Source organism: Microtus pennsylvanicus, chromosome 8 (genome assembly GCF_037038515.1).
Source record: "Microtus pennsylvanicus isolate mMicPen1 chromosome 8, mMicPen1.hap1, whole genome shotgun sequence".
NCBI lineage: Eukaryota > Metazoa > Chordata > Mammalia > Rodentia > Cricetidae > Microtus > Microtus pennsylvanicus.
This window is the reverse complement of record NC_134586.1, coordinates 96,911,616-96,982,458: the sequence shown is the minus strand read 5'-3', so window position 1 is coordinate 96,982,458 and position 70,843 is coordinate 96,911,616. Positions and strand designations below refer to the sequence as shown.

General features: G+C 50.6%; 2 protein-coding genes across 2 annotated transcripts; one reads left to right on the top strand and one right to left on the bottom strand.

Moving 5' to 3' along the window:
- Positions 1–25,427: 25,427 nt before the first annotated feature.
- Klf11 (KLF transcription factor 11) lies at positions 25,428–34,858 on the top strand. The gene is made up of 4 exons (XM_075984064.1): positions 25,428–25,603; positions 27,483–27,734; positions 28,976–29,900; positions 34,240–34,858. The coding sequence occupies exons 1-4, from the start codon at positions 25,562–25,564 to the stop codon at positions 34,518–34,520; spliced, it is 1,500 nt and encodes a 499-aa protein (XP_075840179.1). The 5' UTR covers positions 25,428–25,561; the 3' UTR covers positions 34,521–34,858.
- Positions 34,859–39,532: 4,674 nt separating this feature from the next.
- Cys1 (cystin 1) lies at positions 39,533–54,067 on the bottom strand. The gene is made up of 3 exons (XM_075984063.1): positions 52,842–54,067; positions 43,326–43,378; positions 39,533–41,244 (listed from the first exon to the last, which is right to left on the bottom strand). Exons 1-3 carry the CDS (start codon positions 53,118–53,120, stop codon positions 41,139–41,141), a joined length of 438 nt encoding a protein of 145 aa, XP_075840178.1. The 5' UTR covers positions 53,121–54,067; the 3' UTR covers positions 39,533–41,138.
- Positions 54,068–70,843: the final 16,776 nt, after the last annotated feature.

The window sequence follows — 70,843 nt, the reverse complement described above, 5'->3', positions numbered from 1 at the left end:
GGCGGACAAGCTGCCTGGAATCTGCCCTTTCCTGGGAGGTGGACACAGGAAGAGTAATAATCGAGGTTGGCTTTCCCAGGTAGTGAGGTCAAGGCCAGCATAGGCTATATGTAGCTCAGTTGGTAGAGCCATGGCCTAGCATGCATGAGACCCTAAGTCTGGTCCCCAGAACTGACAAACAGGGCATGGTAGCACACCCAGAAATGTCAGTACTTGGGATGAATCAGATGTTCAAAGTCAATCTTAGCTACATAACTAAGTAGTTTGAAGTCAACCTGGAATACATAAAAGCCTGTCTCAAAAAAAAAAGACCAAAATGTTAAATAAATCAAATTTTCAATAGATAAATGATTGTAACATATAAATCAGAAGCCGGGCGATGGTGGCGCACGCCTTTAATCCCAGCATTCGGGAGGCAGAGTCAGGCGGATCTCTGTGAGTTCGAGACCAGCCTGGTCTACAGAGCTAGTTCCAGGACAGGCTCCAAAGCCACAGAGAAACCCTGTCTCAAAAAGCCAAAACAAACAAACATATAAATCAGATAAATAGAATATCACAGCTTTATACTGAGATTAACACACAAGTTAATTTATAATGAGTAAATACAGTTTTATTCACAAGATAAGAAAGAGCACTTTGTAGTAGGGACACCGACAGAAATGTCTGCTGCCAGGAACCAAAATGCGCATTGAGTCAAAGGGAAACCAACCCGAGACCCAGCGCCTGTCTGTGATCCATAGGCTCCATCTCACAGGGCGCCAGTTACCAAAACAACAAAGGTCATTAAAAAGCAGTTTGGTAATCAGGTCACCCCCAACCGCTGACCTCGCTGACCTCGGATAATCCTGACTTCTCTCCTTCCCAGACTGTTTTAGGATACTGCCTTCCCTCCACTGGAGCCTTTGGCTGAGACTCAGGGCCAAGGGGAACCCCCAGGCAGGAGCCTCTGTTTCCTCACAGGACCCAAGAGCAAACATTTAGACTCCCTTAGTTTGCCTAACTGTACCAAGGCCTTTGAGATAAAGCTGTGCACACAGCAGTCACACGAGACTGTCCTCTCACCGGTGGGATTGGTGGGGGCTGAAAGGGGACTTCTAGGGGGCTGTAGTCCCCCACAAGGTGGCATCTGGAAGGCCCTAGCATGCAGAGGCCAGGAGGGTCTGTGTGAACACGCAGCCTGTGCACATGTATGTGTGTGTATGGGGGGGCCTCTTTTCTGTCTGTTTGGCACATGTTCATGGAAGTGTTCCAGGGCAAAGGAGTAGCATGGGACAAGAAGCATGGGACAGGAGGTGGGGCTTAACCCTCACAGATTCCTCGGCTGTGGAGGAGTCACATAAACAAGTTGGTTGTCACAAAGGATCAGAGGAGTGGAAGGAACACAGACCAGATCTAGGCCTCGCCAGAGTGCCAGAGACTTCCAGGGTGTGAAAATGTGTATACAAATGTGTGTTAGAGGTCTCAGTATTCCAGAAATCAGAGTGAGTGTGCACAAAGTCCAGAAGATCGAATTTCTAGTTATGGTCATTGTGAGGTGACTGTAGCCTGGTCATGGGCCTATGTAATACTTCAGTTAGGAAGCAGCATATAAGCCAAGCTGAAGAATTCTAGGGGGACCCCTGGCTTTAGCCTTAAGAGGACCACAGGCTCAGTCATATAACTAGGAAGCTGGGCAGGTTATATGACACTGTAGACATCACAGTGGTCACCCTTGAGAAGAAAGGTTCACTGCATGTCAACCTAGAAGCAGCCTGCACAGTCTCTCTCTCTCTCTCTCTCTCTCTCTCTCTCTCTCTCTCTCTCTCTCTCTCTTTACACACACACACACACAGTGGGAGAGAGAGAGAACACAGGATAGGGTCCACGGCCACAGCAAGAGCGTATGGTTCTTGAGAAAATTGAACAGATGAGGCGCCCCAGAAAGTTCCCAGTGTTTCTGAGTTTCCAATCAATACTAACCTGCACCTGTGAAGGGGGCAGTTCCACACCGTTTGGCAGTGAGCTGTGGAAGCTGAGAGCAGAGGGAAGGTCCAGGGAGACCCAGGTTTGAAGACTATCAGTTATTTTTCTCAGGGCCATGACAAAATCCTTGACAAAGACAACTTAAGTAAGAAGGATTTATCTGGCTCACAGTTTGGGGGATGCACAGTGGCACTGGCTGGTTTTATGTCAACTTGTCACAAGCTTGGGGAAGTAAACTCATTTAAGAAAATGCCTCCCTAAGATCCAGCTGTAAGGCATTTTCTTAATTAGTGATTGATGGGGGAGGACCCAGCCCATGGTGGGTGGTGCCGTCCCTGGGCTGGTGATGCTGGGTTCAATGAGAAATCAGGCTGAGCGAGTCAGGAGAAGCAGGACCAGTAAGCAGCTCCCGCTCCATGGCCTCTGCATCAGCTTCTGCCTCCAGGCTCCTGCCTTGCTTGAGTTCATGTCCTGACTTCAGTGATGGACTGTGATGTGGAAGTGTAAGCCAAACCAACCCTTTCCTCCCTAGTTCGCTTTTGTTTATGATGTTTCATCATGGCAACAGTGACCGTAACTAAGACGACAGTCTAATATGGCAGCAGCAGGAGCATGAGGGGGCTGGTCACATCGCCTCTGAAGTCAGGAAGGAGGGAGAGCAGAATGGTGGTGTGCAGTTTGCTTTCTCTTTATTCAGTCTGGACTCCAGCCCATGGGATGAGGAATCTACATTTAGGTAGCATTCACCTAGCTCAGTGTACTGACTGAGCACAGGGTCTGCTTTCTGGGGTCATGTCCCCTGTGGTATGGATGGCTAATCCAGTCTTAGGCTCTTGTGCGACTCACCCTGGCAGGGACCTCCCTCCTAGGTTGACATCTGGCCTAGTTAAGGTTCCCTAGACGTAATCTCATAGACACGCCTACAGATGTGTTTCCATGGCAATTCTAAACCTGGTGGGATTGGCAATGATTAGTGACCATCACAAAGATGGGAGTTCCGACCAGCCTGGGTGAAGAGCAAACACCAAACACGTCAGCCTTTCCATGGAGACCTCAGGAAAGTCACCCTCATTTAAAGTTTGGTTTAATGAGGTATCACCACCCTTTACACACAAGTCTATGAGCTCCAACAGTTACATACAGTCATGTGATCTCTGCCACAGTCAGATACGTTTCCACTATCTAAAGCAGTTGCCGTGCTCTTGGTTACCATGGCTTCCCTGCCCTAGAGCCTCTTAACTTATGCTTTGATTTCAGCCCTCGAGAGGACACACTTTGGGAAATGGGGGCACAATGAGGTGGGTAGGTTGTGAGTTGATCCCTAAGACCTAGGTGGAAAAACTGGGTTTGGGGTGCCACCTCTACTGCTCTTCCAGAAGGCCTTCTAGCACCCATATCTGGTGGCTCACAACCATCTACAACTCCAGCTCCAGGGGTATTGTCTTAGTTAGGTTCTATTGCTGTCAAGAGACACCATGGCCATGCCAACTCTTATAAAAGAAAACATTTAATTGGGGCTGGCTTACAGTTCAGAGGTTTAGTCCATTGTCATCACGTGGGGAAGCATGGCGGCACACAAGCAGACATGCTGGAGAGGGAGCTGACTGGTCTACATCTGGATCCGCAGTCATCAGGAAGAAAGAGAGATACTGGGCCTGACTTGAGCATTTAAGACCTCAAAACCCACCTGCAGTAACACACTTCCTCCAACAAGACCACACCTACTCCAACAAGAACATACTCCCTAATAGTGACAGTCCCTATGGGGAGGGGCGTTTTCATTCAAACCACCACAGGTACCAATGGCTCTGGCCTCCACAGGCACCTACACTCATGTGTACACATGCACACACATTAAAAGTCAATCTTTTCTTACAGTCTTGGTGAAATGCTTAAAATCCCGGTGCTAAGCAGGCAGATTCAGGGATGCTTGTTGGGCATGCAGACTGGTCAGCCCAGCTTATGGAGTTCTAGGCCCATGAGTGACTCTGTCCCAAAAGAAAAAAAAAAGACAATGCCTGAGGAACAGCACCCAAGGTTGTATTCTGGCTTCTATACACACCCACACTTGTGTACTCCCCCCCCCAACACATACACTAACATACACACTCATGCTGGGACGAAAATTTAAATGAGCTACACAATCACAATACCTTGATCAAGAGCAGAAATATATACACATATAACAAAACTGACCTTAAATGTGTATCAATAAACCAAGATCCATACCAATGCAAATCTCTATAGCATATCCCCTTTAAATGTAAACAAACATTTATAGACAATATTTGGGAATATGGGCATAGTTCTGTCCAAACTTTTTTCTGCTGTTTATTGGGTGAAGTAATTTTTGAGGGGTGTTCAAGGCGACCTTTCACGGGGTCTTGGTCCAAAATAACCACACAGTAACTATATTATTTAAAACACTGCTTGGCCCATTAGCTCAAACTTCTTATTGGCTAACTCTTAAATCTTAGGTTAACCCATTTTTTGTAATCTGTGTATCACCACGAGGCTGTGGCTTACTGGGTGTTTGTGTCCAGCGGGGCTCCATGGCTTCTCTCTGACCCTGCCTTCTTCCTGTCTTCTCAGAGGGGCTCAAACCCTCTCTGCAGCCTTGGTTTGGCACATCCCAGCCCATGTCATTTCAAAAAGCATTTTCTGAAGTTCTTGGTAATGTCAGTTTTTGAAGGATTTTATGATGTGCTCCAGGTGGCTGGAGGCATTAGATTTCCCCAGTGCTAGCATCACAGGTGATCGTGAGCTGACCAATGTAGGCACTGGGAATTGAACTCAGGTCCTCTGCCAAGAGCAGCTCATGCTCTGAAGCACTGTTATCCCTCTAGGTCATGGAAAAAAATCAGTTTTTAACACAGAAAAATATTTTCCAGTGTCCATGATGTGGCTGGTCTGCGAGTCCCGTGTGTCAGGGCGTTAGGCTGTGTGATCCTGCACTAAGCACCTTGTCCCTCTCCCAGTTCTAATGAGTGTCTGGCACGTGTTTACATCCCTCCTCCCTTCCTCTCTGTCCCCAGGACAAGCCCAGTGTCATCATTCCAGCCACACTTTTGCAAAAGAGGGGGAGGACCCAGGGTCATAGTAAATATATTGATCCATTTCCTTGACTGCTTAGGGAGAAGACGTCCATCCTGACAGACACTCCCAGAATCAAGTTTTAGCTGAGGGAAGAGGTACAAGACACAGGGAACCTCTCGGCTCTAGAGCTCCTGTCATGGAGGTGTGGTGGTCCTTAGAGGCCTGGAATCTTGGATTCCTTCTTGAGAGGTGGGAAACTGAGGGCTACATGGGACAGGTGGCATTCTCCCATTTCAGCGTACTGACTCAACATAGGGTCTGTTTTCTGGGATCACATCCTCTGTGGTATGAATGGCTAAACCAGAATATGAGTCTCAACCTCCCGGACACCACCAGGTGGCCGACCGGGCATCACTGGCGTTTTAGCGAGTCTCCCCATGGCACAGGAACAAGGCCTCATCTCTAGCCTGGATCAGCAGTGCCTTGCAAGGCTACCGTAAGCACCCAGTCAGACAACGTGAGTGAGTTCAAGGGATGCCTTTATCTGGGGACACACCAAGAGACAGGGTCCCACAACTCTGCAGGCTAACCCCAGGCACTTCCTCCTACAAACCCTCATGCCCCAGAAAGCTCAGATTTGCTTTCATTCTCCCACAATAAGCTGCTCTACCACCCCTACATTCACAATCGTCTGCACGCCCCCGCCCGCGCCCCCGCCCGCACCCCCGCCACGCTGAATTTGAATGGGAGTCCTTGTGTGTTTACCATTTATTTGAGTTCTGGGACTTGAGCTCAGGGCTGGTGTATGATGGACAGGCTCTCTACCCCTGAGCTGCACCCCTAGTTCTCTTTTCCTTTTCAGTTTGACACAGAACCTCACCATGTTGCCCAGACTGGTCTCAGACTTGGGATCTTCTTTTTTCTGCCTCCCTCACCCCGGGATTTTTGGGAGTGAGGGCACAGAGATGCCATCTCCCTCAACAGTCTGAAGAATTCCTTGGACTTTTAGGGACCGTGACAATGGTGTATTTGAGTAGCTGGGTTTCTTTTTTATCTTTTATTTTTCTTATTTTATTGTACATGTATGGGTGTTTTGCCTGCATATATGTACGTGTGGAACTGGAGTTAGGGACAGTTGTGAGCCACCATGTGTGTGCTGGGTACTAAACCTGGGTCCCATATAAGAGCAGCCGGAGCTCTTAAACATGAAACCATCTCTCCAACCCTGGTTTTGTGGCTTTGATGCTGGAAGGAATTTCAGGACCAGCCAGTTTATGATAGAGCTGACTTAGTGATTTTGACTTGAAGATTATTTTAAGGTTTAAGAGAAAGAGAGGCACGCAGAAAGAAAGACATACCTAAGTAAGGTTCTGTGCTTCCTGGAGGAGCGTAGGGGAAAGTAAGGCACGGGAATAGAATCCTTCAAGACAGCACTGGAGAAACCAAGACACCCCCGAGTGTGGATGCCGGTTCCTGGGTGGAGAGTCAGCTGTCTCAGCATTTGCCGCCTATACACCTTTTTGGTGGCTTTCAAGTTATATCTCAAAGGTTGCCGAGACACCTTCCCCCACCCCTTCTCTTCTGATCAGAGAGAGTTGGGAGGTGGCTTGGGTGAAATTATAATCTGATAAAGGAAGGCCAGGAGCCAGTAGGGTTGCACAAGCCTGCAGGTCCTTTCCCTGAAAAACGGTGCTTTCTGGTGAGATTCCTAAAAAATTACAGGTTTGTGGCTGAGAAGGGAGAAGGGCCTGAGCAGCCGTGAATCGTGCTGGTGCTCCGCTCCGGTCCTGTTGCTGACAAAAGCCTCCGCTGGATTCCAGAGTGAGGGCTGCTTTCTCCTTCTGAACATCCACTGCCTTAGGATTCCAGGTGCCGTCATTCTGCCTGGCTCTTTACTCCGGCGGTTTTGTCATCGTTGTTTTGTTTCCCTTCGTGGTGGCTCTGATCTGAGTCTGGCGGTAAGCCAGGTACTAGGTAAAGGATTGGATGCAGAACAGGATAAACCTGGGCTTGGTGGCCCTCACAAGCCACTTTGTTTCCTTGGTGACATCCTCACAGGTTGTTAGGACGATAGTGGCGGGCGAGAGGCTCTTGTGAGCAGCTGCGTGGGACTGAGATGAATGTCGTGTCCCAGTTTTCCTTGTAGACCTCATGTTTTGGAAGGGTGTTTGTGTGTGTGTGTGTGTGTGTGTACACATAAACATAACATGTGTCAGGCTTCTTAGCATAAGTGAGGTACTTTGACATTAGACATTAAATCTTGTTTCAAACAGCACCATATTAAAACAAAATTTGACCAAACTGTCCATTAACCACATCACCAATTTATTCATGAGGTCAAAGTTAGCATGATTAGTCATCAGTGAAATACAAATTAATGTCCCCCAGTAAGAAGCATCTGCTCCAAGCCTACCAGGAGAGTCAAAAGAAAACCACTGACAATCACACTTGGTGAGAGGCAGAGCCCCTGAGAGTCCACTGTTGCTACGGAGAAGCAAAATGGTAGAACCACTTTGAGAAACCAGTTTGCCAAATAAAAACCAAAACTACACAGAAAAACGTGGAGACCACATGACTGCGCTCCCGGGAACTTCTGTGGTGGCAGAAGGCAGATTAGTGGGTATCAAAGCCCAGAACTGGAAGAGCATGAGATTGACTAGAAAATGACCCGGGCCACATGACAGCGGGCTTTTACCCCAGTCCAGACTCGCAATCCTTGCCCTGACTTTTCTCTCTGTTTAAGATGGAGTTTCCCATAGCCTGGGCTAGCCTCAGATTCACTGTGTGTCTGAGTGAAGATGTCCCCAAGCTCCTGATTGTCCAGCCACCACCTGCCACACACGGGGATCACAGGTGTGCGTGACCCAGACTGCTCCAGGCCCTCTGTCTGCTCTTGCAAAGCCTCTTCTCCCTATACACACAAGCGTACCCCTCTGCCTTCCTTTCCCCCTGTGATGTTCAGCTCAAACCTGGCCAGAAAACGGGGTTCTGACCCTAGGGCTTGGTAGTGGAAGCCACATGTCCTGTCTGCCTCAGGTTCCGCTGTCCACCTACTACCCACGCACTGCCGGGTCACTGTGGACTCCGTCTCTACCTCGACAGTTGTACTCTGGGAAGACAGCACAAGCTGGCTGTCTGGGGGACCCTAGGCCCAGCGCAGGCCTTCAAGAGGGTTACTGAGATGATGCTGAGGTCCCTGGCCACTCTCTGTAGTCTGGGTCTTTAGCTCTCCCATGCTCTCTAATTGGGGATGAGAATGACAGAAATGGAGACATTTTGGGGATAAATGCTCCCCAAGGCCAGACCCAGTCTGGACACTAGGCCATCTGGAGTTCCCCTGGAGCTTTACAGAAGGTAGTGGGGGGGGGGACTACTTGAAGCCACATGAGCTGTTCTAGCCTCATTCTGCCACCTCAGAAACAGAGCCTGAGGTAGAGCAGAAAGGACCTGCTGCTCTGTAGGCCGCCTCCTCCCAGCACACTGGCTGCTGAGGCAGAAGGGGAAGTGATGACTGGGCCCTGCCCAGTATGCCAGGAGGGGATTTCCTAGAAGCAAGGCTCTCAGAGAGAGGTCCTACCTGTCTCCACCCAGGGTATAGCGCCGGCGGAGACACCCTGGCCCCTCCCTTCCTTCCCAAGACAGTACTTTGTAAACCAGAGCCAGGAAGTCAAGCAGCTGGGAACTTGAATGGCCTCCAACCCCTGCTCTGAAATAGCTGAGTGGGAAAGTGTGGTAGAGTCCAAATGGGGCTCGAGGGCCTCACTGGAGGACAGAACGCTCTGGAAAGTATCCTGAGACCACCCTAGCTGAGTGTCGTTCCACATAGCCGGGTTCCCATCCCTGCCGAGGTCTGTACAGATCCCGCGTGCCCAAATGATTGACAGCCTCTCACATGTGTGAGACACCCTGCCGACTCCTCCTCATTCAGGCGCCAAACACTAAACCACTTCCTCCGGCTCCTCCACAAACTGGTTTCAGCGCAGGGACAAGAATAGGTACAGACAGGCAAAAATTAAAATAATAAAACAGTCCGTGGGCACGTCAGCAAACAGTAGGTGCAATGCTGATTGAGTATGTCATCTTGATTCTGGAAATAATTCGGCTAGGGAGCACCCCTGGGCAAGAAGGGTTCACAGTGTCTATAAAGTAAGGGGACAGTGAGTTTGGTCCTGGACAGGAGCCCTGGGACACAGACAGTGGCCTACAGCTGAATTCATACACCTTTGAGTTCATGTATGATTAAGAACATTCTAAAACAAATCACATAAAATGTGTTTGTATATGTATGTATGTATATGTATTTGTGTGTATGTGTATATATGTGCATATTTATGTGCATGTATGTGTGTGTGAGTGTGTGTGTATATTGTTGAGTGTGTGTATTTGTCTGTAGGTGTGTATATGTGTGTATGTATGTGCATGTATGTGTATGTATGTGTGTTAAGTGTGTATGTATGTATTTGTGTGTATATGTGTGTATGCGTGTGCATGTATGTGTGTGAATGTGTGTGTATATGTGTTGAATGTGTGTATGTATTTGTGTGTGTATATGTGCATGTATGTGTGTGAATGTATGTGTATATTTGTTGTATTTGTGTGTATATATGTATATGTGTGTGCATGTATTTGTGTGAACATGTGTGTATTGTTGAGTGTGTATATGTTTGTGTGTGTGCGCGTGCATGCGTTCACAGGTAGAAAACATTTATCACTGTGGTCTGTTTTGTGTCTTGTCACTCTTGAGGCGATGTCAGGATCCCAGTGCTGTGATTTCAAGAAACCAAGACTATGGGAGTGAGGGGCTATGAGGGTGGGGTCCCGAGTATTGGGGGAACTCATGTTCCTCCTCAGAACAGTCAGTTGCTGGAGTTCTTTTTGCCATGTAAGAAGGCTCAGCTTTCAATACGACTGGGGCTCCCCAAAGCCCCACCTTCTGCTGCCCCTCCCCCACCTCATACTCATCTGTGGGGGCTTTTGGCACCACTTTTGGAACAGTTGGGACAGAAAAGGGAGGCCCAGCTCAGGAAGAAAGGGAGGGACGGCAGTTAGGGAGGAGAGCGGGAGGAGAGAAAGTTTTAATTTAAAGGAGTTACCTTTATTTCTATTTTCTATTAAGAGGACAAACTGCTTTTATACTCTATCATTTAAATTATTTTATACAGTGACTAAAATACTGTATTTTCAATTTGAGCGGGTGGGGAAGGAAGGGTATTATGGGTGTGGTGTAGCTGTGGGTCGGGTGGGGGTGTTGAAACAGAGTCTCACCCTGTAGCCTTGCTAATCTGAAGCTTTCTATGTAGGCCAGGCTAGCCCTGAGCAGACAGTGATCCTCCTGCCTCTGCCTCTTGAGTGCTGATATTAAAGAAATATGCCACCGTGACCTGGCTTACTTAGTTACTCAGGCTATTCTGGGATTCCTGAGAATCCTCCTGCATCAGCTTCCTAAGTGTTGGAATTGCAGGCACTAATTAAGGGTTTCCATGGAGACTCCAACTCCCATCCTCGAGCCCATTGACAATACGTAATGTATTGACAATATGTGCAGCCCACACCCTACTTGGTAGATGAGGAAGGGCAGGAGGCAGAGGCCAGGGCTTTCACACCCGTTGCACACACAACGACATGACTCAGGTGAGTGCCTTACCTCTCCTACCCCCTCTCCATCAGGTGATTCCGTTCTGAAGGTCAACTGGCCAGAGACCTCACTGGCCACACGATTCTCCCATCTACCCCACTCTGGGACACACTGTGCACCTGAAGATCCACAGTAAAGTATGCTTCTCACTGGACAATGCTAGTGCACGCTTCTCATCCCAGCACTTGGAAGGGAGAGGCAGGCAGATCTCTGTGAGTTCGAGGCCAGCCTGGTCTACAGAGTGAGTTCTGGGACAGCCAGGGCTATACAGAGAAACAAACAAACAAAAGGAATAAACAGAAAAAGAAAGGAAGGAAGAAGTACGTTTCTACCTGGCAGCTGCAGTCGTGCAGGAACAGCTGCTTACACCGTGCCTGGAGCCACCACCCTCCATCCCTGCCTGTCCCCTTCATGTTCTTCTAGGACTCATTCCTTTCTAGGGGCATTAGGTGCATACCTTCCTAGTCTGCTACTCCCACATGCTGACACCATAATCCTGGGGTACTGGCCATGGTGACAAGAGATGCTGGTGGTCCGCAGCTCCTCCTACAACCTCCATAGACCCCCATTCATAGAGGATGTCTCAGAATTCAACATTTGGTAACAAGTACCCAGTGTAGTAATAGGGAGCAGCGGGGCTGCGTCCCCAACACCCCAGCCGCCTGCTCGGCTAGCTTAACCCGAAATAATTACACGGACACTGTATTCATTTAAACACTGCTTGGCCCTTTAGCTCTAGCTCTTACTGGCTAATTCTGATATCCCGATCAACCCATTTCTAATAATCTGTGAGCACCGGTCTTACTGGGAAGATTCTAGCCTAAGTCCATCCTGGGTCGGAGCTGGGGCATGGCGTCTCTCTGAGGCGTCTGCTCCGGAGAGGAGAGCTGTGAAGTCTGAACTCACTTCCTCTTCCTCCCAGCGTTCTGTTCTGTTTACTCCTCCCACCTATCTTCTAACCAATGAGGACCAAGCAGTTTCTTTTTATTTAACCAATGACCTTCCTCCATCATACCCAGTTCAGTGCTCTGAGGCTATCCAAGAAGACCTGAGTTCCCACGGGGTCAGTGAGACCACTCTTCCCCTTGCCTTCTTCCTGCCCACCTTTGGAGATAATGCTCTCTGCAGAGACAGGGCTCAGCAGCCCAGCCCAGCAGTGCCTGGGGCTGGGGCTAGGCTCAGAGCAGACAGCTGGGGTCAGAGATTCTCCCTGGGAGCAGAGACAACCTGACTGCAGAGCTCCACAATCAGTACCCCCTTCTGGTCCATGCAGTTTCCTTCTGAGGCCCCCAGACTCACCAAGGTTAACCCCTGAGTGGGTTGCCATGCTGCCTCCCAATGCCAGAACACACCAGGGGCCTTTGGTGCTACAGAAGGAGAAGGAGGAGGCGGAGATGGAGACAGAGGAGGAGTAAGACAAAGAAGAAGAAAGAAGAAGGAATAATAATAATCCCAAGCTAAGTCATCGTATGTCCTGAAGGAGAGGAATGTGGAGGAGACTCCCTCTCCTGGGCCCTTGGCCAGCCCTTGTATGCTCCCTTATTTGCTGAGCTGGTCTAAGTACTAGGCTGGAGACCACACTGGCTGAGTCATAGCCTGAGGACTTCTGTGTGGGATCTGAGGGCCAGCTTTGCAGGCAGAGAGGACGGACTTTCCAGGTTTGCTGATGCTGGGCCGCATCAGCTCCAGGACCCTCAGTAGACCCGAGTCCAGGATGCTTCAGTCTCTCACATGGAATGGTATCATTAGAACCATACACACCCTCCATGTGCTTCAGACTGCCTCTAAATGGTTTCTGTTCCTAACGGGAACCCTGTGCTGCCTCGTTTTGTGTCAGCACAAGCTAGAGTCATCTGAAAGGCAGGAACTTCAGTTGAGAAAAAAAAAAACTTCCCTAAGATCCAGCTGTAGGGCATTTACTTTAATTAGTGATTGATGGGGGAGGGCCCAAACCATTGTGGGTGGTGCCACTCCTGAGCTGGTGATCCTGGGTTCCGTAAGAAAGCAGAGTGAGCAAGCCATGGGGAGAAAACCAGTAAGCAGCACCCCTCCATGGCCTCTGCATCAGCTCCTGCCTCTGGGTTCCTGCCCTGCTTGAGTCCCTGTCCTGACTTCCTTCAGGGATGGACTACAATGTGGAAGTCAGCCCCTAACTGCTTGTGGTTATGGGGTTCATCACAGCAGTAGTAACCTTAACTAGGACTAGTTCTGGTGAATAATTGCTAAGCCATATTGTTTGGGGAATAAATGGCAAGAGAAAAAATCTCTGTGTACATTCAGTGTAGACACACTTTTGTAATGATATTTCTTTTGTATTTTAATAAACTAAGCTTGTCTGATGATCAGAGAGTAAAACAGCCCCACTGGTCGGCCTCACAGACCAGGCAGTGGTGACGCACACCTTTAATCCCAGTAGCCACGCTAGTTTACCATAGAAACCAGGCGTAGTGGTGCACGCCTTTAATCTCAGCCCTAGAGAGGTGGGAGGAGACAGCTCTCACACAAAGTCTCATTCTGAGATTTCAGGAGGCAGGATCACACTTCAGACAGAGGTAGAGGTAAGAGCCAATGGCTGGCTGTTTTGATCTTCTGACCTTCAAGTTGAATCCCATTAGCTGTTTCTGGGTTCTTACTAATTGTGCTACGCACTTTCTTTTCTTTTTTACTAAATGTTTTTATCTGTGGTTGGTTGACTTTACCGTCCAGCACCCACAGATGTGAAGCCTGTAGCAGGCTTTGTGCCTCCGAAAGGAAAGCAGGCAGGCAGTCTCCCTAACAGCCAGGTGTAACTGCTTGGCCAGGGTACCCTTTCCTATTCTGGAAGAATACAGTCTTTTTTGTTTGTTTTGTTTTTGAGACAGGGTTTCTCTGTATAATACAGCCCTGGAACTCACTTGCTCACTTTGTAGACCAGGCTGATCTCAAACTCACAGAGATCCACCTGCCTCTGCCTCCCGAGGGCTGGGATTAAGGACGTGCGCCACTATGCTGGCCTCTTCCACAGTCTTTACCAGGCAAGGCTCTGCCTTGCTGTGCAACCTACAGCACCCGTTTACCAGAACGCAGTCGTACCCACGAGTCCTTCAGCTCCCCATGCCTACTTCCTGGGACCAACTTGCCATGGGGATCTGTTCTTCCACTTTCACATACTCATTCACACACGCACAGACGACAGCTAGGTGTGTATGCGCGCACACACACACACACACACACACCAGCCTGTAGATGCACTGTGTGGTTAATATCATTTGCTGAAGTGCTGGGGATGGAACCCAGGGTCTCCATAGTAGACTGCATTTCCCGACCACTGTGCATTATTTTAAGAACAAACACAAACCACAGCAAAGCCTTTTAACCTAGCGGCAGTCGTAGATTTGCTGCAAAGCTGTGAGAACCATGCAGAGTCCCTCGTGTCCTTCGCAGAGCCTTGCCCCATGCTGATGTCTTCTGACGCCCCCCACCACATACACACACACACACGTCACACACACGTCACATACACACACGTCACATACACACACGTCACACACACTCACACATATGTCACACACGTCACACACACGCACACACACGTCACACACATGTCACACACACGTCACACACACACGTCACACACACACATCACACACACACCCCACACACACGTCACACATGTCACACACACGTCACACACACACATACACACACACGTCACACACACTCACACACACACACACGTCACACACACGTCACACACACGTCACACACACACGTCACACACACACGTCACACACACACGTCACACACACGTCACACACACGTCACACACACGTCACACACACGTCACACACGTCACACACACGTCACACACACGTCACACACACGTCACACACACACGTCACATACACACACACGTCTCACACACACTCACACACACGTCACACACACACACGTCACACACACACGTCACACACACACGTCACACACACGTCACACACACGTCACACACACACGTCACATACACACACACGTCTCACACACACTCACACACACGTCACACACACACACGTCACACACACACGTCACACACACACGTCACACACACGTCACACACACGTCACACACACTCACACACACACGTCACACACACACGTCACACACACACGTCACACACACACGTCACACACACTCACACACACACGTCACACACACGTCACACACACACACATCACACACACACACACGTCACACTAGAACCAGGCCACTGCCGCCCACAGGTTCCGCTGCCGTCACCAGTTCTGTACTCCTGCTCTTCGCATCTCCAGCGCCCATGCAGGCCCCCAGTGTGTCTCTTATCAGGGCCAGCTCCCATCTGTGAGGCTTCCATGGTCCTTCCGGGGTTTCACAACCATAGCCCTTTGGGGGAGCCCTGGTGAGGCCCTCTGTAGCGTTCCCTCCTCTCAGGTTTGTGTGAGAGTTCTTGCAGAACGCGATTCTGCGCATCAGTCTGCCATGTTGACACAGCTTGTCACTGGTGAGAAAAATGACATCTGTAAGGTTTCTGCCTCCCCTTCCCATACACTGGGTCTGAGAAAGAGGACGGAAGGTCCTCCCCCTGGCAAGGTCATCACTTCTCTCCCTTATTTACAGAGACCTTCCTAATCGCTCCTTCACAACCCTCACGGGCCCACCTCCCTCCAAAATTAACTCAGTAGACCGGGCAGGTCTCTATGTGAATGAGTATTTTGACCACAAGTATGTCTGTGCACCGCATGCATGCAGTACCCAAGGAGGCCAGAAGATGGCGTCAGATCTCCTGAGAGCTACCTACCCTGTGGGGGCTGGGAATCGAACGTGGGTCCTCTAGGAGAACAGCCAGTGTTCTTAACAGCTGAGCCATCTTTCATTCCTTGTGCCTGTTTTCCATCTGAGGTTGGTTGAGCCCACAACGCAGAACCCAAGGACAGAGTGGGCTGACGACTCTCGGTGCCATTTCTACACACATGTCAAATAAAGTTACAACAGTCTCTCTTCCTTGTCATGAGGAAGCCTCTTCCCAGCTACCTATCTGCCAGTCGTAGCCTTTGTATAAGCTTGATTTCACTTAATCCCATCACATCCCTGTAAGTAACTTTGGTTAGCATCTCCGTTTAGTAGGTGAGGAAACAGTCATAGGGAGGTAAGGTTAACAAAGCCACGGGAAATGGAACCCCTGCTATCATGCTCCTGCTTCCTGCCCAGCAGCTGGCTGAACATCTGGGCTTCCATGGGAACTAGCCAGATGAAGAGTGGATGTGTGTAGCAGACAGAAACCCATGCATGGCTGCTGCCCAGCACCAAGGAGAGAAGCATGTACTGAGTAGTCCTGTCTCCCACCTTCCTGTCTGGCATCCCCACATTGTTGAGGGAGCTGCGGGCCTGCTTTTCGTCCCACCCGGCTCCCGCCCTGCTAGCTTTACACCAGAAATAACAACACAACACACAAACTGTATTCTTTTAAACACTGCTTGGCCCATTAACTCTAGCCCTTACAGGCTAATTCTCATATCCCGATCAACCCATCTCTAATAATCTGTGTAGCATCAGTCTTACCAGGAAAGATTCAGCATGTCTGACTTGGCAGCTTGCTTCATGGCGTCTACCCGGGAGAGGGGAGCATGGCCTCTAAGCTCACTTCCTCTTCCTCCCAGCATTCTGTTCTGTTTACTCCACCCACCTATGTTTTAACCTATGAGGGCCAAGCAGTTTCTTTATTATAATTAACCAATGACCTTCCTCCATCACCACATGCTGCCCACTGGGAAGGAGGGTCATTTCCTGCAGGGCAAAGGCCAAATAGGAGGAGGGTAGTGGTGACTGCTTCCAAACCGTGAGTGCTGAGCCGTCCAAGACAGGGAAACTCAGTCTCTTAGCTCTCCATGCTACCTGGACACAGAGTGACCCAGGATGACCCAAGAGGGCCCACCGCAGATCTGTGAGGGACACGGAACCTTGAAGTTACAGTGAAGGTACTCTAGCCAGACTGTCACCAGATGAGGAGTGACCCCAGTCTGTAGCAGGTCCTCCTGAGGTTGAATCTCTTCGTAAATTTGGAGGTAGCAATCCTAGTGTGGGGTGGAGAAAGACAGGTAGGACATGGTCATCAGAATCAATTAACTCCCCCATAGGGGATGGGGCAGTATGGACTTCAACCTGCACATGGGGAAGAAGGAGGGGCTTCCAGCCAGGGGGTGCTGTTGCCACTGTGGGTGTCAAGGGGTCTCCCAGTTCCAGGGAAACCCCTGGCAGCGGAGGCTGCCTGTCTGCAGTGAACTCTGAATTGGAGAATACTCTGCCTTGGGCTGAAGATGGCTCATAAGTGATTAAAAGCATCTTCTGCTGAGCCGGGAGGATGGCCAGCTCATGGCCATCGGACTGTGTGGTCCACGGGGACAGTTGTGCTTGAGCAGAGACCGAGGCGGGAATCCTAAGACATTTCCACTCGGGGCCCCACAGGGACACACACAAAGCCAGCCTTGTGAGGCTTCTCTGCTGCCAATGCCTGGAGCTCCCTGCACAGCCCGCCCTGCTGCCCGGGCTGGGCTGGTGCCAGCTCTGCACTGGGTCACTGGGGAAGCCTGCTTGGCAGCACAACTAATTGTAGGCTGGGCAGACAGGCTGGGCAGCCATGAGACACTTGGGTGGTGGCCCTTCCAGGACTTACGTGACTTATGCAGCTGCCCAAGGCCACACAGCCTTTCAAGTCTTTTATCTGAGGCTGTTTCGGGGACAGCAGCCTTGGTAAATTATGTCCAAGAGGTAGCAGGGTGGCAGGGGTGGAGAGGTGTCTAGCTGTTGGGCCTGTACTCAACAGGCAACATAGACGAGCTGCTTCCGACTGCTAGGCTACTGTCTTTCTCTCTCTGTGAACCAGTAGTCCTCACGATGACCTTGGCCCAGGGCCTCAACAGCTCTGGAAATGCTGAGACATGCAGGGTCTCAGATTCTATTCCAGACCTACTAAGTTTCAGGACAGAACCACAGCCTGGGTCCTTCTCTGTACCGGGTCATGGGTCTCTCCCGAGGCTCATGTTGATGACTGAGCTCACGCTGCATAAACAAGTGTCTTGTTAAGAGGTGGAGAATACCATAGACAGGGAGGCATGCCAATACCTGACCCTTGACCCCCAGCCCAAATGAGCACTATTGAGGAATCTCTAAGCAGTTTCTCTGGGAACTGATCAAGTCCTCCCTGCTACCCACGAGCCTTGGGGGATGGTGTATCCTGTTTGTGGGTTTAATTCTCACTGTCCCCAGATGTCTCTCCTCCCCTGCCAGATGCACAGTCCTCCCAGAAGTCTCCAGGAGACTATGATACTCTGGCTCTAGTGTTTTTGTTGATAAAGGATGCAAGTTGTCCCCAGTACCTGACACACATCTGCTTCTCTCTCTCTGAAGGATAGAAGACGAGTCTCACAGACTGAGTGCAGACCAAGTGCAAGTCCATGGGAGTGGGTCCTGCCTGGCGGGAGCTACCCACTGTACTGAGCCTGGCCTCCATGCAGGTCAGGGCTTAGCAGCCTGAGGCTCTGGCTTGGGTGAGGAGGTGGTTCCTGGAGGCCATCACTCACCAGCTTTAGTCCTCTGTGCTTCAGTTTCCCCACATGTAACACGGGGCTGAAATGGAGGATAGCACACCATCATTAGCCCAACACTGGCCTCCTCCTGCTATTAGATGCATGGCTGTGGCCTGAATACATCAGACAAATTCAAATACATCAGAGCAAACAAGTGTGCTGATCTGGATGGTAAATTTATTTATTATGTATGCAATATTCTGTCCGTATGTCTGCAGGCCAGAAGAGGGCACCAGACCTCATTACAGATGGTTGTGAGCCACCCTGTGGTTGCTGGGAATTGAACTCCTCTTAACCCTGGATGGTAAATTTCTTTTTTTTTTTTTTTTTTTTTTTTTTTTGGTTTTTCGAGACAGGGTTTCTCTGTGGTTTTGGAGCCTGTCCTGGGACTAGCTCTGTAGACCAGGCTGGTCTCGAACTCACAGAGATCCGCCTGCCTCTGCCTCCCAAGTGCTGGGATTAAAGGCGTGCGCCACCACCGCCAGGCTGATGGTAAATTTCTTAACCACCCCTATGAACATCTCTGTCTTTCATCCCGAGGGCTCCCAGGGGAGGAGCCAGAAGCCTGGGAGCTGAAGCAGGAAACACCCACCCTCAATCTCTAATTGGTGGAAGTGAACCACTTGACAAGGTGTTCAGCCAACCAGAAAGCCAGCCATGCAATCAGTTCCCTCTGTGTTCTGGTCTTTCTACTGCTTCTGACCTGGTGAGCTGGACCCGAAGAGAAAGAAAATCAAGAACAATGGCAATGGGTTTCTGATCCTACTGCACGCACTGGCTTTGTGGGAGCCTAGGCAGTTTGGATGCTCAACTTACTAGACCTGGATGGAGGCAGGGAACCCTGATTGCTCTTCGGGCTGATGAGGCCGGGGGGGGGGGGGGGGGGGGGGGGGGGGGGGGGGGGGGGGGACTAATATTAGGGGAGGGGGAGGGAAATGGGAGGCGGTAGGGGGGAAGAGACAGAAATCTTTAATAAATAAATAAATCTTAAAAAAAAGAAAGAAAATGGCAGGAAGAACAGGTGGGCCCAGGTTTGTAGCCAATCTCTCTCCAGTTCTCAGCTTTTCTCACCTAAACTGGGGAGCGAATCTGTACAGGGAGGACGATGGCTAATAAGTGCTTTGGTTTTTACAACAAAATCACAAGCACTATTTGGCCATAGTTAAAGACTAATAGAAACCCAAGGCTGATACTAGGCATAGTCGCACATGCCTTTAATCCCAGGGCTTGGAAGGCACAGGTAATTGGATCTCTGAGTTCAGGAGCAGCCTGGTCCACAGAGCGAGTTCTGGGACAGCCAGAGCTACACAGAGAGCCCCTGTTCTGAAAAACAAAACAAAACCAACAACAACAAAAACAGAAACCCAAGGCTAATCCATCTCTAGTTTTCAGACCTGAACACACTCAAAGAGAAGAGCTGCCAAGGCAACCGGCTCATTAACACCAGAACCTGGAAAAACGAGCTTGTTATGTCATGCCTCTTGAGTCCTGCTTGGTTGTTTGAACATCCTTCCTGCCTAGCGCAGGGGACAGCCGATATTGCTAACTTTCCCTATCCCTCAGCGGTTGGTTTCCAACCTTTCTCCTCTCACCAAGTCTGGACCTCGCCAGGACAGCTGTCCCAGCAGGTGCTGGGCTTTGCAGGTCACTGGGATGCTCTTCTTACTGCATCCTTCACCCCACAGCATCCCCACGAAGCAGGACCAGCTCCCTGTCCCCTCCCGCCACCACAGGCTGGCCATGTCTCCTGCTGCTCCATTTGCTCCCTAGACTCCTTTCCTATAGCTTATATGCATGCTCACATGTCTGCTCCCTCCAGCAATCACAGGAAATCAAGGTGATTTTCCAACAACAGGGGGAAAGTTGGGTGGAAAAAACACCAAAGGGGACTGGAGCAATGACTCAGTGGTTAAGAGAACTGGTTGCTCTTCCAGAGGACCCTGGTTCAATTCTCAGCACCCACATGGCAGCTCATAGCAGTCTGTAACTCTAAGATCTGACACTCTCACACAGGCATACATGCAGGCAAAACACCAATGCACATAAAATAAAAGTAAATATAAAAAATATTTTTAAAAGTATTTTTTGAAAAACCAAAGAAATACCATGGACTTTCTGGGTTCTATTTTTCCCCGTTAGAATAAAAGTGTGTGTGGGGAGAAATCCATTAAATAGCTGGGTATGGGTAGCACACAACTGTAACCCCAGCTCTCTGGAGGCAGAGGCAGGAGGATCCACAAGCAGGAGGCCAACTTGGGCCGTAAAAGTGGAAAGGGGAAAAAAGAGAGAAGGAAGGCGAGGAGAGGCAAACAGAGAGGAGAAATTCAAGAAGACACAGCATTACTAGAATTACTAAGGAAATGGGAAGCTAGACCCTGGGGAGATTTCTCAGTCAGCAAATCTCCTCCATACACACACGCACACTGTGGGGAATCAGCAGGGTACACCATCATAACATAGCGTAACTTGACAATATCTCTCTGAACAAAATGCATGTACAGTCATTTGTAGTGCACACACCTGTAATCCCAATACAGCTATAGTCTGTCTCAGAAGAATCTTGGCTAAGTTTGAGGCTAAGGCAGAAGAATTGCCATGAGTTCAAGACCAGCTTGGATTATATACCAAGACCCTGTCTCCAAAATAAAAGAAAAAATGCATACACGTGTATCAGGATTTTAATAGCAGTTTCATTAATAATAGCATCAGACTAGAAACAATCCTAATGTCTACTCTACAGCAATGATTTTTAGAAGAAAACAAACATGGGGGCTGGGAAGATAGTTCAATCAGAAATATTTTGCCGCACAATCCTTGGAACCCGTGTAAAAAGCTGGCACACGCTTGTAGTCTTAGCACTAAGGAAAAGACAGTTCCCCGGGGCTCGCTGGCCGGCCAAACTAGTCTAATTGTCCAGCCCCAGGTCCCAGTGAGAGAACTTGTCTCACTCAAAAGCCAAGGCAGACAGCTCCTGAAGATCAACACTCAAGGCTGATGTGGGGCCTCTGATGCGTGCACACCATTGCATGCACACCAATGCGTGCACACCGATGCATGCGCACCGATGCATGCACACCCACGTGCATCTATAAACACTGCACACACGTGCAAACCTACTTGCATGAAACAGCATATTGACTGAAGGAAACCGGACCCCAAAGTTCACACACTGTAAATTCTATTTGTTAAAGATTTCAAACACACACACAAAAGTTATCAATGCTATTAGAGGTCATAATAAGGATTGTGCTGCTCAGAGGGCCAGGGAGGAGGAAAGAGTGACTTGAGGAAACTAAGGGGGCTTCCAGGTTCTAGGAATAGTGTTTCCTGCTCTGGGTGTTGGTGCACCGTAAGTTCATACTGTAAAAACTCACTCATCTATGCATAATGTGTGCTTTCCTGCTCCTATGCTATGCTTCAGTAAAATCCACAGGCAGAGGCAGAGGAGAGAGGCGGAAACGGAGGAGGGAAGTCAGAGACCTCCCCCCAAAGCAGCTAACCCAGCAGTTCCCATGCTGGCAACCGATCCTGTAGCTCTCCATGCATGTGGGCAAACAGTGGACATGCAGGATATACTGGGAAGTGGCAAGCAATCTAGATGTCCTGGTTATTCAACCGGAAATGTTAAACAATTCATACCACATCCATAATGGCGTGTTAATTAACCATTAACAAGAACAGAGTTGATTTTTATGGGCTGATGCAATAACCTCCAAGACATAATGTGAAGTCAATAAGGCAGGCTCAGAAGGTTCACAGCAGGCAATCATCCTCTCTATAGGACTACATGTACACATGGGTAGACTGTAAGCACACAAAGGAGTCGGGCATTGTGGCCTAAAGGACGATGTTCTCCCTAAAGTTGTTATCTAGAGCTATGTCCAGTCCTCCTTACTGGACCACGCTGTCTCTGAGTGTTGGGTGACAAGGGTCCTTCATCTTACAAACATATCAATATTCCCTTGAATATGAGTTGGTAGCAACAGGAGTCTGCTTGGTTATCTGGAAGTTATGCCCAAAGAGCCATGATCCCAGGATACCCCTGCCATCCAGGGAACGCAGTCTGGAGTGAGACAAGCTCCAGGTTCTAGGAGAGCCATTGCCCTCTATCCTGTAAGAATGAAACAGGCAGACAGCAGGATTTGGGCAAGGTCACACTGCCAGAGGAGTGATTTAGATCCAGAGGCCAAACACATGGCTTTGTGCTGAGCAGTTCCCAGGGAGCCATACTGCAGACAGGAACTGCCTCCCTCCAGACAGGAGTAGCATCTTTGGGTAAGCAAGGACAGGGATTTGACCTAACACCAGGGCCAAGGGCTCTGTATGGAAACACAGGGAGGGAAGGCAAGAGGATGGGAGCAATGTGAGAAGCAGAGAGGAGATATGGGAGGGTCATGCGTGCTGGTGTTGGGTCCAGAAGAGTCAGGGATTTCTGGGTAAGTCTGAGTGTCGGGATTGCAGCTGTGGCTTTGAGTGTGGGTCTGGTACACTGTCCACTTTTGGAAATCCTTCCAGTGGTGAGAGGCAGATGTCACTGTCAGCCTTCCTAGGGAGACTTGCTGGGAAGTGGTGACAGTCATTCAGGTGTGTCTGTGTAGTAGCCAGGACCAGGGGAGGAGTGAGTGACAAGAGTTGATGCCATATTTTAGAAGAAATGGTGATGCCATTGGTGAACACAGAAACACCGGAAAGGAAGGAGTTGAAGGTGAGCCACATTGCAAGAGTCGAGGGGCAGGATATCCAGGGACACCCTGCTCGAATGAGGACGTCAAAGTTGGGTGAACAGAAGTTCACTCCTGAGGATGTTTGATGAGAGCACCTGTGAGGTGCTTCCAGAACAGAAACCAGCAGGGTTGACAAGGTTGGCTTAATGTTGACTCATTAAATCAACAGTTTCCATGTGCTAACACCAATAAATCAGCCAAGCTCCCTGTCCCAGGAGAGACAGACAGTACACAAAGAAACAGAAAGGCTGCAGACCATGCAGAGCGCTATGGGAGTTAAGGTAGCCATGAGGGCGGGAGGTCAGCTTGAGTCCGCAGGTATGCTGGAAGAGGCGCCCTGGGGAGATGTGCCAGTAATATCACAGGATACAGCAAGTAAGTACCACATGCCAAGCTGGAGACAGCAGTTGATGTGACAGGTGACCCAGGGGAGGCCCTCACCTATGTCTTAGTTTATTTTTGTGTGAAAACAAACCACCTGAGACCAGGAAGTTTATATAGTGTGTTGTGCTTTGTGTGTGTGTGTGTGTGTGTGTGGTGTGTGTCCACATGGAGACCAGAGGTGAGCCTCAAGTGTCACTCCTTAGGAGCCACCCACCTGTTTTTAAGACAGAGCATCTCATTGGGACGTGGTGCTCACTGACTGAGCTAGAATGATCGGCCAGTGAAACCCAGCGTTCCACCCCTCTGTCCCTCCCCAGGTCTGGGATTAAAAGTGTGTACCGGCACACCGTGCTTCTCGTGTGGGTTCTGGGAACCGACCTCGGGTCTTCAAGCCTGCCCTGCAAGCTCTTCACCAACTGACCCACCTCCCTACCTCCTACATGAAAGTGTGCTCGGCTCCCAGTTCTGCAGTCCAAGAGCCCGAGTTCTGCGTAGCGCCTGACGGGAGGGGGGGGGGTTCTTCCTGCTGGATCAAGACGCCATGGAGTGTCATATGGTCAGATAGAGCGAGCAAGCCAGCTTAGTCTCTCTTAGTATAAAACCTCATGACCTTCCTTAATCCCAATCATCTTCCAAAGGCCCCATCTCCAAATACTATTAACATTTGACTCTGGAGATTATTTCCCAAAACATGAAACATAGCAACCATGAGTGGGAGCGGACAGTGAGAGCTGAAGCACAGGTCACTGCGGCTGGGGGGGGGGGGGTGTGTCATTATCGCAAGCACTGTGGGAGACACTGCAAAATTTAAAGATGCCTGGGATATGGGGGCTGGAGCCCGGGAGGGGGTGACAGGACGATGGGGAGGCAAAGTAGGCGGGGGTGGACATGGGGAGTCAGAAAGCCAATGGGGGCAGCAGGCAAAACAATTTCAGCAAATCTTAGTGGAAGACTAACTCCATGTACGTCCAGCTTCCAGGCAGTTAAACAAGGTGAATTCCTCTTTAAAAGCTTCTACTGTTAACTGTCAACACATTCCTTCTCTTTGGCCTGCTTAATCCCACTGTCAAGCCAGTGTGAAACTGCCAGGAAGAGGGCTGGGGTGAACCTTGAGCTTTACCAGTCTAAGTACAGGGCTCTGCCTGCCCACCTGTGTGAGGACAGGCGGCATAGTGTCCGGTTCCAGTCCGCTGAGAGCAGCTATGACTTTTCCATACCTCCCACCGGATCCAGGCTCTGCAGTGAGGCCTCTACTGGAGGGGTCCTATTGCTACACTGTAGGTTGGGACACACACACACTGCATGTACGACCCCTGCTCTCCAAGATTGTGAGTCGTGTAAATGCATAACCTCACCTAGAGACCCACGGAGAAAAAAAGGATGCCCCGACTTTGGGTCAGCTCTCACGTAGGCCTTTGTATGGACACTGGGAAGGACACCTAGGTCTCATTAGACACACATCGGGTGGCTGGCTACACGGTTGGTGTTCCTTTTGCAGCAAACTGCAGATCAGAGCAGTGGAAGGCCAGACCCAGAAGCTTCAGATCTGGCGCCCTGCAGGAACGAGCAGAGGCAGGAACGTCCCTAAACCCAGCCAGCTTTCAAACCTCTTCCTGGGTAGAGGTGCGGTCCAGGGAGCCAGGGACGGCTTCAAAGATATTAGAGAGACCGTCCCCGTGAGTCCCGCCTACTAGACCCGTCCATTGGGTGGGGTCAGCGCTCGACCTCGGCGAGCAGCCCGTCGGCTTGGAAAGGACACGGCTGCAGTCGACTGCCGCCGAGCCGCCGCCGGGACCTTTCCCCTACTTTCCAGGCCTCACGCCCCGCCTCTAGCCCGGACCAAAACACGTGCCGCCTCCCGCCCCTCCGGATCACGCCGCAGCCAGGCTCCGATCACGCGGCCCCCCGCGGGCCTCATTGGCCCGCGCCTTGCCGGTCCGGTGCCGATTGGCCGGCAGCGAAGGACACGCCTCCTACGGGGAGCGGTGTATTTTGGTTTGCCCGCGCGCCCCGCCCCGGGCCGCTCCCTCCGCGGCGCCCCGCCCCTCCCGCGCCTCGCGGGCCGCGCGGAGGCAGAGCCGCGCGCGGCAAGGAGGGCGGAGGTGCGCGCCGGCTGCAGGCGCTCGGGACGCCGCCGCCCGCCCGCCCGCCGCGCACGTGCAACCTCCGCCACGCGCGGAGCTCCCGATCCCCAGCTTTGTGTTGCCTGCAGGCCGTCGGGCACCATGCACTCGCCGGGCTCCACCGGCTCGGGCGACGCGCGCGCGGTGAGTGACGGGGCTGAGCGCGGAGCGAGGCGGGGGACGCGGGAGGGATGGCGACTCCTCGCCGCCCGAGAGGCTGGAGCAGTGCTCCGGTCGTGGTCGGGGCCCCGGCGCGACTCGGCAGGGTCAGGGAGGGGAGGGGGTGTGTTAGCGCGGCAGCCAGCCTTCAGCTTTGTCTCTTGTCCGCTGCGGCCCCGCCCGGCGCGGCTATTTCCAGCCATGACGTCACCCGAATCCAGAGGAGGACCGCTGCCGGGTGTGGGTGCGGCTGGCGGGAACGTGTAGGGCGGGGCAAGGGCGGAGCCAAAGCAGGGGCGCGGCGCGAGGGGGCGTGGTGAAAGCGGTCGGTGGGCGTGTCGAGAGTGCCCGGAGAGGGATGCGGGGAGCTAGGTGGGACCAAGGCTTAGGGCGTGGTGAAAGCACCAGGTTGTAGTATGGGGGGCGGGGGGACGGGCCAAAGCTAGGGGGCTTGGTGAGAGCAGCTGGTGGAAGTGTGGGGTGGGGCAAGGGGCGATGCCAACATAAGGAGGTGTGGCGAGAGCACCTGGTAGGGGTGTGCATGGGGCGGGCCAAAGGGAGGGAATGGTGAGAGCTTACGGTGGGAGTGTCGGGGTGGGGACGTGGGTTGAGCCAAACCAAAGGTGGCTGAGGAGGGTTTACTGGACTGACCCGGACCGAGGCAAGAGTGTCTGGAGAGCTTACCGCTAAGCTTGGTGACCTTGTAGGGGTAGAGCTGGGCAAGGGGCAGGGCCAAAGCAAGAAGGGGCGGGGTGTAGGGCTTGGGCCTAGCCACAGTGTGGAGCCAAGGTAGGGAACTCCTGTCAGACAGAAATGTTGGGGACCCTGGGAGTGGTGTGCAGGTTTCTGTCGAGAACACAGCAAGCAGTACATGGACTCCAGGGCCTGTATTCATCTTTTCCTAGTCTGTGGGCTGGACATTCCAGTTGATGGCTCAGAAACAAATTATCGTGGTGGGAGGTGAAGTCTGCCTCCCCCATGGCCCTGGATCAGCCCCTTTGCAAAGGTAGCCTCTTCATCTGCTCACTGAAGGGGACTCTAGACGGATAAAAAGTTTGGAGACTCAGGAAATTTGTGTGGAAATATATGGGTCAAAGGTTTAAGGTTCTGTTTTGGAAGGGATGGGTTCCAGTCTCTTCCTCCCGCTCTGGTTGTCCAGGTGGTGCACAGGATGAGGTTGTGGTCAAGCTTTCACACTCTCTTCTGCTCACCCCACCTCCTCCTCGCTTTCGGGAGTGACAGGTGACTTAACGTTTCTGAATCTACTGAGAAAACAGGCAGTCACCTCTACTTGCATGGAACCCAGGTTCAGCCACTGGGAAGTTAAGCTTGGGGTGATGCTTCCTTAAGGACACTACCCTGGTGGCTTTTGAGCTAGAAGATCTCACCCACCAGCTGGCTCCTTAGCCTCTTTAGCTGCTCCGTCTGTCTGTCTTTCCTGGGGCACCTTCCTACAAGCCACTTTGGCATGTACCTCTAGAGTCAGTCTTAATCATCCCCCTGAGAAGAGCTTGAAGTTAGTAACCTGTTTTGTTCTTTTTTATTTTATACTGGTGGGCTTTGAACTCAGGGTCACACATGCTAATCAAGCATTCCACTACTGAGCAAGTCTAGAAAACTTTGTGAGACTCAGGGCTTTGGTTGTTTTGTCTTGTCTTGTGGAAACTGCTTCTTAACCAAACCCAACCTTCAGAACTTGAAAGCAAAGTTGCTGTGAGGGCTCCATTCGGGTCTTTTTATTCCCATGCAGCCTCTTGCTTCGTTAGAGTGCTGCACACTCCATCTGGGGTGGATCCATGGGCCTGGCAGGGTTACTGCTCTCGTTCCCCTGAACTGAGACACCATTGTATTGTGCCTCCTTTAGGTTGACATCATGGATATCTGCGAGTCGATCCTGGAGAGGAAACGGCACGACAGCGAAAGATCCACATGCAGCATCCTGGAGCAGACGGACATCGAGGCTGTGGAAGCTCTCGTTTGCATGAGTTCTTGGGGTCAGAGATCCCAGATGAGACCCCTCACACCTGTCTCTGATTCTGGTGACGTCCCCACCACTGTGCTGATGGACACAGCTGCACCTGATCTACCAAAGGACTTCCATTCTTTTTCAACTCTGGTAAGAGGAGGTCGGGGAGAGAGGCATTTTCATGAACCGCCCAGAACGGCTTAGAGAAAATCACGTTGAAGAACTTGCAGGGAGATTGACTGTGATATAGCCAGGAAGTCCCCTTCACATGGATACCAAAGTGTGAAAATTCATCTCTTAAAAATGTTTTCTATTCCTTGGTGAGTCAGAACTTGCTGGCAGATGGCGAGTGTCCATTGGACAAAGCCCGAAGATGGTTACAGAAAGGTGGGGTATACCAGATGTCTAGGGAGTCTTACGGTAGGGTTGTGAGTTATCCCCGTCTAGGTTGAGGATGTGGAGAGCAGCTAAAGAAAGCTTGTGCTCTGACACCAGACAGCTTAGCTGGGTGGAAACATGTCATTCTGCCTTCCCGTGGGGGCCACCTGCTGGGATTTGGAGTTGATAAGTCAGTATCTTATTTTTAGGTTTTAACTTGCCACACCTGTGGAATTGCTTCTTGGGTTGGAAAAATCAGGCTGTAGATTGTTTATGGTAATAAAAGTAAGAAGTGATTGACCTGGGCTAGGAACTTGCACTGAAGACCGTGAAGGATGGAATTGGAAAGGAATGAGTGGCAGCGAGAACTGGAGGAAAGATGGGCTGGCTCACAGTAGCCCCTCAGGTCTTCAGGCTTGGACGTTTCCAAGGCCACTGATGACTTGCTGGGGGCCAGTACGTAGAGGCTTGGCTCAGTCGAACCACCGTTTCTTTTCTTAGTTTAAGAGCCTGAAAAGTCATGAAAAGCTTTCATTTTGTTTTTTTTTGTTTTTTGAAACGGGGTTTCTCTGTGTAGCCCTGGCTGTCCTGGAACTTGCTTTGTAGACCAAGCTGGCCTCGAACTCATAGAGATACGGCTGTGTCTGCCACCTCAGTGCTGGGATGAAAGGCGTGTGCCACTGCCACCAATGAAAAGCTTTCATTTTAAAGTATGAATTTTCACAGTCCTTTTAGTTCAATTGCATTTTTCAGTAGCTGCACATGACCTAGGATAGACACCACCCTTCCTTCCAAAGAGGCACATTCATGGTTGGGAAAGGGCAATCCACATAGGAAGAGGTAGGAACAGCAGAGTCCTCAAAGACTCCTTGGGCTGTCCAGCTCAGCCTAGTCCTCTCCAAACGCATCTTTTCCGAGGCAGTGGGAGCAGTGCAGTCAGATAATTTCCTTGAAGCTCCTTTGACCAAAGCGACCTTTGACTTGATGCTTTTCTTTCTTTGTTTCTCTTCAAGTGTATAACTCCGCCTCAGAGCCCAGAGCTCCTGGAGCCATCCACAGGGACCCCTGTTCCTTCCCAAGTCACTAATTCCAAAGGATGCATGGTTACCGCCCTCCCCCCATCCCCAACTGTGGCCAGCAGAGCGCCAAGCAGGAGAGAACCACCGGAGCCCACCTCTGGGTCCTCCTGCAGGGCTGTGATGACCAGCGTGATCCGGCACACTGGGGAGAGTCCTGCGTTTCCGACTGCCCCGACTCAAGAGCAACAACTGTCCGGCAGCAGAGAAGGACAAGCAGGGCTGCCGGACCATCGTGAAGCTTTGCAGGACGCACGCTCAGCAGACAGTTTACTTGTTACTAACTCGGTTTCCTGTCAGCCTTGCTTGCACAAGTCTGGTGTCCCGTTCCACACCTACCAAGGCCAGCCGATAGGATGGCCGGCTGCCGTTCAGACCTGCTTACCAAAGAATTCTGAAAGTGACTTGTCAAGGATAACCACCCCTCTGATTTCTGTCCCTGTCTCCAGTCCCCCTGTCCTTTGCCAAATGATCCCCGTGGCTGCACAAAACAGCATGTTCTCAGCTTTTTTGAAGCCTCCTCCCCAGTTGTCTGCAGGGATTGTGAAGCCCATCCTACCCCAAGCTGCTGCGGTACCCCAGCCTGTGTTCATGGGACCATCTATGCCTCAGGGAACTGTGATGTTGGTCTTGCCACAGAGCACCTTCCCCCAGCCTGCTACCTGCCCATCCAGTGTCATGGCCATCGGAAATACCAAGCTGTTGCCCCTTGCCCCTGCGCCAATGTTCATTGCCTCCAGCCAGAACTGTGCCCCTCAGGTAGACTTTTCCCGAAGGAGGAACTATGTCTGTAACTTCCCAGGTTGCCGGAAGACCTACTTCAAAAGTTCCCACCTCAAGGCTCATCTTCGCACCCACACGGGTAAGTGGCAGGCTCCCTGGTGTGCTGGAAATACCAGAACTTCGGGGGGAGAAAAGCCCCCTGTGCCTCTGGGAAGAGGCAGGAGGAGCAGTCAGGGTCATGAGCAGGTGGCTGCTGGGGGAGAGGATGGGGCTTGTGATGGTTTTAGGGTACTCTTTACCTCACTGCAATAGGCATTTTGTTCACATTCAGTATAGGCATCACTGTGACTTGGAAGTCTTTCCACGCTGTCAAAGTTCTTATTGTAGAATGATTTAAGAGTATAGGGGGGTTTGGTTGTTGTTTGCTCTTGTTTTGTTTGGGTTTGGGTTTTTTTGCTTTTGAGAATATATAGTTTTTAGTTTAAGAATTCACACAAGGGGCTGGAGAGAACACTGACTGTTCTTCCAGAGGACCTGGGTTCAATTCCCAGCACCCACATGACAGCTCGCAACTGTCTGTAACTCCAGTTCCAGGGGTCCTGACACCTATGGCAAACACCAATGGACCTAAATAAATAAAACCCCTACAATTTAAAAAAAGGCACGTAAGAAGTTATAATAGCCTGTTGGGTTTCTTTATTTTTTAAATTCTGTCTTCAGTCATGGAAACATCCTCTAGCCTCTAGAATAGCGGCTAGCCACGTGCACTTGAAACAGACTGGTTTCACTGAGGAACTCAATGGAACATTCTGGCTGAAGCTTTACACTCAGCTTCGGGAGCTGGTGGCTGCTGCGCTGTCCAGCAGGGGCTGAGTGCCACTCCACAAGCCACTTCGGTAGATTAGAGAGAGCAGCGTATCTCGGGCCCTCTGCGAATTGATGTGTTGTTTGTCATTTTCATTGGCTCCATGGTTACGTGGTCTGCTTGTTACACTTGACTTTAGAGAATCATGGATTTACACGTAAACACATGTACAGATGTGTGGGTCTACGGGAAAGTGTGCATCTCTCTCTAAACTCATGACCCTGGAGCATCGTCCCTCAGTCCCCGTGAGAATGTCTGAGTTGTAGAGTCTTCTACAGGAAGGCCTGGGGCTGGAGGAGTTACTGCTCTGTTTTTATTTTAAAATGATGTTGCCATAGCCGGCTTCTAATTAGCGCAGTCCGTGCTGGTCATGGCGGACTCCACTGCTGAACAGTGCACTCTGGCGTTCAGACGGTCCAGAAAGAGCTATTCCTCCATACTCTGGAGCGTGGGTGGCTTTAGGACGTGGGCCCTACACCTGTCCTGTGAGGTACTTGTCTCTTTGGCAGAGCAAACACAGCCTCTTTTGTTCTCATCCACGGGTCCACCTCAGCCCGCCCCCAACCCCTGCCTATTGAGACCCTTTCAGGGCCCACCCCAAATCAGCTGGTGAGTGTTTGTTCACGTTCTTCCTCTTTGACCCCATGGGTATTGTGTGTAACCCTGGCCATCCTGGAACTCGCTCTGTAATCCAGGCTAGCTCGGAATTCAGAAAGCCACCTGCCTCCTCCTCATGAGTGCTTGGATTGCAGGTGTGTGCCACCACACCCTGCTTACTTTTGCTATTTCTAAAATGGTGTTTCTGTGTGTGTCTGAGTGCAGTGGCCAGCGGGTTTGGCTCCGCAGGAGCTGGAGTTATAGGTGGGTGTAAGTTGCCTGCTCTGAGTACTGGGTTCTACTGTGGGTGTGCTGCAAGAGCTGCGTGCTCTCTAAACTGTGAGCCTGTCTCCTTGTCTCTGCGCGACTAGATGACTATCCAAGTGCATATAAATTCCCGGTGCCACACTAGTAAACAGATGATGGTTGCCACTTTAGCAAGGTCATTCTGGTGGCTATGTCAGATGAAGGGGTGACCTGTTCTGTTTGGTGGGCTCTTTGGCATTGTGAACCCCTATTCTGTTCAGTAGGCTCTTGGGCATGGTGAGCCCTTCCCCCCCTTTTTTTAACTTTGTCTATCTAGATGAACTTTGCATCAGTTTTCCCAAATAAAAATACTGACAGAGCCGTAAAACTTGAGAGAAAGCTAGTTTTTCTGTGCTCTTCAGAGAAGTAAGAGCAGTTTGAATGAGCTGAGGGCTCTGAGTCCCACCGCTCTGCCTGGACTGCTCATGGAGTTGCCTTGCCAGTGCAGTTCCTCCATTGGAGTTCTCATAAGGTCTGGAACTCCGGGTGGGTTTATTTCAGATAAAGACTATGTTTCAAGTTCGTCCACCAACCTGAACAATATTTCACTGTGAAGGAGGTGAGGTGAACGGGTACTCCATTTTGGCTGAAAACAAGGAATTTTCTAAATTGTGTACTGAGGGGCTGGCAGCCTCTGAGCAGCTCCTGGGCACTGGGTATGCTGCTGACCTTAGGGAAGCAAGAGTGGGAAGTGCCGCTGTCCATGTCTGCTGTCGGATGCTTTGAAGGAATCCAAGAAAGAAGTCTACCAAGTTCAGGGCTCTGGAGTTGCCAGTCTAAAAGTATGTGTTCTCGGCATCTCTGAGGGCCAGCCTGCAACATTCCCAGTGTACAAGAGGGCATCATCAGGTACAACAGGGTTCGTATGCCAGAGAGCTTGCTTGTATAACAGCCGCCCCTGGGACTCTGTTAATCTATAACTCCAGGGCTCAGGACCCCATCAGTGACCAAAGAGCCTACCTGTTAAGTATCAGTAGTGTATGACCTTGGGATTATATTTCCAAGGTGTGGAGTTTGGGGTCATAGTGAAACCATGTTAGCCACCCCGGGCTTACCATGAAGATTCTGAAAGCACGGAATAGGAAGCCTCCCTGCTGCGTTTTCTGTAACTCTGAGGACTGTTGGAGTGAGTGTCCCTTCAGAACTGATTTATTTGCTACCTGCTATAGGAAATCCTCAGAGAGACAGATCGCATAGCAGCTCATAGCTGTCGAGCAAATCAACCCCCGTGCATGTTTGTAGTCTGTGATTGCCACCGCCAGGTAGGGAGGCTTCAGGATACAGAGAAGGGCCTGGCCCTGTGCTGGCTGGAACAGGAGTTCGTTGGAAAAAAGAGAAGGGGGGGGGGGGGCTCCAGTATCTACCTGCCTGAAGGCCCCCTTATCTCTCCAGCTCAGGAAGATAATAAGACAACACCGGGGCAACTTCTCAGAAGCATTGATAACCATCTGTTAGAACACAAACCTATATATATATATCTGCCTTCTGTGTGGTTACTACTGACAACTTGACAGGATCTGGAGTCACCTAGTGGACAAGCCTGGGTGTGCCTGTGAGGGGCTATCTACATTAGTTAGAGCTGGGAGGAGCCACATTACCTGGGGCTGGACTGGATAAATAAGAGGCCAGCAAGCCGAGCAGGAGCGTTCACTCTCGCTTCTGGACTGTGGACCCATTATCACCAGCCGCCACAATCTCCTCCACCATGATGGACCTGTACCCTCCAACAGGGCCAGAATAAACTCCCTCAATTTACTTTTGTCGGCAATATGGAAAGTAAACACTTGTAACAACATGGAAAATAACTAATATAACCTTCTTGTCAGTGTGATAAGAAATATGGACTCGAAATAATGATTCTAAGAAGGCTTAAAGCTTCTTGGAAGGACTTTCTGGGAGGTGTACAGATTATCCCGAGAGAGAAAGGATTTTTTTTTTTTTTTTTGAAGAATTTTCCTCCCACATCTGTGGATGGGAGTCAGTTGCCCGGCATGCATGCGGCTCCAGGTTTGATCCCAGCACGTAAGAGGTGGGGTTAGGAGACTCAGTTCAGTGTCTTCCTTTGCTAAACAGGGCATAGGAGGCTGTCCTTGCTTTCATGAGACCCTGTCTCAAAATGCGTATCTCCCCCCCCCCAAAAAAAAAAGTTCCCTGCCTGCCTGGGCTACTTAGCACAACTCTACCAAAGAAAAAAATAGGGATGGTGGCACACGCCTTTAATCCCAGCACTCAGGCAGGAGGATCTCTGAGTTTGAGGTCTAATCTATATACTGAGTTTCAGGCCAGCCAGGGTTACATAGTGAGACCCTGTCTCATAAAAGTCTTCCCCAAGTATAAGAGATTTGTTTTTATCTTAAAATGCATCTTTAAAACCAGGGGTGGAGGCACATGCCTCTAACTCCAGGACTGAAGTGGATTCCAAGTTTCAGACCTGCCTGGGCTGCATAATGAGTCTTCATCAGAAAAGCAAAACACGAAGCTGCACAAAAGTGCATGGGTAAAAGTTTTGAACAGTTAGCCTAGTGCGGTGCCTGTGGGCTTTGGCACACACACCGCGACGTCAGAAGTGTTTGGTGGAGGGTTTGCTGACTTCTAAGCCGCCCAGACTAGAGCAGCAGGTGTCCCTCTTCTGAGGTTTGGTGACAGACCTGTGGGCAGCCCTCCGTAAGATGCTGAGTGAGCGCTCTTACTTTAATTTGTTTTCCGCCAGGGGAGAAGCCCTTTACCTGCAGCTGGGACGGCTGTGACAAGAAGTTTGCAAGGTCAGACGAACTGTCTCGCCACCGCAGAACCCACACAGGGGAGAAGAAGTTTGTGTGTCCTGTGTGTGAGCGGCGTTTCATGCGGAGCGACCACCTGACAAAGCACGCCCGGCGCCACATGACGACCAAGAAGATCCCAGGCTGGCAGGCAGAGGTGGGCAAGCTGAACAGAATCGCCTTGTCAGAGAGCCCCCGGAGCATCCTCGAGCCCTTGCCCGCCTCAGGCTGAGAGGGTCCGTGCTGCCCATCACCTGTGGGCTTCTTCAAATGCCTCTTCAGGAAGGGGGAAGGGACCTGTGTGTCCCTCCCACAAAACAGAAACAAAACAAACAAAAGTACGGTCTCTGGGCTGCTGAAGGGGAGCTGGTTCTGATGGAAGTACATTAACTTTACTTTCCAGTCTCTGTAGTGTTCACGCTAACTCCGTCTTGCTCTGTCTCTGTTGCTCTGTCTGTCTCTCCCTCTCTCTTTCTTTTGTGAGGAAATGGAAGAAAATTTGATCTAAATCACCAGCATTCAAGCAACTATTTCGGCAATAAAGTTTACAGAGTCTGGGTTTTTTTTTTTTTTAAAAAATCTTTCTATTCTGTGTTTTGTAGAAATGAGACAGGGTACTAATTTTTATACTTTTTTATAAAAATATTTATACTGTGCTTGAATCACCAATTTCTGGGTAGACAGTTTTACTGCCTTCTTTTTTCCATGTTTTATATCAAAGTTTTGTAATGACCCTGCTTAAGTACTCTTGGTAGTTAGTCAGAAAAAAAAAATCAAAATCACAAGTTTGTTACCAGCCTTTTTATAGCACATGTTTTAGATCAGAACTGGTTTAATAAAGAGCTCTTTTATACATAATAAATAAAAAAATAAAGAGCTCTTAAAGGGGAAAAATAAGCTTTGTAGTCAGCTTCTTTGTATCAGTAAATTCTAGCAGTCAGTCCTATAGCCCACAGAACCGAAGTGCTAGTTGGGTAAACTAGTCACATGTGTCCGATGTTCCTGTGAAGGGTGTGCCGAGTCGGCCACCTAAGGAGGGACGAGTGCACAGTGTTGACTTTTAGACCATTTGTCTGCCAAGAGCAAATGATCCCATGGCCTGTCTGTATTTAGGCACCAAAAACCAGGAATGCGGCCACCAAAGCTCTGTAGATTGTCCGTTGGCTTCTGGTGTTGTTTTGTACTGCGTTCAGTGACCACACAGAGAGAATCAAGTTGGATAAACTGTCCACCTAAGTGCAGCTAACGCAAAGCAAGCATGCGTGCCCATAAGCCCTGGGGTTCAGATGCCTTCTAACTATGGACAGAATACCAAGAAGTGCTTGCTTTGCTAAGTGGCGGGAGATGCCACTCAGCTGCCCTTCCATTCACTGTGTGGGAAGGAAATGGTTTTGCTCAACTGAGAAGACATGGAATGGGGATTTTGTAGCTAACCCGAAAGCAGATCACCGGTGCTGCTCTGTACCTTGTGAGCATGTGCCCTGCATAGAGTGGCCTCTGTGTGTCCAAATGGCCACAAAAACTGGCTTTAGTTAGAGCTTGGGAAGTTCAGGCAATACAGTAAGCGAGAACAATATATTGCACTGTTTGGGCAGCCTGAGGATATTTTTGTGTGGTATTGTATGAGATTTTGTATTTGCCTTTTAATATTGGCGTTGAACTTTATTTAAATGATGGCAAGGTTGAAATATTAAATAGATAAAATAAGGTTTTATGTTCAGGTCTTTTGAGCCTTATAGAACCTTCTCGTGGTCATACATTGTATGTTGTTACTTGATCCCTGTTAGGCTGCCTTTGGTAGCCTCCGAGTTTTGTGGGTATGTGTGTTTAGGCAATGTCTGGACAGTTCTCCAGTTAATTGTCACTGTTGTCTTTCCACATGATGTAGCCACGGGAGAACGAACTGTACATAGCTCCCAAGTGTCCCAATACCCCAGTCCTGTCCTCCACACTGGCGATTGCACAAACGGCAAATGGCATCCAGTGCGATTGTCTTCACCATGACACGCAGAGTGGTGTGTCCTGTCCCCGTGTTTCTGTGAGTCACGGAAGGTCTCGGAGCGTTCGGTTGATCGTCACACAGAACTTAGGTCCTCTGACCAGTGTTGTCTCTGAAATAACCGATGTGTTGAAACACTATAGGGTTCCATTTCCTGATTAGATGTAGAAATCCCTTCTGCAGAAGAACCCCCACCGTCTGTCTACTGAAAGACTGAGTTGGAAAACATTTCCTGTCTGAAAAGGACTCCTGAGCCCCAGAGCCCCAGGAGGGCCCTGCTCCCTTGAGAGCCCTCCCTGACCCCCTCATGTTGAGGTACCCCCAGTGCACTTTATTGCTTGAGCAGTTCTGCTTGATTTGATTTTTTTTTTACCTTGTTGAGCCTTTTGCTAGTTTTAGTAATAAAATTTAAATGTTTCAAATCCTTATGTTTATGTAATAGACTTATTGAAATGGGTATGTGTGATGTAACCTTTTGCTTTGAATCCTATAAAACTTCCTTGGTTTGCAGACATGGCTTGTGTGCTGTGTTGTGTAATTGTGTACAGCGACTTAATACACACAGTCTTCATATGAGTCTAGGAGATTCGTCATGTATTGACCTAACTTGAACTCTTATTTGGGGGGCTCTAATCTGTTTCAGAGGAAGCAGTACAGTGGCAAAGAGGTCAACTTGTAAGAATTCTTGCGTGCAAGTTGTGGCAGTTAACATAATAACATTAGCAATTGGACTTCCACTTTTACCTAAGGCAGAGTAATGGAGACAAGCTTCCATTCCCACAGTTACCAACAAGCACCCATCCACAGCAGGGCCCACGATGGAGATTCCGTGTGTCCGCCCTCCCTGCCTCTTGGCATCTGGCTACACTTTGCAATGTCAGGCATTTGCCATTCAGGCCCCACAGAGGCAAGAGAGATGGGTGCCAGTGCCCCTGAGACAAAGCAAGAGCTGAGTCCCAGAGACCATGCGTAGGGTTTAGTCTCCCCTGTTGTTCCTGGGCTCTTGTAGACAGATTGATCCAGGAAGCCACCCTTCCTAGTGAGCAGCTCAGTGACTTACCCCTCCTGTGCCTCCCAGACACGTGGTCGACCTCACCACTGTTCGATTCATCCAGGGTCTGGCAGCACAAAGCTTGGCATGGACTGTGCCTTCTGCCAGTTGTAGAAGTCCTACACAAGAATTTCTCTTGCTAACTTAAGGGAATCAACAGAGGCTGTCCTGGCGATACCTTCCCTCCTTCCTCCGTTAGCAGTCTCCCTCCCCAAGAGGTAGCCTAACTCCTGGGGGGCTTTGTTCCTTAGCCCCCAGCTGGACTTCCTACTTCTTCCAGGGGCAGAGCCCTGGTCCAGGTTGCTACTGCTTCTCATGACCACACGGTGTCACTGTTGAGAGTTGGAACTGGCCTAGGGCAGTCACCCACAGGCAACCACACACTCTGCTTCCATTTCTGGGTGTGCAGCTGTGGGGCCCCATCCTGAGGCTACCAACAACTTTGGGGTGCAGACCTCGGGTCAAGTACCTCTGGGAATCCAAGGACTTCTCTGTCCTTCCCAAGGCGCCATGCCCCAGAGAGGGCAATGCTTCCTTGCCAACACTGGAAAGAATTTCTCTGTGTAACCCTAGGCTGTCCTACTCGATCTGTAGACTAGGCTGGCTTCGAACTCAAAGATCTGCCTGCCTCTGCCTCTTGAGTGCTAGGATTAAAGACTTGAGCCACCACCACCCACAAAAGAAGGATTTCTTTACACTAGGAAACAGTTCTTTCCTGCCTCTCAAGGCCAAGTTTTCCCCAAGATTCAGGCCAGCACCCCCAAAAAAGTTCTAATTATGGAGCCTTCTTCCTAGAGGAAGCAACTCACCTTCAGAGTCTAATAGGTGGTTTGTGGGTTTGCAGGAGGGCTCAGTGGACAAAAGCACCTGTCACCGAGCAAGGGCACCTGTTTGCTCCCTGGAATTCACATGATGGAAAGAAAGAAGCACCTCCTGCAGATTGTCCTCTGACTTCCGCACCTGCGCCATGGCATGCACACCTATGTACTACAGATACACATGCATGTGTGCACACAAAATGTAACAGTACTTTTAAAATAAATCGTGAATTTTGCTCTTCAATGCTCAGAATCATGCAGGGATGCCTTCCTCGTGCGTGCAGATAGATGATATAGATAATAGATGATATAGGTAAAGATAGATAATAGATTAGATAGATAGAGACAGATAGATAGATTATATACATACACATCTAGGGGAAGTGTATTGCTGTGGTGGGTGCATTATGCCATGCCATCCATGCATGTAGGCATCAGGACAACCTGCAGCAGTCGGCTCTTCCCTTCCACTGGCCCCTTTGGGGGTGGAGCTCACGTCGTCAGGCTGGCATCAAGAGCTTTTACCTGCCAAGCCATCACCTTGGCCCTTAAAAAAAAAATACTACATTTTATTTCTGTACAATTCTTGACAAGAAAAATACTCCATGGTCCTGACACTCAACAGCTGGTGTCCCGGCTACTGCCGATAGACTCCTGGTCTCCAGGTCTCCAGAGTGCTTTCTCATGGGGGCAGTGACATCCATTCATGAATCCCAGAGTCCCCAGGAGTGGGTGGGACTCCTGGACATCATTCCAGGAAACGTGCCTCTAGGAAATGGAACACCAAAAAAGAGGGTGCTAAAAGCTTGTCCCAGGCAGTTTTGGCCAATCTCTGCTGGTGCAGGAGGTTCCTTCTGAGCTGAGCCAAGAACCCATGAACACAAAAGCCGAGGCCTGGGGGCTTCTCAAGGTTCTGCCCATATGTACAGAAAAATCTACCCAGATTTCTGAAGGGCTCGGGTTTTCTCAAGCACAGCCTTGGCACATCTTGGGGGAGAACCCCTGCAGAAATGGTGACCATCTGTGGTTAGACTTTCTGTGATGGGAGCCAGGGTCAGCTCATGCTGTACGTAGGCAGATCCCACACTCTAGGGCTGGGCACGTGGCTGGGGAAACAACGTAGGTAGCTGTGAAGCAACAATGCAATATGGGACATTGGAGGGTACCTGACACTTGGACAGTGCAGGAAGTACTCCTGTTCCAGTGATACCCAAGCCCACTTCTGGCAGGACCAGCCTCTCCAGTGCCAGAGTTTCCCAGGACCACAGCTCGCCAATTGGCACACACTTTGCTGTTGTAATATGAGCGGCGGCAGGGCTGCGTCCCCAACCTCCAGCCGCCTGCCCGGCTAGCTTTTGCCCCGAAATAATTACACAGACACTGTATTCATTTAAACACCGCTTGGCTCATTTCTACCTAGCCTCTTCTAGGCTAACTCTTGCACCTGGACTAGCCCATTTCTTATCAACTGTATAGCACCGGTCTTACCGGGAAGATTCTAGCCTAAGTCCATCCTGGGTCGGAGCTTCATCACATGCGTCTGCCTGGGAGCTGGGCATGGCGTCTCTCTCTGCGTCTGCTCCGGAGAGCAGAGCTGTGGAGTCTGACCTCACTTCCTCTTCCTCCCGGCATTCTGTTCTGTTTACTCCTCCCACCTATCTCCTAACCAATGAGAGCTTCTTTTATTTTAACCAATGACCTTCCTCCATCACTTTGCTCTGGCTAGCCACTGTTCAGAACATCCTTGGAGTTGAGGGAGGTTTGTTTGTTCATCTATTTGTTTTTCTGTGCAGTCCTGGCTGCCCTGGAACTCCCTCTGTAGACGAGGCTGGTCTCAAACTCAGAGAGATCTGCCTGTCTCTACCTCCCGAGTGCTAGGATTAAAGGTGTGCGCCACCACCGCCCGGCCCCCATTTTCTCTTAATCAGATGAACGTGCCCACTCAAACATGATACATAAAGCTGTTAATATTCACATCAACTTCAAAGTCTGATTCATTCTTTGGTAAAAATGTAATATTTTAACCTCTTTTAAAATAAGCATTTGTAATATTTAGGGTAAAATATTAAAATAGAAACAACTTCCATCTTCATATCAAAAGCAGTGCTTTGAGCTTCGGTGAGAAGCAGCTTCCAGCTCTGGGAGGTTTTAACCCAATGCTCAGCCCACTGATAGACACCCGATGGCTCTGGGCTCTGACCATAGCACAAGTCTCCCAGCTGCAAACTCAAAGGCACTCTTGTCAAGTCCTAAAGTTCATGGAATAATTTTCAGGTGACAGCAAAGGACTGTGGATGTGGGGACGGCCCTAGGGACCATTCTTCCTTGGTTCCTGAGATGCTCCATGTTGAGCTCTGAGGTTTGCAGGCCTGTGGCCCAGGGCCTGCTTGCCCTTAGTTTTGGTCTGCCAGGCCAGCGGCAGAACTCTGATCGCGAATCTTTAGAGACCAGCGTGGAAAGAGAGCTGTATTCTAGAAGTGGTTTCGCTCTGGCTGGGCCACGGGTGGAGCAAGGTGGTACCCTCTAACGGGAGTCCAGCTCACAGGCCACGGGTGGAGCAAGGTGGTACCCTCTAACGGGAGCCCAGCTCACAGGCCACGGGTGGAGCAAGGTGGTACCCTCTTAACAGGAGCCCAGCTCACAGGCCTGGGTGGAGCAAGGTGGTACCCTCTAACAGGAGCCCAGCTCACAGGCCACGGGTGGAGCAAGGTGGTACCCTCTAACAGGAGCCCAGCTCACAGGCCTGGGTGGAGCAAGGTGGTACCCTCTAACGGGAGCCCAGCTCACAGGCCACGGGTGGAGCAAGGTGGTACCCTCTTAACAGGAGCCCAGCTCACAGGCCTGGGTGGAGCAAGGTGGTACCCTCTGACGGGAGCCCAGCTCACAGGTCACAGGTGGAGCAAAAGGTGGTACCCTCTAACAGGAGCCCAGCTCACAGGCCTGCGGAGCCTGGCCAGTGGTAACCAAGACTGCTCAGCCAGCTCAGCGGCAGTACTCCCGCTCGATGCTCGCCATCAGCTCCTCCTCGGAGTAATCGTAGGAGATGGCCGACTGCCCCTCGGGTCTCTTGTGGCTGCTGCTTGGGGCTCTGTGGGTGAGAAACACAGACAAGGGTGGGTATCACCTTCAAACTCGCATTTCCTCGGGCAGCCACAGTGGTGTTTCAGTGGTTCATCCTAACATGCAAACCAAAACCTTTGATCTGGAGACACCCAAATCTCTTCCTACCCAACACACAGACATGGTCGTCGTCGCTCATATCTGCCTTCGTCCTCCCATTTTATCCACCAAGACCTGCAATGAGGATGAGGCAGGCCAAGGTAGATGCCAAGCTCCATCCGATGCTCCTGGCTGACCTTCCGAGAACAGAGTCCAGGGCTCTATATACGTCTCCCAAAACATGGATGAGGGCCTGGGTACCGCAGCTTGATATCCTGAGATCAGCCTGCCGCCAAAGCCCTGTCTTTCCTACTGTGTCTGTGGGGCAAAGGGGAATATCCAAGGGCTTTGGAGGAGGACAGATCTCAGCTGGCTTTGATGCACAGTAACTGTATGGCCCTGGACCATTTGTCCCTTCCCCCAGGCGGGAGGAAGGGCTGCCACCTCCAAACTGCCTGAGGTTGGCTGAAGTGCTGCGTGTGTCTAGAACAGAGATGAGCGCTTAGGAGGGACTGAACAGTAGCAAGTGTGTGGAGAGTTGCAGCCTTGCAAGCCTGCAACAGTGTGCATGAGAGCTGTTTGCTGTTTGCAACCTCCAAGCTTAGAATAACGGTAGCGGCTGCCCTCCCAGCCCGGTCCTGGGGAGTCTCTACTGACTGCTGGTAGGGGGAAGGAATGCAAATAACGGTTCAGCACAGCCTTAGAACAAGCCAGGGAGCTGGGCAGGAAGCTGGCTGTCCTGCCAGAATACCAGAGCATTCTGGAATCCCCTGACAGGAACAAGCCCCTCTAGGGTTACCCCTGCCAGCCCCTGGCACGAATAGATGTGAAAGCTGAAACCTTTAAGGGCAGATGGTACCCAAGGTCACTGGAGACTGGCCGTAGCCTCCCCCACGCTCTGTCTGCTCCCACCAGGCATGCTGATATCCCTGCAGGTGGGACCCCAGAGAGGAAGAGGCAGGAGGGACATGGACCAATGGTCCCTGTGCTCCAGAGGACTAGAAGCACAGACATTCCTTTGTGTGTGTTTGTTCATGTGTACTTACTTGTGTGAGTGTGTAAATATATGTATGGGCACTGTGCTATGGTCCACAATAGAGTTTGAAGAACACTTACGCGTACTGGGTTCTCTTCGCCTATCATGCGGATTCGGGAGATTTAACTCAGGTAGTCAAGCGCCTTTATCTGCTGGGTCATCTGACCGCCTTGCCCATTTTATCTCTGTACTGGGCAGTCGTTCTGTGGCACTGCACATGCCAGGCAAACGCTCTCCCCCTGGCCTGTATTCCCAGCCCCCTCAGGAGGATTAAAGGCTCTGGGCCACTACTTGTAGGCTTTGGGGTGGATTGTTTGTTTGTTTGTTTGTTTGGGACGCGGACTCACTGTGTAGCTCTGGCTAGCCTGGAACTAGTCCCTCTGCCTCTCCAATACTGAGAGACTGAGCCACTGAGCCGGGGCAGTGGTGGCGCACGCCTTTAATCCCAGCACTCGGGAGGCAGAGGCAAGTGGATCTCTGTGAGTTCGAGGCCAGCCTGGTCTACAAGAGCTAGTTCCAGGACAGGCTCCAAAGCTACAGAGAAACCCTGTCTCGAGCCACCAGCCTGGCAGCACCAAGCATGAAATTTACAGGAGTTTCACGTGCATTTTCCTCCTAATGACTTTTTTGGAGCTGCTGGTGGTTACTGTCACTATCTAGGCTCTGAATTCCTTACAGCAAAGGGCACTCTTTACAGATAAAACCACTAGGAGAGCAGGCGGGACACGCAAGTACATCTGAATGGACCCGAAGGGTCCAGAATAGCCACAGAGAAGCCAGGTCATGACCCCATACAGGAGGAAACTCACGCTGCTGTGAGTGACTGGGCTGCGACCTCCCTAGGCTCCCCTTGACAGCCCAGCTCTACCTGAGCCTCACTGACCTGCAGGACGATGGGGACGGGAGAGCTTTGAGGCGACTGGAACTGGAGCACTGTGGGCTTGTGGAGGATCATAGCCCCTCCCCATACTTACTCAGGGGTACAGCTCTCTTCAGGGTCGTCCTTCGTCTTCTTTTCTGGGGACACCTTGAGTGGGAGGAGAGGAAGCAGCATGAAAACGTGCCCACAGTACAGTTGATTAACGCGCTAGCTTTGTGGGTAAGACAGCAACTGCCAGGCTTAACTCAGGTCTGTAAATATCAGAACGGGGAAGGTTCTCTGTGACTCTGGAGCCCCAGTTACCCATTTTACAGTCATGAAAACTGAGGCTGTGGGAGGGACTTATAAATGAGTAAGCAGAGGAACCAGCAGGGCTGAGGTCAGATCTCCTGCCTCCCAGCTACTTGCTCTTGCGAGGTCATTCCTTCCCTCACCTCCAGACACCAGTGTCCAATGCTGTGTAGCATGAGACCACCTTCTTCTCCCTCTAGAGATCATGTCCAGTCTCAAGAGCCTTAGCCCTCCCAACTTTAAGTATGCACTAAGTATTCATGTTTAACCCGGACACACACTTAAAATTCCAGCATTTGGGAAGCTGAGGCAGGAGGATTGCTGTAAGTTTAAAGACAGCCTAGGCTTCAGAGTGAGAACTTGTCTCAAAATATACATGTGTATGTTTATTTAAACAATGAAAACAATTGCTATTTTTAAAAAGAACTGTGAACAATAGTTATGTTGCATATAAGTGGCCTAGCCTAAAGCGTTTGTTATAGCAGTCTGAAGGGATAATTTTACACAGATTAGGGGGAAACTGTAAAAGCTTCTAGGATAAGAGCTCAGGTGAAGACTGGTCACCAAAGTCAAGAACGGACGGATGAGATAGTCGGCGGTAGGCTGCTCGGTGGCCACTTGCAGACCACAGTCAGATGCTCCAAAGATCTTTAAGAGCCATTATGAATTTGTAATTCTAATTCTAGAATCCATCAGAATAAAATAATTTTTTTGTTAAGATATATTTATTTATTACATATACAGTGTTCTGCTTGCATGTATACTTGCAGGCCAGAAGAGGGCACCAAATCTCATTACAGATAGTTGTGAGCCACCACGTGGTTGCTGGGAATTGAACTTAGGACCTCTGGAACAGCAGCCAGTGCTCTTAACCTCTGAGCCATCTCTCCAGCTCTAAAACAAGTTTTTTTTTCAGACATTCAATTTATCAGCTATCCTGGGGGAAAGTGTGTGTGCGCACATGCATGTGTGCATGTGTGCTTGTGTGTGCATATGTGCATGTGTGTACATGTGTGCATATGTGTGTGAGTGTGCAGGTAGAGGTGTGTGTGTATGCAAATGTGATATGTGTGCACATCCATGTGCAAGGCAGGCTGAAGTAGAATGTATTCCTCTATAATACTACTTTTCTATTTTGTTTTTGATTTTTTGTTTGTTTGTTTTTTTAAGCCCAGAGCTCAAAGATTGGCTAAACTGGCTGGCTGGTGAGCTCCAGGGACCCCTTTCTCAATCCCCAGGGCACTGTGGTTATAGGTGCACACTGCCATACCTGGTTTATGTGAGTGTTGGGTATCTGAATCGTGTCCACATGTTTGTACAGCAGACACTTAACCCACTGACCCATCTTCCCAGACCCCACAGAAAGGTATTTGAAGGGTTTGTTTTGGTTTGGTTTTAAGCTAGATAGGAGTTGGTAGAGAGATAGCTTATTCGTTGTGATGGCTATTCTTGGTTGTCAACCCGACTACATCTGGAATGAACTACAATCCAGAAATGGAGGGCACACCTGGGAGAGATTTTTTTTTGCTTGGTTCGAAATGAGTAAATCTGATGTGGGATGCCCTTCTGGATGCTGTGAATATGTTTTATTAGCATTGGTTACCATGCTGAGTGGTGGTGGCGCACGCCTTTAATCCCAGCACTTGGGAGGCAGAGGCAGGCGGATCTCTGTGAGTTAGAGGGCAGCTTGGTCTACAAGAGCTAGTTCCAGGACAGGCTCCAAAACTACAGAGAAACCCTGTCTCGAAAAACCAAATAAATAAATAAATAAAATTTTAAAAATTGGATACCATAAAGAAACTGATTTGGCCAATAGCCAGGCTGAATAAAGTCAAATAGGAAATCCAAGCAAAGATACGGGAAAATAGAAGGTGGAATCTGGGAGATGCCAGCAGCTGCCAAAGAAGGCGAGGTGTGAGGTAACAAGCCACAAGCCTCGTGGTAAAATATAGAATAATAGAAATGGGTTGTTTTAAGTTGTAAGAGCTAATTAATAATAAGCCTGAGCTTATTATTAGACTAAGTAGTTTGTAATTAATATTAAGCCTCAGAGTGGTTTTTCAGGAACTGGCGGGCAGGAGAGAAACCTCCAGTTACGTTAATCTACTTCTAGTCTGGACCTTTGAGGTGGGAAGACACACCTTTAATCTGGGCCACACCTTCTGCTGAAAGCCTATATAAGGGCATGGAAGAAAAAGGAAGCTTTTGCTCTTTGCTTGCTTGCTCTAGCCTAGCTAGCGAGTTTACTCCTTCAATGGCCTTACCACCTACTTTTTCAGGATGTCAGTGGTCTGGAGACCAGCTGAGACATCCAGTCTCGCGGACTGAGCAACTTCTAGATTCTTGGACTTTCCGTTCACAGTCCGCCATTGTTGGGTTAGTTGGACCATAGCCTGTGAGTGGCTCTGACAAATCCCTGAGGTCCATTCTATAAGTCTGCACTTTCGACAGCCTTAATACAGTGCTGAATAAGAGTGCGTGCCGCTCCTCCGGCGTGCCTGGGTCTGGCTCAGAACGGTCTGTAACTCCAGCCTCAGAGGGTCCAGTACTGCCTTCTGGACTCCACAGGCCCCTGCATGTAGAAACACACCCAGACACTTACAACTAAATAAATACTCTTTTTAAAGTCCAGCTGGGATGAGTGTTGCACACTGGTAATCCCAGCTCTCAGGAAGCTACGGCAGGGGGATCAGGAGTTCAAAGCCATTTTCAACTACAAAGGGAGTTTAGGGCCAGCCTGAGCTACATAAGACCCTGTCTCAAATACCAAAGAAAACAAAATACCCAGAAAATAAACCACTTTACCTGTGGTAAAATACACTTTACCAGCCTGGTGGTGATGGGTTTGTTTGATTGGGAGGGGGCTGTTGGTTTTACCTGGGACACATACACATGATAGACAGAAAAGCATTAAGGGACCTCCAGTACCTAATCCACCAACCAGCAGGCAGTTTTCAAGATTTTGCCAGTCAGTGTCCTCTCTTCACCACCAGAGGGCACTGGTCTTCCAGCACGGTGGTTAGCGGCCTCATAGGATGTGTTCCCTTGTGGCTTCCCTGAAAGCCCCAGGCCTCCACGACTACCGCCAGATCCCAATAGCAAGCGAGGCCATGAGAACCCATTCTGACCCTAACAGGACTGGGACCAGTGTGGAGGGACCAAGGCCGTCTGTGCCTCCCCCTCCCTAGGAAGGGCACTTCTGGAATCTTACTGTTGCTACGATCTGCCAGGACCCTGCCCTAAGATCTGAACGAAGGATTTGCCTATTTTCTTTCCATTTTAAAATTCTTTCTATTCAGAATCTACTCTTTTGAGACAGAGTCTACCGCTATGTAGCCCTGGCTGGCCTGGAACTCCCCAGGTAGACCAGGCTGGCCTCCAACTCACAGACCTCTGTCTGCCTCTACCTCCCAAGTGTTGTGCTTACAGGGAAGCAGCATCACAGCCTGGCTCTGAAAGAAAATGGAAGTGGTTTCCACTTCTGGGGTTTCCTGGGGGAATGTCCCATCCTTTTATCCAGGGCCGGGCTCCTGGGGTGCTCCCCTGGCCATCTGATGACTGTGGAGACTTCTTCTGGCTAAGGTTTCTCCACTCCTTGATGGCACTCTGCTCCTTGGTGCTGTCTTTCCCATGGGGCATTCCTTCCTCAGCCTTCTTGTTGCAGTGTGGACTCCCTCCTTGTTGCAGCATGGACTTTCTCCTCCGTGCAGCGTGGACTCCTCCTTGCTGCAGTGTGGACTCCCCTCCTCGTTGCAGCATGGACTTTCTCCTTGTTGCAGCGTGGACTCCCTCTTTGCTGCAGCGTGGACTCCCTCCTTGTTGCAGCATGGACTTTCTCCTTGTTGCAGTGTGGACTCCCTCCTTGTTGCAGCATGGACTTTCTCCTCCGTGCAGCGTGGACTCCCTCCTTGCTGCAGCGTGGACTCCTCTTTGCTGCAGCGTGGACTCTCTCCGTGGCCTTCCCAGCACTGTGTGAGTCAACCCTATGCTTCACTCTTCACACTATTTACAGGCGTGATCTTTGCTCCAGCCTTGACTGCAGACACACTGGTTCTTCTAGGAGCTGTTTTGCTTTGACTGTGAGTCCAGCATCTCTGTGTCCTTCTGGAGAGTCTACTCTGCAGCTGTGAGCTCCTTTCTATTGCTTATTCACTTCACACTCCACAGCAGTCCAAGTCGTGATCACCCTAAAGGCTTGGTTGGTGGCAACAGACAAGACTCCCCCAGTCCTCCTGGGCTACAGTAAATCAGAAACTGTGCAAAGGCAGGGAGCAAGGTGTCAGTCAGCTCCAAAACAAGGTATTGCTGTTCTACACAGGCTTGTGAAAAATGATACTATCTATCTCTTGGTGACAGCAATGCTCTTTACTACTTCCTAGACCACCTGACTGGGGGCAGGGCAGCAGGAAGTGGGGGAGAACACTGAGTTACTACCCTAGTACTGAAAGCACTGAACAGATGGTTTCGGTACGGAACCAAATTCTTCTCTGTAAGCACCTTCAGATGCTGCCAGTGTCACGTACTCTGGGGCTGAGGCGGTGCAGTAACTCCATGACCTAGCAGAGCCCTATCTGTGACCCTCCCCCACGGAGGCAAACATTTGAAGAGGTGGGAGGACACTGCCGTTCCCTGCCCCCCCCACCGTGGATAAATCCATATCAGATGGCTCATTTTGCCCAGGAAGAGACCACTGATTAACGGGGTGATACTGTGCTCTTCCAAATACTAAACGACTGTAAAACTACCTATTCAAATTTCACGGGTTTGCTCAGCCTTCCCATTCCGCAGAGGTTGAAGTTTCAGATCCCCAACTAACACGATATTTGAGAGCTACTGACTCTGGGAAAGGACTTCTGCCTCGGGCACTTCATGTGGCCATGAGATTAAAAATTAATTCAAAAACGGTAACAAGAGAGGGGGTTGGGTCTGTGACTTACGGGGCAGGAATTTGGTAGGCTATCTCATGTCCCTTAAAATATGTAAGGATACAAGCAGGGGAAAAATCTGTCTAGGAGATGGTTTAAGTGGGACAATTCAAAACAGACATAAAGACACATAAATAAAATAAGATAGTAAGATTATCCTTACTTTTAATCTTTTTCTTATAACCCTCAATTTGACAAAACTAAAACAAATAAATCCAGCCTCAAAAAATTGCCTAAACAGATAAACATGGTGGTACATGCCTGTAATCCCAGCACTTCTTTGATCTCGTACTCCATAAATAAGTATAATTATTGTGTCATTAAAAAATAAAAATATTAAAAATATGGGTGAGCATTGAGAGAATAAGTGCAAGACTGAGACTTGAGTACTCATTAAAATATTAGCTAAAACTGTATCGTTTGTTTTAATTTTTATTTTTTAATTATTTGTACCTGTGTCTGTGTGGATTTGAACAGAAGTACAGTACCCCAGAGACCAAAAGGGGGCACCAGAACCCCTGGAGGGAGCCTGATGTAGGTGGTGGGACTCAGATCCTCTGCAATAGCAAGAAAAACTCAGAACGACTGAGTCATCCCTCCAGCCCTCTAGAACTATTTTTTTTATAAAAATATTTTTTATAAAAAAAAATAAAGTCCAGAATAACATGATATTCAGGATGATAATTCAGGGATAATGCATAATCAGTCTTGAAAGTACTCCAGTCAACAGTGGTTGTAATTTTTTAGTTTTCATTGCTTTCTGGTGGAGTGAAGGATCAGACTGAAGGGCTTATGCATGCTAGGCCAGCTCTTTACTGCTGTGCTCCAACCTCAGCGCACTGGCTGCAGCGTTTAAATGAAGGCCCTTATAAGGTCTGTCATTTTGCTTGGGGGGACACTGTCTCAACATTATGAAGGAAGGCCACCTTCTATGGATGGTTCTTGAACTTGCTATTCTTTTCTGTCTCCGCGGGGAGTCACCAATCCAGAGTCCTGTAAGGTCTGCAGCTCCTGAGGGAATCAGTTACAGATGCGGGCAGATGCAGGCAGATGTGAGCAAGCCACACAGCACAGGAGCCTGGGTTTCAAGCTCTAGCGTGTGCTGCGCTTTTTAGAAGCAGGGCCTCACTTCCCAACTTTGCCTCTCTTGGAGCTCTGGGATTCAGTCATTAGTTTGAGAAACATTCATGGTCCAGGGGACACAGCTGAGGCCTGCCCCCTCCCCTCCCAAAGGGTGACCACTGCTCTGATGTCGCAGGTCTTTTTGTGTAGCTCTAGTTGTCTTAGAACTTACTCTGTAGACCAGGCTGGCCTCAAGCTCACAGAGATCCACCTGCCTCAGCTTCCCAAGGCTGGGAGTAAAGGTGTGTGCCGCCAGCTCTGGCACAAACTTTATTTCTTGAACCTACCTCCTCCAGGACCCGGTCAGCTGGACAGCCAGAGTCACCCTGGTGGATCGTGGTGCCCCACGCATTCTTCTGTCTGATTCACCCTTCTCCTGCTCTTGAGTCACAAAAACTGTACTCCCTTCAGACTTCAAATGCTTCTCAGTAGAGTCTACACCCCCTGATGTAGCTAAAGACCTCTGCAGCTACACCAGCATTAACATGCCACCGCCACAGCTACACCAGCATTAACATGCCACCGCCACAGCTGCACCTGCGCTAACATGCCACCGCCACAGCTGCACCTGCGCTAACATGCCACCGCCACAGCTGCACCTGCGCTAACATGCCACCGCCACAGCTACACCAGCATTAACATGCCACCGCCACAGCGGCACCTGCGCTAACATGCCACCGCCACAGCTACACCTGCGCTAACATGCCACCGCCACAGCTGCACCTGCGCTAACATGCCACCGCCACAGCTGCACCTGCGCTAACATGCCACCGCCACAGCTGCACCTGCGCTAACATGCCACCGCCACAGCTGCACCTGCGCTAACATGCCACCGCCACAGCTGCACCTGCGCTAACATGCCACCGTCACAGCTGCACCTGCGCTAACATGCCACCGCCACAGCTGCACCTGCGCTAACATGCCACCGTCACAGCTGCACCTGCACTAACATGCCACCGCCACAGCTGCACCTGCACTAACATGCCACCGCCACAGCTGCACCTGCGCTAACATGCCACCGCCACAGCTACACCAGCATTAACATGCCACCGCCACAGCTGCACCTGCACTAACATGCCACCGTCACAGCTACACCTGCGCTAACATGCCACCGCCACAGCTACACCTGCGCTAACATGCCACCGCCACAGCTACACCAGCATTAACATGCCACCGCCACAGCTGCACCTGCACTAACATGCCACCGCCACAGCTGCACCTGCGCTAACATGCCACCGCCACAGCTACACCAGCATTAACATGCCACCGCCACAGCTGCACCTGCACTAACATGCCACCGTCACAGCTACACCTGCACTAACATGCCACCGCCACAGCTACACCTGCACTAACATGCCACCGCCACAGCTGCACCTGCACTAACATGCCACCATCACAGCTACACCTGCGCTAACATGCCATCGCCACAGCTACACCTGCGCTAACATGCCACCGCCACAGCTACACCTGCGCTAACATGCCACCGCCACAGCTGCACCTGCGCTAACATGCCACCGCCACAGCTGCACCTGCGCTAACATGCCACCTCCACAGCTGCACCAGTGCTAACATGCCACCGCCACAGCTACACCTGCATTAACATGCCACCGCCACAGCTACACCAGTGCTAACATGCCACCGCCACAGCTACACCTGCGCTAACATGCCACCGTCACAGCTACACCTGCGCTAACATGCCACCGTCACAGCTGCACCAGCATTAACATGCCACCGTCACAGCTACACCTGCGCTAACATGCCACCGCCACAGCTACACCTGCGCTAACATGCCACCGTCACAGCTACACCTGCGCTAACATGCCACCGCCACAGCTGCACCAGCGCTAACATGCCACCGCCACAGCTGCACCAGCGCTAACATGCCACCGCCACAGCTGTACCCGCGCTAACATGCCACCGCCATCAGTGTACCTAGGGTCCCTCCCTGCCTTGTGCTCTGCTCTTGTCCTGTGACCACCTCAGACTCAAGCCTTTCCACCCTTAGAGCATGCCTGTCCCTCCTTCCTGTGGACTCCTCAGACTGACTTCTCTCCACTGCATCGTGTACTTGATCTTTGGATCGTTCTGTCCCCCTGGATCCCAGGCCAGCGCTCTGGGCACCTGTCTTTGCCCCTGATACCTAAAGCAAGCCCCGCTTACTGTAACAGAGTCCAGGAGATCCTGTCTCTAGGATGCTCTTCCAGCGGACACTCAGCAAGAGAGAGGGAAAGTTCATTCATTTCCACACCTTTGAAGTTCCCTAAGCACTTGAAAATGACACGGGAAAGTTTGTTTCCTTGCTATGTCCAAATCTCCCCAACTGTTTGCTCTTTGTTGGTCTTACATAACTGCAGGCTGATGTAGTCTTAGAGGAATTCCGTTATATAATTCAGTTCTCACTGCGGCTGACTTGTCCTGTCGTAAACCACCACAGGGCAGTGGGGGAGGAGGGATGTGGGACAGAGCCCTGTTGCGGATGCAGGGATTGAGCTGTCTTCCCACCATTCCAGTGGCCTTTCCCTGATGCTTGCCCAGTATCCGGGTCCAAGAAGACATTCCCTCTGCCTCGGCGGCCCGCAGTGAAGCCTCCGGGTACGACTGCCTCTAGCCTCCTCTTCCAGCCAGGAGCCGCTAAGACGGTTCTGAATTTTAGCTCTGCAGCACCAAAGGCGTGCCAAACCAGAGCGCTGGTTTTCCATTGTTTTTCTAGAACAGCGGGGGTGTTATTACAAGTGTTCAGCAAGAGAAGATGAGGAAGCCGCATCTTAAAAATAGCTTGCAATGCGGGAATTGCAAGCAAACGTCCGACGCGGCAGGGCGTTTTCGAACCACTGTTTGGCAGGTGATCACTTACTGCCTCCTCACTGTGTCTCCTAATGGCCAAGGCGGAGGCCCTTGCTGGTCAGTTCCCACCTGAGCTGCAAGGATGCTGCAGACTGCATGCAGCCCTGCTGGGAAAGGAAGGCAAGCCCTGGACCAGAAGGAAGTTCTAGGTGTTTCTGCCAACTGCTGTTTGTACTTGGTCCTTTAAGGCTGCCTCTGAGAGTCACCCCAAAATAGAGATAGTGGCGTGCACCCACCAAGAAGGCAGAGTGAGAATATGCAGGGGTGGGAGTAAGGAAGGGTCACAGCGCCCTAGGACAAAACGGGGGGGGGGGGTGACACTGGGTTGGTTTGCTGGAGACAGGGGCGCGGGGTGGGGAGAGGCCTGGGTGGGAGGACACTGGGGCTACAGAAAGGATGCGTCTGGAGAGACAGGCGCCCACACTCACCGCGGGTGAAAGCCGGGCGGGGCCTCGTGGGGTCGGCTCCTGGGTCTCCCAGGTCTCGGACTCGGCCAGCAACTGGTCCAACAGGCGCAGGGTCTCCTCCCGGCCGCCGGGGGGCGTCGTGGGGCGGGGATCGGGGCCGGTCTCCTCCTGCCTCGCGGCCGTCGGGGCCTGGTCAGCTGTGCCGCCCTCCGAGGTTGCCTCTCCCGGGTCCGCCTGGCGCCTGTCAGGGCTGCGCCGCCGCCTCGGGATCCGGCCGCTCCGGCTGCTACCGCTGCCCATGGCTCGCACCCAGCCTGGAGCGCGCAGCCGGAGAGCCGGGCCGGACTGGGGCGGGAGTGAGGCGGGCGGGACAGGGCGGGGGAGCAGGGAGGGGGATTCCTGGAGGACTGGGGAGGGATGTGCGATGGAGGGATGGGGGGGAGCCACAGGGTAAGGGGGGCGCTGAGGGATAGATGAGCGGGAGGAGTCGAGGGGGTCTCGGGGATGGGAGCGTTGGAGGGCAAGGGTGATCTGGGAGGCTGGAGGAGGTAGAGGCTGATCGGGGGATGCTCAGGAGGAGAATGGGAGGATGGGGAAAGACTGGGTAGCTTCGGGGATAAGGGGCGCGGGAGATGAAGGGAGGGGTGGGGCGTGGGGAGTGCCTGGGACAGGGAGAAAATGAGGAAGGCAATCCAGGGGAGGGGTGGTAAGAGGAATGAGGAGAGGGTAGGAGAGTGACAGCCCGGGAGACCTCCAGGAGATGGAAGGGCCGGGGTAGGGTAGAACTGGAAGGAGGTGGAACAGGGTGAGGGTGGTATGCGAGCCTTAAAGGGCACGGGGTGGGTAGACTAGTGGGAGGGAAAGCTGGGTGTGGGGATCATCTTGGAGAAGTTTGGGGGAGTCTCACGGGGCTTGGGTGGAAGTAATTCTGGGGGCAAGGAGAGCAAGAGACTGGCTGAAAGGAGCTGGGCGGCAGAGCCAAATGCCAGGGGAAGGGGGGCATCAGGGGTGAGGATTGGAGAGTAGTGTTAGGGGAGAGAGGGGCTCTGGTAACTCACGGTAGAGGACTGAGAGAGCGGAGGCAAAGTGAGCGGGGGTGGGGGGACAGAGACCAAAAGGAGAAGCAGGGATGTGAGTGAGAGAGCATGTCCGGGGGAGGGGAGAGCTTGGGGTGGCCAGCTGGAGTGCGTGCGGGTTGAGAGGCTCGTACCAGGGCTTTGGGCGGGGCACACTAGAGGGGCGTGTCCCTGGAACAAGATTCACTGGGCGGAGAATTAAGACTCTGGGTGGGCGTGTGAACCTGGGAGGGAAGGCTGCACAAAAAACCTGGGACTGTTGAGTTGTGGAAAGCTAGACTCCGGGCGGAATAGGGTGAACTTCGTGGTCGAAAGGTCATCACCCTTCTCTGGCTTCCGATTGGAAGGCCTTTCTAGCCGGTTCACGGCAGTCTCTGGTTTCCTTAGTTTCCTGGTAGCAGTAAGTCTGGTTTCTTAAGCGGTTACCCCTCAAGGCTCCTACAAGCCTGGAGCGACCCTGGCTCCGCTAGATTGGTGCTTTTGTTTTCTGTTATTAGAGACAAGGTTTCTGTCATCATGGAACTCACTCTGTAGACCAGGCTGGCCCTGAACTCAGAGAGTCTCCTGCCTCTGCCTCCGAGATGTGTGCTTTTATGGGACACTGACCCCCAGGTTTTTTGAGATGGTGGAGCCAGCATATTGGTGCCTTAGCCTGACTTCTCTAGAGCCCAGAGGAGCTGTCGGGGTATTTGAAATCTTGGAGCCTAGAGTGGAATCAGGGTGGTAGAAATATTTCAGTGGATCTAGTAAACAGCCTGTCGTTCAGTGGCCTCCTCACGTTTACACTCCTCTAGCTCAGGCGAACAGACCTCAGACAGGACAGGATGGAATGGGACCCTCCCTGCTAGAACCAAACCAAGGTACACACCCACCAGCTGGCTGCCCCCCCTCGTTCTTTTTACACCCCACTCTCACCCCTCCCCACCCGGTCAGAGACTCAGAGTGTTCAAGCAGAGCTCTGGAAAACACCCCAAATAGTTATCACCTTAGGGAAATAAAAGATGTTTAAATGAAGAATAAAAAGAAATCAATGCCCCCCACACACAAAGTGGGAGACAGCAGGAGTTGATCATGATTCTAGTCTTCTCTCTCTCTCTCTCTCTCTCTCTCTCTCTCTCTCTCTCTCTCTCTCACACACACACACACACACACACACACACACACACACGCACAAAGTGAGAGACAGGAGTTGATCATGATTCTAGTCTTCTCTCTCTCTTTCTCTCTCTCTCTCTCTCTCTCTCTCTCTCACACACACACACACACACACACACACAAAGTGGGAGACAGGAATTGATCATGATTCTAGTCTTTCTCTCTCTCTCTCTCTCTCTCTCTCTCTCTCTCTCACACACACACACACACACACACACACAAAGTGGGAGACAGGAGTCGATCATGATGATTCTAGCCTTTTCTCACTGGCTATTTTAAATAAACAAAGGTTTTTGTTTTGTTTTTTGCTTTTTTGTTTTTTTGAGACAGGCTTTCTCTATAGCTTTGGAGACTGCCCTGGAACTCACTCTGTAGACCAGGCTGGCCTCAAACTCACAGAGATCCACCTGCCTCTGCCTCTTGAGTGCTGGGATTAAAGGCATGTGCCACCACTGCCTGGTCAAAGCTTTTTTATTTTTTATTTTTTTTTTAGTAAACTACTGTTGTCTAGCTGTGGAAAGGCTCCGACCCGAGAGTCCAGACCCTACCCTAGGCTGATGTTTTGCTTGCTTCCCTTCCAGCACTTTCCAGGGCAGGGTGACTTAAAGATCCTGAGTTTAGCTTTCTCTGGTTTTGGCTTGCCAATAACCCTGATCCATACTGGAAGGCAGACCCATTGTGAAAGTGGAATTTTGGGTTAAACTCTCCCAGCTGTGGGAGGAAAGACGGAAGTGGGGTAAACACTAGACCAGACCTGTCGCTGGTGTTGGTTCATGTTACCAAGAGAACCAGAGACAGCCAGTGTCTACACCTCCTCCTCTTCCTTCCCCTTCTGAATGGGGTTTCTTGATCATCCAGATGTAGGGGATGCGGCCAAATGCATGACTCGATGGCATTTGGGTGTTCCGATGCACAGGTGTGTCTAGGTTGGAATGACTGACAAGTTTCCTCTTTATGAAAGCAAATTCTCATCTTGAAACGCTTAAAGCCTGAAGAAAATAATTCAGAGGGAAAGAAACTTTCCTTGAACGAAGTTCAACTCGGTTTAATCATTTAAAAGAAAACATGTTTTACTCCAGCCCAAGTAGAGTCTAGTCATGTGACTCAGAGTTTAAATATAGCCCGAGCTCCTGTGTTCTCCAGAGCAGCCAAAATTTTCTGGCCACTCTTGACTTCCCCTGTTTCCCCCAGACTTGTCTCCTTAGCTATGCTCGCAGAGGAGTCTTGCCAAAGCCTGTGTTCTTTCTGAGATCACGTATAATGTCAGCCCCATTTGGAGTTGGGGCTTCTGGGATAGAGGCCGGAAGACCCAGACTGGGTGGGGCATCATGCTACATGCCTGTTTTCCAGCACTCAAGAAGCAGAGGCAGGAGGATTGGGAGATCTGGGTCATCCCAGGTTATCCACGACAAATTTGAGAGGCTTGTCTGGACTACGTGAGACCATCTCAAAGTAAAACAAAACTGAGCCCAGATTTATCCTGAGCCAGCAGGCAACTGCCAAGATCATTTCTAGGGGTACAGAATGGCCTCTGCCCCCAGAGAGTTGGGAAATTCCTAGGACTCTCAAAGAATAAAAGATGGAGCTAACCTTCCAGGCAGGAATCTCACAGCCACTTGTAGACTTTTGTTTTGTTTTGTTTTGTTTTGTTTGAGAGAGGGTCTCACTTTGTAGCTCTGGCTGGCCTGGAACTCATTAGGTACAAATAGGCTGACTTTAAACTCACAGAAATCTACTTACTTCTACCTCTTGAGTTGCTGGGATTAAGGGCTAGGGCCACACCACGCCTGGCCCGGTACCCAGACATCTTTATATAGAGATGACGGGGTGGTTGAGGGTGGATGAAGTGCGAGGTCCAGTTTGACTGCCTGTGGACCTGTCCGTCGCAATGGACGGACAAACCTACCTACCTCTCAAAGTCCTGCTCAAGTTCCCTTTCTTCAAGGACCTCAAATATGCTCTGCCTGCCCAGAACCTGCCCTACGGATGACTCAGCGCAAGCGTCCATGTTGGGAACAATGAGTACAGTGGACACACAGAAAAATAGTGCCTGTGGGTCAGAACACACGTGAGTCCTTGGTCCAGTCCCAGAGTTGTAAATGGATGGTATTTGTGTTCAGCTGGTAGTGAGCGTGTGTGTGTGTGTGTGTGTGTGTGTGTGTGTGTGTGTGTGTGTGTATGTATAAAGAGAGGGTCTCTTGTGGTTCAGACTGGTCTTGAACTTGACGTGTGAACTTCTGTTCCTCCTGCTTCTGCCTCCCAAGTACAGAGACTATGGGCAGGCACCACCACGCTGCATTCACATGGTGTTGGGGCTTCAAGCATAGACAAGCACCTTACCAAACCGAGCAATGTCCCCGGATCCCACCTCTGTGTTTCAACTTTCAAAGCCTATTGAACTACGTGAGAGGCCACCAGTGTTATTCATTTGTGTCTATCCCTTTGAACAGCCGAATCCTGTGGAGTTGCTGCCATCTCTTTTGGAGTGTCTGAGCTTTCCCAATTGTTTTCCTGGTCTCACTGCTGAGAAGGGGAGGGGAAATGGAAGAGAAAGTCAACACTGTTCATTAAGGACCACCAACATGCACAGGGATCCTTTGCAATACTTAGAAATAAGACATCCTTGGGTCCCCAGCATTGGTGGGTCTAGACCATGGTTAGTTGAGCCCATTCTATAACACTGTAAAAAAAAAAGAGACAAAACAAAACCAAAATGCAGTACACAGGAATGCTGTGTACCCCATTAGAGACATGGGGGAGACGACTGCTTCCCATGACTCAGCCAGTACACAGGAATGCTGTGCACCCATTAGACACATGGGGGAGACGACTGCTTCCCATGACTCAGCCAGTTCTCCTAGACCCCTCAGGGCTTCTGGTTCAAACCACAGTGTATGGCTGGCGTGTTGGTGAAGGATATGCTTAGCTTGTTACTTGAGACCACGCTGCAATGAAGACAAAGGAGTTGTGAGGGACAGGGACAATCTCAAATGACCCTTCTCCCTGCGTTCTCTAAGGTGGAAAGCTGATATATGAGAGCAGCCAGACGACAGGAACAGGGGACTTGGAGCCTGTGTATATGTAGGAACTAGAGACACGAGGCCAGAAGATCAGAAAATGGTCTTTATAGAGGACACGGGTGTCACCATCCACCCCTCCTAGTCAAGCTTATGTGCTTCCATTATGCTGGTATAGACATGAGACTCCCTGAAATTCTCCCAGGAGTATAGTATCACTTGGGAGCTCAGAGAGGCATGCTACAGGTAGGTAGGATGGGATGGGATAGACAGGAATTGCTAGTGGACTGTATTTGACTGGTGAAGCTGGCAAGAAGCTGGGCTACCAGGCTCAGGAATCCAGGCCTGGCCATGAGCTAGGATATACGCCCTCATGTGGAAGGGCTATCCTTACTACTGGACTCAGAAATTAAAAAGGCTCTCTGAACCAGGCAGTAGTGGCACACACCTTTAATCCCAGCACTTGGAAGGCAGAGGCATGGGGATCACTGTGAGTTTGAGGCCAGCCTTGTCTACAGATCAAGTTCCAGGATAGCTAGGGCTGTTACATAGAGAAACCCTGTATCAGGGAGAAAAAAAGAAAGAAAGAAAGAAAGAAAGAAAGAAAGAAAGAAAGAGGGAGGAGGAACGAAGGGAGGGAGGGAGAGAGAGAGAGAAAGAGAGAGACAGAGAGAGAGAGAGGAAAAGGCTTTCTGGATAGGACAAAGGTTAGGTGCATGTGGTAGTCTCCACAGTTGTCACCTCCCTATGGGTCCCCTTCTTGCAGACCTGTCACTCACCTTCCCATCACCCATCATGCAGTGGGAGACTTGGAGGGTGCACAGATTCTAGGCGCTGCCTGAGTGATCAACAGAGGAAACTGTCTAGGGCAGACAAGAGGGGAGTGAGGGAAAGGGACAGCCATTAGGAATATGTAATGTTCATCCTGGAAGTGAGCCGTGACAATACCACTGCCTACAGGCCTTGGGACAAAAATGAGAGTGTCCCACGTTAAAACTCAAACACCTCACCCTGAGAGCAACGTCAGTGTGGAAACGGCCCTGTCGGGAGCTGGTCACATAGCCCCAGAAAGCTGCAGAGATACAGGGCTCCTGCTTCCCTTAGAGATCGGAGAATTAACTGTCCTGTTACCTGGCCCAGAGGAACAGAGCTCTCCAGCTAAAGCTCAGGTTAAAGATTAACGGAGTCTCTTGGTGGTTTGGCGTGTAACTCATTAACTATTGGGTCAAGTTGAAGTCCCAGCCTTCTCTGAGGTTACTCATTAAATGCCTATGAACTCTGTACCAGTACCTGGCTGGCAGGACCACCTGGTGCTGGAAACGCCCCTTTTCTCCCCCAGTATGACAATCAGTCGGTGTTGTCAACCCTGGAAGATGGGTGTCCCCGGGCCTTACTTTAATGAATGCACTAACATGCATCTTAACTGTGGGCAGGGCAGTTCCCACAGTAGGGGAAGACGACTGGGAAATTCAGCTGAACACAGGTGTAGCACACATCACCTCTGCTTATCAAATCTAGATACAATGTGACCAGCTCCAGCTGCTGTGACTCCCTGCTGGGATGGGCTGCCACCTCGAGCTGTGAGTGGAAAATAAACCCTGCTCCCCTAAGTTGTCTTGGTCAGGCTATTTTATAGCAGCAGCCAGAGTAACCAAGACCACCAACCAAGGATCCTCCCTGTCGCTGACACTTCCCAAGAGGCAGTCTGGCCTGCCCTCCCTTGACAAATGTTGGCTTATTAAAGCTACATTGTCTCCCTCTAGTTTATGGAGGCTTAGAAGAATAGAGGCCTTGCTGTCCCAAGCCCACCCTCCTCCATCTCCCTGGGCACTTGAAACATAAGTTTCACAACAGGCTTTGTCTAAGACAATCTTAGAAAGGAAAATTGGAGACACTGTCATAATATTTCAGTGGAAGTTAACCATAGTGGCAGTAACAAAATTTCTCCAAGTAATAAGAAAAGCAAATGTGTCTTCCTACATCTCCTTAGATGTGATCATTTCTTGTTGATCATCTTGGACTTTCTCTGCACACGCTGCCTGATGTACTCTCTCCTGTCCTTTCCAGCTATGGGGTAAATCAAAATGGCACCCCCCCTCCACTCAGGGCCCAACACAGCTGAAGAAGAGCAAATGGCAGGGGCAGAGGGCATCGGAAGGACAGCTATGGGGTCTGAGGTAATAGAGAAGGGAGCCTGCGCCAAACAGACCCAGGCTTTCCTTCCAATCGGAGCTTCCCTCTGGATCCATACCTTTGGCCACGTCTCAGGCCAGAGGCTTGTTTGGATTTCTTGGGTGCATTAAGTAAGACAACCTATGTTGGTCTTGAACTTCAGATCCACCTGCCTGCCTCCTAGTGCTAGGGTTACAGGCCTGCACCCTCATGCCCAGACCAAAGGTTTCTTTTTTAACTTATAATTTGATATTTATATTAATGTTACAAATACAGTGTCTAAATTATTACAAATATAGAAGTTAATTTTTTATAGTATTTTTATCAGTTATTTGGGAATTTCACATCATGAACCCCAGCACACACTCTCTCTTCCAAGGTCTGCTCCCCTCACCCTTGTGACCTGCCCCCCCCCAAGAAAAAGAAGAAGAAAAAAATCAAATTTATTATTAATGTGTGTGAATGCAGGTAGCACTACATACATGTGGGAGGCAGAGGACAACTTCATGAAATGAGTTTTTTGTTTGTTTTGTTTTTTGAGACAAGGTTTCTTTGTAGCTTTGGAGCCTGTCCTGGAACTAGTTCTTGTGGACCAGGTTCGTCTTGAACTCACAGAGATCCGCCTGCCTCTGCCTCCCAAGTGCTGGGATTAAAGCATGTGCCACCACCTTGGCGTGAAGCGAGCTCTTTCCTCTTTCCTTTATGCAGATTCCAGGGATTGAAGGCAAGACCTCAAGCAAGCATTTCTGCCTGCTGTGCCACCTGGCTGGCTCTCCCATGGCCTTTTGGAGGGCAGCTCTTTCTTGAAAATACTCATGTTGTTGTTGTTGCTGTTTGTTTTTGTTTTTGAGACAAGGTTTCTCTGTGTAGCCCTTGCTGCCCTGGACTCACTTTGTAGACCAGGCTGGCCTCGAACTGACAGAGACCCATCTGCCTCTGCCTCCCGAGTGCTGGGTTTAAAAGTGTGCGCCACCACTGCTGGTCATTCATGTGTATTTTATTGGCTGAATGTTTGTGTTTGCCCAAATTCAAAGTGAGACCTGCCTTCAGTGCATCGTATGGAGAGAAGGGGGACTGGGGTGTTATTTGATATGACGCGGGTGCGGGAGGAGCCAGAGGGCACGAGGAAGGACACCCAAGGGCTCGCTTTCTCCTGCTGCTCTGTCTGCCCTGTGAGGAAGCAGCAGGAGGTCTCTGCTGCTGATCAGGTCTCACAGGTCAGATCTGCAGGCAGCTCAGTCTTCAGAACTGTCACCCTTCCGGATAACTATTGGTTAAGCCGCCCAATCTATGGTAACTAGCTGAAGCTGAGTGTGTTTCAAAGGACGTTTAAACCTGTGCCTAGACTGTGGTTCAAGGATTAGTGATTAATCCACCAGCACGCCAGCCGGGCGGTGGTGGCACACGCCTTTAATTCCAGCACTCGGGAGGCAGAGGCAGGCGGATCTCTGTGAGTTCGAGACCAGCCTGGTCTACAAGAGCTAGTTCCAAGACAGGCTCCAAAACCACATAGAAACCCTGCCTCGAAAAACCAAAAAAAAAAAAAAAAAAAAAGCCAGCACGCCAAAACAGGGGCCTTCTGTTTTGTAAAGAAAGTTTTATTGGAACACAGCCATGTGCCATTTGTTTTCATGTTGCTGGTACCTACTTTAGTGGACAGTCCAGCGGGCTCAGGTTTTTGCTTGTTTGTTTGTTTGATTGATTGATTTTGTGGGCATATTTTGTTTAATCCAAGCTGGCCTTAAACTCAATATGATCCTCCTGCCTCTACCTTCCAAGTGTGTATGTGCTAGGATTTCGGGTGTTCACCATGCTCAGTTTTTTGCTCCGGTGCTAGAGATCCGAAGTTAGGTTCTCATGCTTCTGTGGAAAGCACTTGACCTGCTGAGCCATCCTGGCTTCCTGTGTCCCCCCCGTCCCCCCCTCAACCCCTCCTTGGATCCTTTGCTGTTTATACTCCACAGGCACAGAGGAATGGGGAAAAGCCAGAAATCCACCCAAAGTTATTCTTTAATCCATTTAAGAATACTTATGTAAATACATTTTGATTACTTAAACTGAAGATAAACTTATACCAAAATGAAACCGGTAGGCAAGAAACACAAGTGGTTTGAACAAACGCAGCTTCCCCCGTATCTTTGGTTTCACACAGCTCAGCAAACATTTGTAAAGCACATGGGCTAAACCGAGGGAATGCAGACACGGATGACGTCTCGTGCTTACCCCTCGGGACGTGCAGGAGCTGGCTGGTGAGACGCTCAGCAGGTAAAGGTGCTTGCTGCCAAGCCTGATGACCCGAGCTGGGTCGCGGGATCCACATGGTTGACTGAGTCCCGAAGGTACAGCGTGCACTTACCAAGCCTTGGTACAGTTTACTGCTCAGCTGGCTGATCTTGGAGCCCTGGGTCACGTGTGCCCTGGGAGGGGTCCTGAGAGCAGTGACTTGCCATGCGCCATAAGTGTTAGAGCCATCCTTTGTTGAGGACTGTGGTGCTCTGACCCAGGAATGTTCTGGAGGTTTGTCACTCGGTGGCATCGTGGGGTAGGTTCTGTGGTCCCTGTGCAATAGACAAGAACGCCGAGGCTCACAGAGCCCAAGAACTCGTCAGTCCAGAGCTAATCTGTGTTGGGATCTTAGGCAGCTTTTCTAGATGGCTGTGATTTCATGACGCCTTTCTCAGCCCGAGATAGGATCCTGGCTTCTGGCTGTCGCCCTCCATCCCTGCCGAGCCACCACCGTGGACAGACCAGCACACTGCTGCACAGAGAGCATCTATGGACTGGCAAGGTTGCACCTGTGTTCCTTGGAGCAGCAGCCAAGTGGACAGTTTAACCTGCTATCCACGTGGCCACTTCTTGGGGACAACTACAAGGATGGTTCGTTTGAAGTTGGGTAGCATCAGAGCCACCATCCAGCAGCAGGCTCTCGACCGAACTGGAGCCCCAATGGAAATCTGAATAGTAGCTGCCTTGACAGCAAGCTCTGGTTGTCATGGTAACTTCTCCCAGACCCTGGAGTCAAGAGCAGCACCCCTGAGCTTGAGCTACAACGTGGGGCTGCAGCAGTTTTCGTGGGGGGTCTCACTCTTGTCTCTGGCTGTGTTTTCAGAATGCTCGCCTAGGCAAAGGAGAATCGGGAGCAAGTGCTTCCATTTGATTTGCCTGCTTGGTCTCTGGTTCACATGTGGAGACTGAGCACCTATGGCGTGTGTGGTCTGGTGATGGCTCAGGAAGGGGCATCGTTAAATGCACAGAGATGCTGTCTACATCTCAGGGACTTGAAGTCTGTAGTTCTGTGGGCACCCTGTGTCTCTGGCATATGCTAGGCACTGGGGTCAGAGGTGAATTTGACAGAGATCATGCCCTCTCACCAACAGGTGTGCCATGGTTGAGGAGAGGAGTGGGCAAACAACTTGGTGAAGCTAATAGCAGTGAGGGGTGCAAAAGTGGCCCGGCAGCCAGGCAGTGGTGGCGCACATCTTTAATCCTAGCACTCGGGAGGCAGAGGCAGGTGGATCTCTGTGAGTTCGAGGCCAGCCTGGTCTACAAGAGCTAGTGCCAGGAGGCTCCAAAGCTACAGAGAAACCACGTCTCGAAAAACAAACAAACAAAAGTAACACAGCGTTCTCCCCTTCTCTGGGAGTTAATCCCTCATCCTGAAAGGGCTCAAAATGGCCAATCCTCCCCCTGCTCAGGACCCTGCAGCCTCATGGGGGAGTGCCATTCTCTGGCCTCCTAGATTCATCTGTTTCATTCTATGTGCATGAATGCTTTGCCTGAATATATGTCTGTTCGCCACATGCAAGCTTGGTGTCCGTAGGAGCCCAAAGAAGGCGTTGGATCCCCTGGAACCAGAGTTACAGACAGTTGTAATCTGTCACGTGGGTGCTGGGAACCGAACCTGAATCTTCTGGAAGAACAGCCAGTAGTCTTAACCACAAAGTCTTTTCCCTGGTCCTGCTTGCTGATTTTGGACACATTGATAGGACTTGGTCTCAATGCAGTATGCAGGCTATCTATCTGTCCTGGGAGGGGAGTTAGCAGAGATGCTGGCTAAAGGCATAGGGCTGGTGTGGCCAGTGAAAGAAGCGGGTGGAGAAAGGATGGGTTGATGGCAGGTGCAGCATCTCAGTCTGGTGGCTTTCGGATAGGTGCTGTCTATCCTGGGGCCCAGCCAGCTGCTCGGCGGGAAGTGTCAACATAGTCTGTTCAGACAGACGTGGGTTTTGCTACTGTGATGCAGATGGAAGGGTCTCCTTTGCAGCCTGAGAAGGTGGCTCAGTGCTTGCCTTGCATGCACCAAGCCCTGTGTTCAGTGGCCAGCCCTGCATAAACGAGGTGCGGCGGTGCGCACCTGTGATCCCGGTACTCGGTACTCGAGAGGAGCGAATTGTTTTTCTCTTATTCCCTTGTCCGCCCGTTCTCGCTTCACACCCCACATCCATGAGAGAGTCCCAGCAGAACTGCCTTTGAAGCTGACTCCGGGCCGGCTCAGTGGTGGTGCACTCTGAGGCAGAGGCAGGGCCTGTCACTGAATTTGAGACCAGCCTGGTGTACATAGTGAGACCATGTCAAAACAAAGTCTCCTTAACAATAAAATATGCAAATGTGTTCTGGTGTCTTCTATATAATGGATGCCATTGCACTACCCTGGACTCCACGCCATAGCTGCAGTTGCCTCCCCCAATTCTTTTTCAGATCCCCTTTCTCTGGTTCTGTCCTTTAGACTGCAGCAAGGGAAGGGACCTTTCATCTGCCTCTCACAGGCAGTGTGTCCCTTTGACCATGCAGGCCAACGGCTCCCCCTGGCGGTCTCTAGTGGAACAGTCTCGGCTGTCTGGCGCTTCTGACATCTGGGAACCAAGTGTGATGGTCGAGGCGAGATCAGCTGTGGTTCCAGTGGACCCCGTACAGAGCGCTGATCCGGTCCCACGTTTGCACGAGGAGAGGGAAGAGAGCTCAGGAGGTCGTCAGTTTGATGGACGTGGTGGCACACGCCTTTAATCCCAACTCTCGGGAGACAGGGGCAGGCTCTGGGAGTTCAAGGCCAGCCTGGTCTACAAGCGAGAGTTCCAGGACAGCCAGGGCTGTTTCACAGAAAAACCCTGTTTTGAAAAACAAACAAAGCAATAAACAACAACAAAAAGAGAGCATCAGTGAGCTTTTGTGGCAGTGATGAAATAGCTAACAAAAAAGAGAGAAACTGGCATATCTGGATTCCGGGGTTTTCAGCCTATGGTGGGCCAGTTCCATCGCTTCTGGACCTTTCTGGAGTGGGTGTGGTAGAGGGGACAGTGGAAGACAGAGATACCTCATGGATGCAGGAAGCAGAGTGAAAGACTAAAGTTCCAGAGGACAAGACCTACCTACCCTTCAAAGGCGTGCCCCAGTGACCTACTTCCTTCTCTAAGGTCCCACCTCCTAATAGCCCATTCAACATCCAAGGTTAGCGCTCCCTCGTGAACCAGGGCCCTCTCACTAGCACCCCCACCTGGAGCCAAGCCTTCACTACATGAACCTTTTAGGCTAACTCTGCGTGGGTAATCTGGAGCAGAGAATGCGACCCCTACTGTCCCACCCCATCCGTCACTGGCTTGTTCCTTTACAGCCACCTCCTTGTTTATTGTCTAGGTCTATTAGGTCCTACCTAGGTCAAGGCGCCATTCCGAAGGCTGTAACTTACTAAAATGCACCTGGTCTTCCCTGAGGAGTGGTGCGGGGGAATTGTCTGCATTCTGTCAATTATGTTTTAAATAAATGCTGATCGCCGGGCGGTGGTGGCACACGCCTTTAATCCCAGCACTCGGGAGGCAGAGGCAGGCGGATCTCTGTGAGTTCGAGACCAGCCTGGTCTACAAGAGCTAGTTCCAGGACAGGCTCCAAAACCACAGAGAAACCCTGACTCGAAAAACCAAAAAATAAATAAATAAATAAATAAATGCTGATTGGCCAGACAGGAAATAAAGGTGGGTCAACCAGACAGGAAGTAGAGGTGGGGCGATGAGAGCAGGAGAATTCTAGGAAGGAGGAAGCCCATTCCTCTCAGTCCTGCTTAGATCACAGAAGAAGCAAAATGTAACCTACCCTGCTGAAAAAGGTACGGAGCCATGTGGCTAACATATACTAGAATAATGGGCTGGTATACATTATAAGAGCTAAAACAAAGCCTGAGCTAATGGGCCAATCAGTTATGTAGACCTCTGTGTAGTTTCTTTGGGGGTTACCTGCTGTGGGAACTGGGCAGGATAGAAACCCCAACAAGCAGACCCTTCATGTTACAGAGGAGCTCCCGTCACCTAATGGTAGCTGTGCAGTTGCTTCAAGATGACCACCATGAGGAAACACATCTCCACAGAGGCTGCGCACAAGTATACTTTGGAGATCAGTGGAGAGAGGACCCACTGAGGGCTCCAGGGCGGGAGAGGGACTTTGGTGGAGACAGTAATACATGACCTGCTTTGTTCCCTCTTGATGCACCATGGTGCCTGGAAAGAGGAGGTTGGAAGCTGGGCGGTGGATCGTTTGGTAGAGCGTTTGCCTAGCATGCACCAAGTCCGACCTTCATCTCCAGCGTGGCATCAAACCAGATGTGGCAGTGCATACCTGCAATCCCAGCACTTGGGAGACAGACAAGAGCATCAGAAGTTCAAGGACATCCCTGTCTATATAGCGAGTTTCGCTGCCAGTCTGGGATTCATGAGATCCCGTCTCAAAAGAGGATGGGGACAAAATTCTCCAAGAATTGATAAAGATCTATTGGGGAAAAGGGAGGGTCAGGGAGAGAGGGTGAGCCTACTCGGGGAAGAGCATGGCAGGGAGAGAAATGGCTTTCTTTGTTTTTCCTTTCTACAGCTGGAATGCGGGATCCAGAGGATGGCATCCAGGCAGTGGATCCGTGAGCCTCAGGGAGGGGCAAGGGACGGGTCACCTCTTCCAGCCTGCATCCAGACCAGTGAAGTGAAGCGGGTTCCCTTCCTGCAGGGCTTCTCAGGACCTTCTCTGCTGCTGAGAGATCCGGGAGGAGCAGGGTGGGGAAGGTTTCTAGAACCTCAGCTGGGAGCCCCTTAGGGGTGAATGTACAGAGGGGAGACAGGTCCTCTGCCTTGCAGAGACAACACAGGCATTCCGGAAGGCTACTTACTGTCCTTGGTGCTTCTGGAAAGTGGCTTAGCCAGGAGGAAGCCACCCCAAAGGAAGATCTTTCAGAGGTGCAGAGGCTAATGTCTTAGACATGATCTACTAGTGAGTTTTGAGCTGGTCTCCTGACGTGTGGCATAGTGTAAATGGTGTCCTCCTTTTCCTCTGTTGCCCAGCTCTGATGGACAGCCAGAATGTCAGGATGAAATGACCTGGAACAGCCAGGCCATTGGCGGGAAATGTGTCCATTTGTTTTTGTCCTTTGAACAGAACCTCCAGGGGACCAGGCAGCAACGCTGGTGATAGAGATCAGCAAAGGCCTGCTGAGTGCCCAGTAGTGGCAATGGGGGTGGGGTTGCAGCCTACCTGCTCAGATGACATAATTAACTATTTCAGTCATCAGTGCTGAACATCTAATCCGGGCCCTGAAGATGCAGAGGCTGGTAGGACCCAGAGACCTGGTGTAGAGAGAACGGCAGGCACATAGCTCGGGGTTCGATGCCGTCAGGTGGGGGTTTGGGGGGGAATATTCTAGAGGGCAAAGGGCACTTGTGCCAGTGACTATCAGGGCTCTTGGTGAGCAGACAAACACTGCATGTCCTAGTCAGGGTTACTATGGCTGTGATGAAACACCATGACCAAAGGCGAGCTGGGGAGGAAAGGATTTCTTTGGCTTGCTCTTCCACATCACAGTCCATCATCGAAGGAAGTCAGGGCAGGAACTCAGCAGGGCAGGATCCCGGAGGCAGGAGCTGATGCAGAGGCCATGGAGGGGTACCAGCTTGCTCCCTGTGGCTTGCTCAGTCGCTTTCTTATAGAACCCTGGGCCACCAGTCCAGGGATGGCCCCACCCACAATGCGCTGTTCACTCCCACGTCAGTCACTAACTCAGAAAATGCTCTACAAATTTGCCTGTGGCCCAGTCTTATGGAGACATTTTTTTTTTCGAGACAGGGTTTCTCCGTAGCTTTTGGTTCCTGTCCTGGAGCTAGCTCTTGTAGACCAGGCTGGCTTCAAACTTCCAGAGATCCGCCTGCCTCTGCCTCCTGAGTGCTGGGATTAAAGGCATGGAGGCATTTTCTTAACTGGGGTTCCCTCCTCCCAGATGACTCTAGCTTACGTCAAGCTGACATAAAGTCAGCCAGCACACTGCATGAAGGGATCCCGGTATTGATGAAGAAACGGAAGGAGCTGGGGAGCTGGCTCAGAAAGTCAACAGAAATCAGGCTAACCTGAGCAGTAGAGAATTCAGAAGGCACCAGAGTTGCGCCTTGGGGGACTCTGCAGTTAGGAGCACATGCTGGCTGCAGAGGACCCCAGTTCCCTTCCCGGCAACCGCACTGGGTGTCTGTCGCTCCAGCTCCAGGCCAGAGCCGCAGCAGCACCGGCAGCCATGTGCACACACGGTTACACGTAATTAAAACCAATAAAAAGCATCTTTTAAACTAGTCATACCTCAGAAATATCAGTTCAAGACCCGTGCACTTTGGTTTTCTGGGCAACTTGACACAAGTCGGGGTCATCTAGGAAGAGGGACTCTCAATTGAGAAAATGCCTCCGTCAGATGGGTTTGTAAGCAAGTCTGAAGGGCATTTTCTTAATTGATTGATTGATGTAGGAGGGCTCAACCCACTATGGGCAGTCCACACCTGTATATAAAAACAGGCTGAGCAAGCCATTGGAGAGCAAGGCAGCAAGCAGTCCCTCCTCCATGGCATCTGCTTCAGTTCCTGCCTTGACTTCCCTTGATGGTTAGGGTTAGGGACCTGGAACACATAAGCCAAATAAACTCTTTCCTTCCCAAGTTGTTTGGTCACGACATTCTATCCCAGCAATAGGAACCCTGACTAATACAGCCCACCGCTGCTGTCGCTAGGAGGAGTGCCTGCACCATGCCCCCAGTAGGTGGCGCTAGGACAACCCACCGCTTCGGTGCTGCTCCTTGATGCCTGCTACACCGCTAGGAGAATTCCCTGCGCCACGCTCCCAGTAGGTGGCGCTCTCCCCTCAGAGGCCCTGTCCAGGTCACTTCGTCCACCTGGCTGGCCTAGGATCACAGGCTAATTGCTGGGTAGAAAGAGCTCTCTAGCTTCCACAGTGGGATCTGGGGCTTGCGTGTGGATGCCAGCAGACACAGAACATACTGACGTACATGCACACAGCACATACAAATGCAAACACACACAGTTCTGGTAAGTTCAAATAGCAGTGGTTCAGTTGTTTCTTTTTCCTTACTTGTACCCCAAGCATGGATTGGTACAATCTTTGCAGGGAGCGCAAAACAAAAAATGTGACGCGTACAAACCCTGAGCTTCTCTGAGCCTCCAAAGCCCGTGTGCATCGTTTGTTTTTTTCAGTGCAAACTCCTGGAGCAAGAACTACATTTCCTGTCTTTATTTTCATTTTTTTGAGGGGTGGGTGGGATGGGTCCTCTCTGTGTAGCTACAGCTGGCCTGGAACTCTCTGTGTAGACCAAGCTGGCCCCAAACTCGCAGAGATCTGCCTGCCTCTGCCTTCCGAGTGGAATGTTGGAATTAAAGGCGTGTGCCAGCGTGCATGTTCATGCCTGCCCTTTTTCTCCCTTCCAACCTACGGCTATGTCTCCACTGATAATGTTCAGTTAACAAGTGACTACAATATTATGGACTGACCTCACTCAGAGATGTACTAGGACACTCAGCAGCACTGATGAAGATATTCCCCTGTTCTCCTCACTCTGAAGGGGCTGAGATGATGGGGGGGGGCAGTGTTAAGGACATTGGAAGGGACTGGCGTGATGGATGGGGATAAAACACCAGGCACGTGGTCAAGGATCTGTTTTTGTTTGTTTATTATTCTTCTGTGTGGCCAGTTTATATAAGTTGGAAGCTTCACTGAAAGGTGACATTTGAGCGGAGGCCTGGAGGAGGTAGGGAACGAGGTTTGCCAGAGTCCCTCGGGAAACCATGCCTGGGGCCCAGTGAAGATCTAGAGAAGATGAAAGGGCTTGGATTTGTGCCTGCTGTGGGTGTGGAACCTGCGCTCTGGATCTGTGCTTTTCCCATAGTGCTCTTTGTCTGTCCACTGCTGGGGATACTGCCCTACCATCTGGACGTATGTCACCCCATCCCAGTGCAGTTCCCCTGAGTCACCTCCTATCTCCCCAGCCCTGCTGTGCTCAGCTGCTGGCCCAGCCCAGATAAACTTCTTTCGGCAGGAACCCTTCCAGGAGCCTGTCAGGCCTGTGGGGAGCGTGAAAGGCAGGTGACGACGACCTGGGAGAAGGTTCAGAGCCATCACAGCTTCTGCCAGCTGGGCTCACAACTTGCTCGACACCACAAGGGCCGCCTCACCTCGGATGCCTCACAGTGAGCACTAATAGCACATTTGGAAAAAAAAATAAAACAAATTATTTATTATTACTGTGTGCTCAGCATCAAGCTTGAGGATCCAACTCAGGTGGTGGGCTTGTGAGATAAATTACTTG

Bases quoted from the DNA above. Each gene is read 5' to 3' on its own strand.
- Klf11 (XM_075984064.1), top strand. From the start codon at position 25,562: ATGCACTCGCCGGGCTCCACCGGCTCGGGCGACGCGCGCGCG. The intron at 25,604-27,482 runs GTGAGTGACGGG...TGCCTCCTTTAG, and splicing joins GCTCGGGCGACGCGCGCGCG to GTTGACATCATGGATATCTG. The intron at 29,901-34,239 runs GTAAGTGGCAGG...GTTTTCCGCCAG, and splicing joins TCATCTTCGCACCCACACGG to GGGAGAAGCCCTTTACCTGC.
- Cys1 (XM_075984063.1), bottom strand. From the start codon at position 53,120: ATGGGCAGCGGTAGCAGCCGGAGCGGCCGGATCCCGAGGCGGCGGCGC. The intron at 43,379-52,841 runs GTGAGTGTGGGC...CTCCCACTCAAG, and splicing joins CCGCCCGGCTTTCACCCGCG to GTGTCCCCAGAAAAGAAGAC. The intron at 41,245-43,325 runs GTAAGTATGGGG...TCTCACCCACAG, and splicing joins GAAGAGAGCTGTACCCCTGA to AGCCCCAAGCAGCAGCCACA.